Source organism: Procambarus clarkii, chromosome 45 (assembly GCF_040958095.1).
Source record: "Procambarus clarkii isolate CNS0578487 chromosome 45, FALCON_Pclarkii_2.0, whole genome shotgun sequence".
Classification (NCBI taxonomy): domain Eukaryota; kingdom Metazoa; phylum Arthropoda; class Malacostraca; order Decapoda; family Cambaridae; genus Procambarus; species Procambarus clarkii.
The window spans coordinates 9,663,460-9,735,548 of record NC_091194.1 but is presented as its reverse complement, the minus strand read 5'-3'; the positions used below and the strand labels follow the sequence as shown (position 1 = coordinate 9,735,548).

Sequence of the window (72,089 nt, the reverse complement as noted above, 5' to 3'; positions counted from 1 at the left end):
GTACTTTGGTTTGGAATGTATCAAATAAAGTTGTTTCATGTATTCAAATGTGTGAGAAAATCCACTGGGGCTGTGAGATGAAGCGAACCTGTAACACCAGTTGCATACTCTGCCACCACTGATGGTAAAAGTCTTACAACTGGATATCTTGTGTGACGGGTTATGGTATCACAGCTATACTGAATCAAGATGGTATGGCTCTCCCTCACATAAATGAAAGAAATGCTGCTATTGGCCTTGGAGTGTGTAAGTTGCAGGTGGAAACAAATGAAAATTATCAAATAAATAATTAAACAATTTACTGAAATAGTAATGAACAAAAATAACACATGACAATACTTGACTATCATGTAATGCAAAGGTGAACAAGTTAGTATGGCCTTAAATGCAAAAAATAAACTATAAGCAATGAATAAAAGTATGAAGATATACTGGTGTTCTGAAGACAGCTACCATACCACCATGGCATCAGTCACACGACATTGGCTGGAAGCGGACGACGGGTTAGAGACACGAAGGTGATCCTAGAGCACTAAGGGAGAGATTGCCTCTCCAGGGAGGCAGCGCTCTTTATATAGTCTGGCGGTGATGACTCATCCAGTGTCAACACGAGGTGGACATCTGGTCAACTAGCAAACTGCTCGTTGTGGCTGGCGGTGCCTTTGTGTTGAGCTGTACCACTGTCAGTTGAAGGCGGCTAACTGCTTGTTTGTGGGGACAAACTGCCAGTTAGCAGTGGCGCCCGGCTTGCCTCTGAGTCGTACCAGGCCGTGCCAGGCCCTGGGGGGTATGGAGAGGTGGCAGGACTGATGACTCTTCTGGGCTGGTGTAGATGTATACTTCCAGTGCAGAGGCATTGAAGGTGAAGGGAAAAGGCAGTTCCACTGCTATGCAGGGGATTCACGTGACACTTGTGAAGCCACAGAAAGTCTGGAGGCCCTACTGAAGCCAGTTCAAGTATTAAATAAAACCCCTGAAGTACGCCAGTGAAGGGTAAAGTGAAGGGTGAAGCAAGACCGTATGCCCCAACTTCAGGCACACACAGAAAATCACGTTTTGGTCCCGCCTCTCAACTGTGTATTTGAAGTTGGGGCGTATGGTGTTGAACTGCTTCAGCCTTCACCCGAGTGCTTGTAGGGCTTACGTAAGACGTTGACTCAAGGAGTGGCCTCAAAACTTGCTGTGATTTATGGGGAAATCCGGTTGTAAGACTTTTACAAAGTCAGTAATATACTGTGGTAGAGTATGCAGCTGCCAGTGCCTTGGGCAAGGGTTTACATCGCCTCACAGCTCCAGTGGATTTTCTGCTTGGTGTATATCAGGTTGTGATTTTGTGTGTGTACCGTATTGTTATGATCGCCGTCTGATAAGTCCTTTCTGGCCTCAAGAGTCATTGTTACCCACCTAGAAAGATTGCAGATGGCCAAAGCAGTTATTTAAGTTAAGAAGGGACAAGTCTTAAACAGAATTTTGCATAATATTTGACTGTAAAGGGGTAAATTGAGGTAGATTGAAAAACAAAATGGTGAACCGGGCAGGCGGTACTCACAATTAGGCGAGTACACTCGGGAACTTTTAAAGTGCAACCAAACATGCTTTAGGCTCTCACAACAAGAGGTGAGTGGTGGTGGCTCAGGTGCTCAGCCAATCAGAGCACCTAAGGAGGGAGGGCAGGAGTGAGAGGGGGGTGGTATGTGGAAGTTTGGTGACAGTTGTGTGTAGTTTGTTCATCTTCATTGTAAGTTTCATGGCTTGGTGTGCATTTCCCTAGTAAATTTAATTAGGGAAAAATTCAGGTGATTGATTTTTTAAATCAACTTTTTAAATGTTGAGTTGTTAAAGCCTCAAAGTGCATGGAGTTGGTTTGGGAGTATGGCATCCTCATGCTGTTGCGTGCTCACGTGAGGTAGCAAAGGTGATGTAAAGTTGTGGGGTGTACATGCTTGGGACGTCCTCTCTCAGGATGGCTGGTGTTAGACCTGTGTGTTTGTTGGTTGTTGAAAAGCCGTCATCCTTTGCTGTTGTGGTATTGATTTTACATTGTTCATCTTGTAATTAATACTGTAGTGCGATATCTAGGGCTACCATTTGTAGGTTGAAAATGTCTAATACAAGCAGTTGTCCAATGAGTTTTAATAGGAAATATCATCCACCAAGCACCATTGTACAATTATATTAATTGATAGTATATGGATTGTGCAGAACTGCTTAGAATGATCTTTAACACTTGGCTATATTGGTCATGTCAAATACCTGCACGGTGAATGCTCAAAGACCCTTTCTTTATTCAGTGTTGTCACATACCTCATGGGGGTATGGATAGGCAAACACTCATTCGGTTAAACTTGCCTTGTAGTACTTTCAGAGCTCAGTAATTTGGAATCTGGTTAGCACTTTCCAAATAAATTGACCTTTAAAGTGAATTCCTATTTAGGTTTAAAACATTATACCGAATGAGAAACTCGGATTATATAGCCGAACACCAGAAATGTTGTTATTCAATTTGGTTGCCTAAAGCACATTCAAGGACTACACATTACATGGCATTCCAGGATTCCTCTATACCTTGCCTTATGCTGTAAACATTGCCACAACCCTGTGTTTTATTGATTTAAATGGCCACAGGGAGGCATACAACACTGCAGATTATGATGTCATTATTTATCCACTGTGCTGACAAGTGGGCTGACTGATGTTCGTTGACACCTGTATCGTGCTTCAATTTAATCGCCAGGAGATCACCCTCTCACTAGACTCGTCTGTAGGAAGTACAGTATAGTATCTCAAATTACCTTGGATCATAAATAGCATAAGACTTGGGGGTAGGAGAGGGTTGCAGTGTTTGTCATGGCTCTCAGTTGTTCCTGGTATTAGGCAATTTAGTTCTGGAATCATTTTTGTTGGCCAATGTTAAACTTTTTCGAAAGTAGATGTTTTTCTGAAAGGGAAGGAGGGGGGGGGGGGAACGTCTATGCTTGGATACAGTTATCTAAGTGAATACTTAGGCAGAACGGCAGAACTTTATGCTATTCTCTATGCTCTTTGTCTCTTGCTTTCTCATTCCTCCTTTGTGGTTGTAGTTGATTCTCGTAGTGCCCTCATGGGTCTAGGGTCCTTTAATCCTGTCCATCCGGTGGTCATTGAGATTCAACATTGGCTGTTTCTTATTTCTAGTAAATTTAAATCAGTAGAGTTTTGCTGGGTTCCCAGCCATATTGGTGTTTCAATGAGCGTGCGGATGCTGCCGCTAAGGAAGCTATCCGTTCTTGTCCCATCTCCCGTAAAGGTATTCCTTATTCCGACTTTTATCCTGTTATTCATTCTTCCCCGTTGGCAGGGTTGTTGGTCTTCTTTGGTTGGTAACAAGCTGCGTACTCTCAAACTTAGTGTGTCCCCGTGGCCTTCCTCCTACCACCGTAACCGGCGGTGGGACACTGCTTTGGCACGGCTGTGGGCTGGTCATACCCGCTTAACCCACGGTCACTTAATGGAGCGCCGCCCTGCTCCTTATTGTCCGAATTGCGTTGTCCCTCTTACAGTTGTGCATATCCTTGTTGAATGTCCTGACTTCCAGGACGAGCGTGTGTCTTGCTTTCCGACCGTCCCTCGCAGTCACTTGTCCCTCGATAGAATTCTAGGTGAATCGGATAATTTTGATATCGTTCGCCTTATGCGTTTTTGTTCTCGTATTGGCATTCTTGGTGATATTTAGCGCCCTGATTATTTCACACTTTGATGGTGCTACATGGCCTTCCCGGTTTGGTGCCTTTTTTTGGTAATTACCTTACCTTCATTGTTGTTTCATTTTAATGTGGTAGTTGTGATATAGATTGTTCTGGCTCGCATGCAAGGTCTTGGATTTGTTTCTGTTTTATATTAAGAAATTGCCTGTCTTGTTACTATTTGTAGAGTTAGAGATCTGCATTAAGGCCTCAATATTATATTCTTTATTTTTTTTATAACATGTTATCAGCAATTTTTGTGGTTGGTAATATTTAGATTAATGTCAGTGATGTATATGACAAGGGTTAAGACCCCTTGTGGTATGACAGCATTTTTCCCAGTCATTTCTTTAACAAATGAAAGGGTCCTCATAACCATTCTTTTGTCCTTTCTACCATGTACCTGTTTGTTGCTTCTTGGTCTTTCATTTGGTACTTTGGCTATTAAAACAATGGCCTTTGGTAATGTTGCAATTACCATTTCTAAAAAAAATGAGCAGGTTCATTAGGCAGGGTTTGTTTTTAGCAAACAGTTTTACAAAAAAAAATTCTATTCCTTCAGGACCTTGCAGATGTTAGGTCAAACTAATTGACAGTAATCTGTTTTGCACTTTCAAACAATGATGGTTTTAATCTAGGTAAAATATTTCAGAATATCTGAAGAGTTTGGCAGACAAATCATTTAAGAGCTTTGATTAAATTTAAGTTACCAAAGACTTTAGAAAAGTGACACTGAAGCATCTATACAACATGGTTTTCACAATGTTTTGTAAATTTAACAATCTTTAGATAATTTAATCATAATTTGTACAAAGCTTAGGTGTTGCATAGCTTTAAATTTACTTTCAAATATGAAAACTAAAATATTGACTAAAATTTCTTCCACTTTAATATTTCAGACTAATTTGCAATATTTGTTAGTTTATGTAAATTGAATAGGTAGTCCACTTTTACATCTTTTCAATGCATTTTGCATGCACCTATGTAACAAGTTACAAATAGGTGTAAATTTTACCAAGTATTTATTTTCAAATTAAAAATATTTCAGATGTTTAAACATTGCATCAATAGTAGTAAACAATTTCCAGCATAATTTCAGGATAAGGTATATAAAGTAGTTTCATTAAAATTGTTTTATTTAATAAGTTTTACATATAGTATTTATAATACATCTAATATTTATTACTGTTTCAGGTTGAGACAGATGCTCCTAGATGAACAGAAGATCCAAAAGGCAAAGACAACTCCAGAGACAATCACCTGTAAAAGAAAAATAAACATTAAACAGGGACACTACTTTTATTATCACCAATGCCTAATAATAAGCCCAAAAAATCCTAACAGCCTATCTTTTAAGATAGGCTCAGCAAGGCCTATCCCTTACTTAAATTGTAGTGCGGAGCTTGTTCCCTGAATGGGTGCATTACATCCACCACTTTAGTGCCATCAACACATTGTACATATGCTTTACTGAAAGCACTGTACAATGCATGCCAGGCACTAAAGTTTTAGATGCATCCACCCATTCAGCAAACAAGCCCTGTGAGAATTAACAATGTAACCATTGTTAAGGGTCCCTAAACCTATGCAAATCTAGTCCATCTATTAGATGGGTAGTAGAGCAAAGCTCTGAAAAAGCCAAGCCAGGGAAATCTGCAGGACTGCCTGGTCCCCTTTTATGAAATGGGGTAGGATCAGTACAAACTGCATCATTCCCTGTGGGTTGTAACAGTAGGACATGGATACACACCTATAAATGGACTAGATAAGAGAATTAAGATTAGGTCATTGATATAGCTAAAACAAATTCACTCACCCACTTTTGTAGATTTCCTTTTGCAGAGTAAAGGAGCCTCACTCCAAGCCAGTCCATGCATCATAATCACTTTCACCTGAAAAATATTTCAAAAAATTAATTTCAGATTTAAAGCCAATCTTTCTTTACTTTTCAAATTAGCATTCAGTACTTTACAAATTCAGATGGAAAAAATTTCTTTAAGGAATTTACCTTTCCTACATATTCTAGTAGCAGTAGTAAAGATCTAATTTAGCAATAAATATATATGGCATCAATTTGCCAAGTTTCAGTAAATGTCATTATAACTATCCACAACTGCACTTCAATGGCAATTTACATTTATCTTTAGCCAATGCTATATTGTTTAAGTTATTACTATTTTTTTACTGGACTTTCCACATTCTGGAAAACTATAGAAATTTAAAACCAAGCTAAAGTAAACATTGAATATTTTTTTTACTCGAGGGAAAAATACCATCACTTAGAACAAAACTTTTCCTGCCATTAACTTTATTTGACTTGATTACCCTTAACAGTGTTATACATTTATAGATTAAGCTTATTTAACAAACATTTAATGTTAACTAAAGATTTATATTTCATTAAAATTTTATTAATAAAACACCCTCAACTATGCTGTTTAAGATCTAATGCCCCACATTACAATTTTCACAATTTCAACATACCATTCTATTCAATACATTCCTGAAAGGACTAAACTTGCAGATATGGTACCCACTAGCCTAAGCCTAGACTTCCATACCCTAATATTTAATAGGTTTTTAGCAATTAACTTCTACCCTCTAATTCCCTCAATAGAACTATAAGCCACACTCCCCCCCCCCCCTTCCTCCCAACTGTTCAGTGTCAAAAGGGGGGGGGGGGGGGTTGTCCATTTACTGTACCACTTACATTTTAGTGTGGGCTTCATCCACTATTCTGATGTTAGCTGGAACATTTGTGCCAGCTGCTGGTTTGAAAGAGGCATACCATGTGCCAATTCAGGAAGCTTTCCACGTTCCTCACTGCATGTCAGCTCAGGACCTCACTACCATGTTGAGAGGCAATTGAAGACTAACCAATCAACATCCCAGGCTGGAGAGCAGTGCCAGCTCTGGGAGAATTTACCACCTGCAAAAAATTTAATACTCTTAACAATCTACACCATCTATCTCATCTTTACCTAGCCCCCAAACCTTACATTTGTCAGCATTAAACTGCATCTGGTAGTTTTAACCATTTCAAAACTATATAGGGCATCGGTATTTTTTATTTGCCAATTCTGCAACTATTGCACTCTAAACCATAATCTTGCAAATAACAGAGGTCCAAAGAGAGCTTTTAGGCACTACTTACAACACTTCTCCAAACTTAACCCCATTTATACTAATTTCCTTTGGTATAGCCATGACCTAATCAACTTCAGTCAGCATTCCCAATGATCCGAGCCCCTATCAATTTTGCGCCACTATCAAAATCTGCTGAAGTCAAGGTACACAATATCACAAACCTTATCACTATTTCCTCAACTATGCAACCTAATCCATGAACATTTTTTTTTTTTGAGATATATACAAGAGTTGTTACATTCTTGTACAGCCACTAGTACGCGTAGCGTTTCGGGCAATTCCTTAATCCTATGGTCCCTGGAATACGATCCCCTGCCGCGAAGAATCGTTTTTTCATCCAAGTACACATTTTACTGTTGCGTTAAACAGAGGCTACAGTTAAGGAATTGCGCCCAGTAAATCCTCCCCGGCCAGGATACGAACCCATGACATAGCGCTCGCGGAACGCCAGGCGAGTGTCTTACCACTACACCACGGAGACTAATTTAGTAATAAAACTATGCGATTCATGTATCTAGTCATGTTTCTCAAAAAAGAGTAGAGAAATGGCACTTGCAATGTTAGATTCTAGTAACTTTCCTCACAATAGACCAAGCTAATTGGTCACTAACTTAAGCGTTAAAGTTAACTCAAACTTTTCCTTTAAAACTTGCTATATTAGGAACTTTCCACGACCGGCCTTTACCCGACATAATTAAATAGGGTAAAAACGGTATATTAAATGCAGTAAAACTACGGTAAATTCAATATGATAAACTTGCATTCTTTAAGCATGGGCTGCATAGTAAGTGAACTAAATTAAATGTTAAGCACCCTGGCAAACCACTTCGTTCTATTCAATTTCTGTATTTAATCACTTTGTCCGGCTAGAATTTTTAGATTAGATTAAAGGAACACCCTCCCTGGTAACGGCTGAACTAGTTAACAAAATACAAATATTTAGGTAAAATACTTTCATAAAACCCGTCTACTAACCCCCCACCAGTAGACTTTTTCAGCTAAAGGCATAATGTAATGTTCCACTTTAGTAAATAAAGACTTAAAAAAACACTACCCCATCTGTGTAGTTACCGGTTACCTGACATTCTACGCTTAAAATAACCCATCTATTCCATAATTGTTCGATATAACTTACCTCTCACCCGCTGGTCGAGTACACAGCAGTATATATCCTCCTCCATCACTCACTGCGTGGATACTATTTCACTCTGGCCGCAAATTGCCTCAAATCACCTACGTTGTCCATAAACATATATAGAAGAGCAACTGACCGTAACCCGTATAGCGATCAATACATAACGTGGGAACATTAGTAGTACTGCTGTCAAAACATAGATGGCGCCAGGACAAACGGTAATTCCTATGGACTCGCCTAGTTATGCGTAGGGAATTGAGCTTCAGCTGTTTGGTCCCGCCCCTCAGCTGTATTCACCTAGTTGTACTCACCTAATTTGTGCTTGCAGGGGTTGAGCTTTGGTTCTTTGGTCCCGACTCTCAACCGTCAATCAACAGGTGTACAGGTTCCTGAGCCGATTGGGCTCTATCACATCTACATTTGAAATTGTGTATGGAGTCAGCCTCCACCACATCACTGCTTAATACATTCCATTTGTTAACTACTCTGACACTGAAAAAATTTTTTCTAATATCTCTGTGGCTCATTTGGGTACTAAGTTCCCCTTGTTCGTGTTCCACCCGTGTTAAAGAGCTGTCTTTGTAACTATCAAAATGCATATATCTTTGCTTTCACTTCAGTTATATTTATGACAAGGGATTTAAAATTTGCCTATATTTCTGCTTCTCTGATGACATTAAAAACTTTCGTTTATTACAGTATCTACATAAAATTAACATTTATCTTCATTAGGTTGTAGTTCTCATCAATAGGGAGAGCGTCGGTAAAAAAAAATTGTTTAAATATAAATATCTTTCCTCTCTCAATAATATGCCCGAAACGCTATGCGTACTAGTGGCTTTAGGTATTGTATGTACTAGCTTGTTTATTCAGGTATTCAGGTAAGGTACATACATACATACAAGTGATGTTACATTAATGGATTGATATATAGATAGAGCTAGTACATACAATGCCTAAATCCACTATTACGCAATGCGTTTCGGGCAAGAAAAACATTAATATCTAGAACTTAATACTAATTGAGCATAAAGAATAAAAAGTATTGAGAACAAATACAAATAAAGATAAAAAAAAGGGGAACATGACTGAAAAAGCAGCACAAATACAATAGGTTGACAAACAGTGTTGATTGAACAAAAAAAATCTCTATCTATAAATCCAATATTATGTTTGTAAATCGACTATTTATGTACTTTCCTGAATAAAATGAACTTTACTTTACTAATATCTAATCTCTGTGACTAAAACGTAAGAACGACTTTATCTATGCCTTTTTGATAACATATACAATTATAAGCTTTATTAGTGAATCTCTATTAATTAAACAATATATCAGAGAGTGTGTAAGGTTCGGTGTTCCATGTGCGAAGAGACATGGGAGATTTTACATCAGTACAGTAAATGTTTTAAGTAGCGAACGCATACTAACGAATAACGATTAGTATAGACCAACACTATTGTTCTATGAAGTCGATTTAACTTCCAGACATGTATTTTTCAATAAGTCTTAAATATTTTCTGGCTAGTTATGTTAGATATTATTAGAAATACGTATTCTACTTGTTAATATAATTAACTAAATTTGCGATCATTTAAGGAGAGAAGCAGGCAAAACTTGCATATTATGTGAATAGATTCAATGAAGCAAAAGGCAACATGAAAAGCACTTGGAAAACTATCTCTAGTATCCTAGGAACTAAGCAACACTCACATAACCAAATAAAACTCTACAAGGATGGGGATATACCGTCAACTGATTTAGAAATGGCAAATGAATTTAATAGTTTCTTTTCATCGGTTGGTGCTAAGCTTGCCAGTAAAATCCCACAGACTCAGACACATATTAACACATATCTCTCAGGCAGCTATCCAAACTCTCTTCTCCTTTCACCAATCAGCCCGGCAGATGTTGTGTCCATCATACACTCTTTAAAAACCAATGCAGGGAACACCAGTGAAATTCCGTCCATTGTGTACAAGAGAGCCTCCCATGCCCTTGCCCCACCCATAGCACTACTGTTCAACAAATCTATAGTGTCACACCTTCTCTGATATCCTCAAAAAAGCAAGAGTAACGCCAGTCCATAAAGGAGGCAATCCGGCGGACATAAACAATTATAGACCAATATCAAATCTACCCATTCTATCAAAAATATTTGAAAAAATTATTTACAAACAGCTCTATTCCTACCTCGTAAAATTCGACATACTCAGCCCCTGCCAGTTTGGCTTCCGGTCCCAAAAGAGCACCAACGATGCAATCATTAGTCTCCTTGACGTTATCTACTCAGCCCTTGACAAAAATGAGTTCCCGATTGGACTCTTCATTGACCTAAGAAGAGCCTTTGATACTGTTAATCACAACTACCTTTTACTTAAACTCCAGCATTATGGAATCCGAGGCCTTGCCCTTTACTACATCCGATCCTATCTTAGTGACAGACACCAATATGTAACCATCAATGATACAACTTCTTCCACTCTACCAATTACCGTTGGAGTGCCACAGGGCAGCATCTTAGGACCTCTTCTATTTCTTATATATATAAACGATCTGCCTAATGTCTCTAATATTCTCAAACCTATATTGTTTGCTGACGATACTACCCTTATCTATTCAAACCTCAACCCACATACACTAAATAATGTTGTGAATAATGAATTAAAAAAGTCCACTTATGGATGTCAACGAACAAACTAACATTAAACATCGAAAAGACTTACTACATCTTATTTGGAAGCAAATCATCAAATGCAATTCAGCTACAGATAGACAACATTAACATCAGTAATAAAAATGATGGCAAGTTTCTTGGCCTATTCCTAGACAAGAGACTCAACTTCAGCACCCACATTCAACACATAACTAAGAAAGTCTCTAAGACAGTTGGTATACTCTCCAAAATCAGATATTATGTTCCTAACTCTGCTCTCCTCTCACTATATTATGCACTAATCTACCCCTATCTTAATTATGGTATCTGTGCATGGGGGTCTACCACTGCAAACCACCTTAAGCCCATCATCACACAGCAAAAATCTGCTATCAGAATAATAACTAACTCTGCTTTCAGACAACACTCAGCTCCCTTGTTTAAATCCCTAAACTTGCTAAATATTAACTCCCTCCACACATTCTCTTGTGTCAACTACATTTATAAAACCCTGTTCTTAAATGCAAACCATGCTCTGAAACTCTCCCTGGACAGATGAAATAGGATCCATTATCACCATACCAGAAATAAATATCTCTTTGATATCCCCAGGGTCAAACTTAATCTGTGTAAACACTCTATGCAAATTAAGGGACCTAGTCTATGGAACTCACTCCCTAGTGAATTGAAAAACTGTAAAACTTTTGCCTTATTTAAAAGCAAAGCCAAAAAGTACCTAACTTCATCTTCTTAGTTTCCTACACTGAGCTTTAAAGTTGCTCTGTACCTAGTGTTACCCAATCTCCAAATTTTTATGTAATATCAAACAACCTTATCATTGTGTTCATTGCTGTCTTCTTTTATGTGCTAGCCATATGCTGTATTGTGACTACCAATTTTTGTCAACTACCATTCAAGCTGTCATTGCAATCAATCTTATATTGTTTCTGCTGTATTGTGCCTACCAATTTTTGTCAACTACCATTCAAGCTGTCATTGTAATCAATCTTAGCTACCTATGTGCTTTAATATACTGTATCTACAATTTTCTCTCATCTTCTTTTTTTCATTTCATGTAACTGTTATCATTTTTTTGTCTATAAATTTTGCAAGTATTTACCTCCTTAAAATTTTCTTAGATTAAGGACCTGCCCGAAACGCTGCGCGTGCTAGTGGCTTTACAAGACTGTAATTACCATATTTGTATCCTCACATTCCTTATGTACATTCTTGTATATGCATAAATAAATAAATAAATAAAGTGCGACGACTGGATCACTGTGTACAGAAGGTTGATATGCCAACAAACACTTTCCAGACAACAATTGCAGACTCCGTGGTGTAGTGGTAAGACACTCGCCTGGCGTTCCGCGAGCGCTATGTCATGGGTTCGTATCCTGGCCGGGGAGGATTTACTGGGCTCAATTCCTTAACTGTAGCCTCTGTTTAACGCAACAGTAAAATGTGTACTTGGATGAAAAAACGATTCTTCGCGGCAGGGGATCGTATTCCAGGGACCATAGGATTAAGGACTTGCCCGAAACGCTACGCGTACTAGTGGCTGTACAAGAATGTAACAACTCTTGTATATATCTCAAAAAAAAATATATATATATATATATCTTGGATAAGTCGCTCCACAACATTGACACCTGGACCGTTGACTTCCTATGAGGCCACATATTTACTTATTTCATAATGGAAGTATATTATTTTATAGTAAATATATGTTTTCTCGTGTTCTGCATTAAGCACCAACATTATAGTGAATAAATATACCATATTTCTTCATTATTTAAGTAATGCTAGGAGGCTTTGAGTAGCTTTGGATCATTAGGTGAACAGAATCTCCAATAGATGGGGCGAGAGTCGCGCTATCTCTCGCCCGAGCGAGAGTCGAAACTTGTTTTAGAATTGATATATCTTTGTCCTCCAACAAGATATATTTCCTTTGGTGCACTCACAATAACGAGCATATCTCTGTCTTTCTGAAGGCATATAATATTTTAGGCTTTATAAGAGTATCTTTGTTAATTACACACTATATTGGCAAGTGCGTAGGCTTCTGCATTCCATGACCGACAAGCTACTGAATGCCACTATAAAAACGTATGTATCTTCACTTGAGCTTTATATATGTCTATGTTAAAGTATTTAAAATGAAGCTTATATTTCTATCTTTCTTGAGACATATAAAACATATGTGTTTATTAACGAATTTACGTGAAATAAGCATTGTTCTGAGAGAGAGTTGCTCTGTCGATCAGTCTGTGCGGGGTCGGAGCTCGGCGATTATTAAAACACATGTATCTTCATTAGAACTTTATATATATCTATGGTAAAGTATTTAAAATGAAGCTTATATTTCTATCTTTCTCAACACATATAAAAACATTTGCGTTTATTAACGAATTTACGTGAAATAAGCATTGTTCTGAGAGTTACTCCGTTGCTCGATCTGTGCGGGATCGGAGCTCGCCGATTAGAAAAATACACGTATCTTCGCTTTAAATACAAATATGCCCATGGTAAGGCATTTAAAATGAAGATTATGTTTCTATCTTTCTTGAGACGTATAAAAATCTTACATTTATTAACGATTCTGCGTGAAATAAGCATTGTTCTGAGATGAATATTGCGGATTTCCGGCTCTACGACCGATGAAAAATGCAACTTATATACAACTACAAATATCTTTAGTTTTACTTTAAATTTTGTCCTGAAAGAGTTTTCATATATAGATCTAGTTTCTGCCGTTCTTCTGACATAAAAAGACCTTTGGTTTAATAAGTTATTAAGATGTTTTCAACAATATTACTAGGGCGTTCACCGATTCTAACATGGGCGACCCTTTTGGAAACGCAACACATGGGTTGACCTGATTGATATATGGGTCAGATTCCATTAAGGTTCGGAACATATATATGGGGTACACTACTGCAAACAGGATTGATATGGCGTCCCCCAAACAAGTCACGCGATGTTTACCATCCAAAATAATGGGTATTGGGTCCACTTCCACCTGTTGGATTGGTATGGGGTTCCACTACTGCCCACTGGATGAACATGGAATCCACTACTGCCAAGAGGATGAATATATGCTTCACTACCACTTGGGCCCAAGGATGGATATGGGGTCCAGTACTGCCTACACGACAAGTATGGAGTCCACTACCGCCCGCAGGATAGGTATGGGGTCCACTACCATCCACAGGATAGGGTAAGAGAATCCTATCCATTCCCCATTCCCATTCCTATCCACAACCACTGTTGGATAGGAATGGGGCCTGCAATAACCGCCCATAGGATGGGTATGGGGTCCACTGCTGCACAGATGTAGACGGTAGTGGACCCCATAACGTCCTACGGGTGGTAGTGGCCCCCCTACACATTGACTAGTTGTGGACCCTATATCCATCTTAAGGATACACTGGCAGTATTGAAGGCAACCTGGTTGATACCTGGTTGATGGGGTTCTGTGAGTTGTTCTACTCCCCAAGCCCGGCCCGGGGCCAGACTTGACTTGTGAGGGTTTGGTCCACCAGACTGTTGCTTGTAGCGGCCTGCAGGCCCACATACCCACCACAGCCCGGCACTTCTTGAAGGAAACAATCTAGTTTCCTCTTGAAGATGTCCACGGTTGTTCCTTTTTTTTTTTTTTTTTTTAAGATATATACAAGAGTTGTTACATTCTTGTACAGCCACTAGTACGCGTAGCGTTTCGGGCAAGTCCTTAATCCTATGGTCCCTGGAATACGATCCCCTGCCGCGAAGAATCGTTTTTTCATCCAAGTACACATTTTACTGTTGCGTTAAACAGAGGCTACAGTTAAGGAATTGCGCCCAGTAAATCCTCCCGGCCAGGATACGAACCCATGACATAGCGCTCGCGGAACGCCAGGCGAGTGTCTTACCACTACACCACGGAGACTACAGATATTCCTGTAATATTTCTGATGCTCGCTGGTAGGACGTTGAACAACCGTGGACCTCTGATGTTCATAGTGTTCTCTGATTGTGCCCATGGCACCTCTGTTCTTCACTGGTCCTATTCTGCATTTTCTTCCATGTCCCTCCAGTATTTTCCATGTGTATATTATTTGGTATCTCTCTCGTCTCCTTTCTAGTGAGTACATTTGGAGAGCTTTGAGACAATCCCAATAATTTAGGTGCTTTATCTCGTCTATGCTTGCTGTATATGTTCTCTGTATTCCCTCAATTTCAGCAATCTCTCCTGCTCTGAAGGGGGAGGTTAGTACTGAGCAGTACTCCAGACGGGACAACACAAGTGATTTGAAGAGTCCAACCATTGTGATGGGATCTCTGGACTTGAAGGTTCTTGTAATCCATCCTATCATTTTTCTGGCTGAACAAGGCAGCAATGTTCAGTGTACAGGTTCCAAAGTAGGAAGACTGGAGAGGCAAGATCGGCGAGAGGCATCAACGTCAGAGGCTGGTGTTACGTGACAGACTTGACGTGGTGAGAGGCAATGTCATGTTATGTTATCCCGTCGTTGTAATTGTTCTATAGAACCCCAAGACGGTCTTCGCTACCTTCCTTACTGTCTTGTGGTCGCTTGAGGTAGCGGTTACGATAAGACATTCATAAGCTTAGAGCTTCATGTTTACTTTGAGATTTATAAGGCTCGTCTTGAGACTCATACTCCGGGGGCTTGAGGAGTACCTTGGGGAGAGACAGGAAGAGCGAGGAAGGTGACAAGAATCTTGTTTTGAAGACGAGAGGATCGTCGAGTACCGATCTGGCGACAGGAAGCGATCTTCGAGGATGCCATTGTGCAGAATAATATTCTGAACAATGTCATCCTGGATGTTAATAGTTATTATAAGGCATAAATGTTCATTTCAATAAGTTAAAATCGCTTTAATTTGTCATTAACGAGCAATATCTTAAGTCACTTGAAAGCAAATATTTATCCAGTGTTGTGTCAGGAACCTTGGGTTGTTTGGTTAGTCTGTTATTGCATGTATTGTAGTTGTCGAGCGGCCATTAACAGCGCTTGACTGATGGACGATTCTTAACTTCGCTGCCAATTCTATTGCAAATGTTGCTCTGTTGTACCTGTTCTGTTGCAACATTTACAATAGAATGTTGTATTTGGTTTGTGAATTATATTTTGAAATTAACAACTTCAAACATTCAAGCTGGGGATCATTATTGGTTCATTAGTGACACGTTCGTGTTTGGGGAAGTGAAGGGGTGCTTGTTGGCCATTGATAATTGACACTTCAAGAAGACTTGAAGACTTCTACCTTTGGCCTGGTAATATTTCTTGTACTTGCTAGGATACTGAACTCATTAAAATCAATTTGTAACTTATTTTACATAATCCCACTTGCCTTTAATCAAAGCAAATGGAAAAAGGGGTGTGGGGGGAAGGCCTTCAACAAGCCGCAGACTTCCTGTCCTCGTCAAGGCCAATAGTGTTAGTGGTCTCCTGTAAATCAGGTAAACACGTTTTAATTCCTATTGTCTGGGACATGAAGCCTGTATTTAGGCTGATCAGAGTCTTCCTAGAGCAAACTGCTGACCTTCCCTAGGATGCAATACAACAATTGTCTAACTCTTGGGGGGGTACCTATTTACTGCTAGGTGAACAAGAGGCATCAGGTGTATTTTAATTATATTAAAACAGCATATATACAGTACTGTATTTGGTTAAAATATATATTTTAGAATATAAACTATTTTTGGACTATTGTCTTAAAATCTAATTTATGCAACAAGTGAATATTCATACATGTTTTCTCACATGCAAAATGCTTACCTTCCTTGACAAAGGTAATCAATGGATAAGTACACTTCCCTAAGGCCTACCTTTTTGTTCAGTTTTCAATCTATGTAACAGGCAAGTCACAGCTGCTATTTCATATGCTCTTTTTAATATAGCACAAATTTTACAGCATGCAGTTTTCTTGACAGCATTTAAAAAAAAATACCTGCAGACTTCAGGTTATTGCTTTGCCACATTAGCTTCCTATATACAGTCTGCCCATTCTCTCAATTTGCCACTCCATGAAAAATGCATTTGTTCTGACTAACTACAATAATACTAATCCAAGTACCCCACATAGGTCATAAACATGAAACAGCAGACCTACGAAAGCAGTAAATGTCAAGACACGAGTTCAAAATCCAGTTGGAAAAAAAATTATCAGGAAAAATTGACAAACCACTGGCTTCCTGTCCCATCAAGGCCACTAGATAGATGGCAGCTATCAGACAAGTAACTTATTGAATCCGATGAATAGAACTTCAATTTTACTGGGGCTTTAATTTTGACTAATGCAGAACAGTACAACACATTTTTAATGGATTGGTATACTGGTATTTTGTTAAACTGACACTTTCTTGGCAAGAGAATGGACTGCTGTATAGTTCTAACTTGAAGAAATGAATGTATCTCTAGAGTGCTATATACAGTATTACTTTAAAGTAGATACTGTACTATAATTTCTATTAAAGTAACAGGAAAACACATACTCATATGTTCCATAAAAATAGTCCTACAAGCACCATACAAAAATAATTTTAGTGTTATATTACCCAATAAACTTTATATAATTTATAATAAAAAAAAAACATCCAGACAAAAACCCTCTAATTCGAGAACTCATTACTCTAAGTATATACAGGCAGTCTCTACCTGTAAAGTGTTTCTTAGGGTGAACATGTACACATCTACAGCCCACATAGAGAGACCTGACAACTCTTATTTTATAACAAAGATCATGTTGCACGCTTTGACTCCAAAGAAAAAATAAAGTACCAGTATTAATTATTTCTGACTTTTTTTTTTTATATTGCACTTAATTTATCTCCCCAGGTAAAACCAGGAAAAATGGCATTGATGTAACATTGAATCATCTTTTAATAATGCTGATACAATGTTGAAAATTATTGGAGTATATTTTGCCTGCTGGGTTTGTCTTATTTTGACAACTGAGCAGTTTCCCCAAACTATGTCTTCTATCAAATTACAAAACCAGTGAATTACACTAGTGTAGTACAAAAACTGATGATTAATAGTAATGAATGAACTAGTCATCCAGTTTAACAATCTACTAGTAAAGCAGTCCATTCACATAGAGACCTTGGCTGTTCTGCATTCCTTTGAACCTTAAAGAGCCTTCACCCCTGCAACGTCTCATTCGCAAAAGAACCTGCAAAATAGAGTATTGTATTAAATAAAAGGTATTGTACGATTACAAAAATACCTTGTTTGTACAATACATTCGGACGATTCATTGACCGGATACACAGTGGGTAAATTAATTGTTTATTATATAAGCCCAAAGTTGTATAGCATTTTGGCCATCTATGGCACGAGTGTGTCTGTACTTAATAGATAAAGTTGCCTAACCAAATAAACTTTATTATTATATAATTTTAATTGTTTAAGTTTTCTATTATAATACACCAGCCCATCCTCCTGTTTTGGTAGTACTTATGGTAACGATGAGGATCATAGCATATACTGTATACCGATGTAAAATAAAATTAGAAACTAGGAATCGGCACTATTAAGTCGGATAAACCAGACAACTATTTTCTACTTATGTTGCAAAGACAAACTAACCTAACCTTCCTAGGCCTAATACATGATATCCGAGGCCTAAAGTAGTACTTGTTGTACATATGTGCGCGCTATACTAGGCCTAGGAATATTTAAGTTTTTTTAGCTTTTATTTTTTACAATAAAATGACTAGTACAAAGTTCTACTATCAGCTTAGAACGGCAATCTTTGTACCACGGTGCACATAGTTACAAAAACTTCAATCTATACAGGAGAATGGGTTGAACACACATTAGTGTGTTTTTGAGTCAAGACTAACTTTAAAACCCAACTTAACCTAAATAAACTCTCAATACCTGTACTTCCTAAGTGAAACTAGAAAGCATAAATTCATATTGTTAACATTATAAAGGTAAACTAATTTTGAAAGAAACATTAAAAATATGACATGCCTTTGTAAGTGGACGAGCAGTACGAGTCCCTAGTACTGGTAACGATTATTAAACATTCTTCATACATAAAAATTCATTTAATTTGAACAATGTTTTACCGTTATTAGAAACATTGCAAGACACACCACACAGGAACAAATTTTGCTTGTGGCAATTGCAAACCTACTGTGCCAAGGCTGGATACAGATGCCGATACTCAAAGTAGAAGTTCAAACTAGATCTGTCAAAAATCCGTCGAAGATCATTCGGATGATGACTGATCTTTTCAACGATGTAGTTGATAACTGATACTGGATGCCTCATCTTTACTACAGAGCTCAGAACTGTGTCACCCTGTTTAATGAAAAGATGTGAACGTGTAAATAAAGTACACACCACAAAACCCAATTCATTACTGATATTTTAAATAATTTAGTTATAAATTATCCTATAATAAGTGCTAAATTATTAATATGTAAATTATGTCCTCACAATAATTATATTTCACAAATAACATCTATACTATAAGAATGTCTGACAGTCTGATCAAAGCTAGAGGCCATATATATATATATGCATTGGGCTAGCCTCACCTAAATTTTCAAAGGGAATGGTCAGAGTTACATGATAAAAATAATCTGGTCAGGGTCAGCAGATTTCAAGAGGGAACAGCATGGCAGGGCCACACTCAGGCCCTGATGATGATTTCTGGCACTGCTCACCAGCTAAATAGCTAAATATTTTCAAAGTACACAGTTGAAAACTATTTTTTTCTTATTGTAATATGCACTATTACCTGGAGCATCCTTTGAAAGGGTTTCAGTTCTTCTACTCCCCCAAGAACTCCCATTTAACATTTATTTGTTGCTTACACCGGTTATTAACTTGTGAAGACTTGTGGATGTTAACATCCACATCTCTCCCTGGTCCCGTCTTGTAATTCAGGGTGGTGGTGGCACATTTGGGTAATCATACATGACCGTAGCAGCTAATATTTCTCACTCTCTCTTCCCCCCCCCCTCTCTCTCTCTCCCCCCTCCCTCCCTCCAGTTGTCTATGCAGAGCTCAGATCTTGAGTGATAAAGTGGATTATGTTATACATATGAAACACCAGTGATATTATACTTCCAAGTATTACAATGATGGTATAGCAGAAAATGTTTGTTACAAGAGTGGCAGCGGTTGTCACTACTCTTTTGTTACAGATAGGTGGATAGGTAGGTAGATGAAGAGGTGGATAAAGCAAGATGTATAGAGAGGATGATGGATAGATGGATGCACAGATGGATGAACAGTTTCATATATGAATATATATATATATAAAGGTGGATGGATAGAAAACGAGATGAACGAATGGTGGGTAGATGAAAAGGAAGATTGATAGATGGATAGAAAAATAAGACATGGATAAATTGAAGGATGGAGACAGACAGACCCAGGTATCCCCCCTAGCATCCCCCCTATAATTCTAACTTAATTTCACCTAATGTTTAACAAACGCCAATGAATCAAACACTATTAACAAATCACATATTACCTCATTATTCTTCATGCTGAGTGGAGAATAGAATTTAACCGGTGCAGTATTGCCACAGTTGTTGCATCTTCCAGTCTTGTTGACGACCATGTCGCAGCACACGTTAATGCCTTCCACTCTGTCTACTATTGCTACGAGGCTCTCTGCATAGCCATCGTCGTTAACATTACGACAAGCCAGAATCATTATTGGCCTGCAATTGCACAAAAATTGTTATATGTTGAAAATTTAATTTTATTTTTTCCAAATATAAATTTATATGACTAAGACGTGGATCACCCAACACCATGCTAAAGTGGCAAATACATATACTGTACTAGACTTCAGCCACGTTATTGTGACTCATCGCCTGCATATACTGTACTATATATATATATACCTAAATACACACACACAATCACTAAGACCTATGACCCAACCAGGATTCAAACCTGCATAGCCACGGCTCACCCACCCATCCATGTACATGATACTGAAACCACTTCATGTGCATCATGTGCCAGGTCGGCTCTCATGGTGCCGAAATTGCACCACGAGTCACCGGGGGATTGTTAGTCATGGAGCTCATTACTGAAAAATCCTTACAGGCAATTGCTGGTGAAGTGGTTTCAGTACTGTATATGCCAAAGGGGGTAAGCCCAGAATATGCAGGTTCGAATCCTGATCGAGCCATAGACTTCTTGGCGATTTATGGCTTAGGGACCATTCAAGCTCTCATTCATATATACTGTGTGTGTGTGTTTGAAAATAAATAAATAAATAAATAAATATAATATAAAATAAAAAATAAAATAAAATTATATATATATATATATATAAATAATATAATATATAATAACTGAAAACTCACACCCCAGAAGTGACTCGAATCCATACTGCCAGGAGCACTCTGCAACTGGTGTACAGGACCCCTTAACCACTCGACCATCACGACCGGACAAAAGATGATGGTAGCCGAGGCTAATGCCCCATCATCCTGCCGGCACTCTGATGGTAATCTTGGGCATGGTATTTTATCAAATCACCTCATTGTTTGGGGCACACGTGAAGAACACAAATGCAAACAAGCCTGAATGGTCCCCAGGTATATATGCAACTGAAAACTCACACCCCAGAAGTGACTCGAACCCATACTGCCAGGAACACACTGCAACTGGTGTACAGGACCCCCTTAACACCTCGACCATCACGACCAGACAAAAGATGATGGTAGCAGAGGTTAATTCCCCATCTTCCCGCCGGCACTCTGATGGTAATCTTGGGCATGGGCATCAGAGTGCCGGCGGGATGATGGGGAATTAACCTCGGCTACCATCATCTTTTGTCCAGTCGTGATGGTCGAGTGGTTAAGGGATCCTGTACACCAGTTGCAGAGTGCTCCTGGCAGTATGGGTTCGAGTCACTTCTGGGGTATGAGTTTTCAGTTGCATATATGCCTGGGAACCATTCAGGCTTGTTCATGCATTATATATAAATATATATACATATACATATATACATACATACACATACATACATACACATACATACATACACATATACATATATACACACACACACAATATGTAATAAAATGGCCTAAACTAAAAAGGAATTAATTCACAAGTAATACGCAAAACATTTCTAATCACCCTGTAACTAGCAAACAGAACTTAATTGCCAAGCTTACGTGTCACCATCAGCATCCTTTGCAATGAGCTCTTCATTAGTCCTCCTTGCCAGTATTCTGAAACAAAAATATGCCAAATTATGTATGAAGAATGTTATTCATCCTCTTCCACCATACTGCCTTCAGAAACTCCTTCTAAACCTTCCTTGGATATTTCTGCCACATCCTTTCCTTGGGTATTTCAGCTGAATCCTATCTCTAAATCTGAACTTCTGAACCACTTTCAAGAAAATTGTGTTTACTGTAGATCAAAACTGAGCAAATCTAGTTAAAGATGTTTGAGCCACCATCAAAATGTTGGCACCATGATGAATATCGGTGCTGAATGCACAAAATACTAAAATACAATGGATGTTGTGTGCATCACTTAGTTCATCAGATTCAGCAATAATGGTTCTGGCCAGTAACTGGATAGGTGACTGCAGACAGCCTGGCCCATACCTATGGTGAACTTGACAAACCTACTAGACTTCCAGTCCATGACAATAGTATAATAGCGCAAAATGGTGGAATAAAATAAAACTAAAATGCTGTGAGATTATTTTTCTTATCTCTATCTTTAACACCCATGTATGGGATTGCTTCTAGGATGTGTGAATGTAGTCCTAACCCCCTCACATTCAGTAGCCATCACCTATTACATAACTTCGGTATGAAGAATACACTTTGCTAGTAAATGACCCCTGTGTTGTGTACAGCCAAATGCTCAAGTTAGTGGTAACACTGATACATCAGTGTGGATATGATGGAACATAAATATATAGCCATACACTTGTCACCTCTTTCCCCCATATGCTAGAAGTCATTATGAATAGTCCTACACACTTGTTCTTACTAGATCACAGTAGAAGCTCAGGAATGCTAGTGAATAGTGAGTACAGTACTGAATACTGTAACTGGATAATATTAACAGACTGCTTGGCTCTATGTAATATTATGCTAATTAAAAGTTCAGTAATCTACATGTAGAAAAGTACTGTGCTACAGATTGACCAAACGAGTTTGTGAAACTTTTTACGGGGCATCCAGACCTATTGTGAAGGCATGTACAGTCATGTGCTTCCTGGTGTGAGTGCTCTGTCTGTCCTCAAGCATTTTCACAGGCTTTCCTTCCAAAATATTATTTGTATACTGAAACTATATTATTTGTATAGATAAGAAAAAAATCACAAACTTTCAACGAATGAGTATTTACATAATCCTGTATCAATGATTAATGCAGTAGCTTAAGAGCTGATGAAACGTTGGTGATGAAAAGTTATCTTGTATCCAGTTTCCAATTCCCCATACCCCAGCTTCATAACTTTGCATTTGCTAGAGTTGAACTCTAAGTGGCCATTTAAGGGACCACATTTTCATTTCATATTTTTGTCCAGGTCCTTTAGTAGTTTCAGTCATTTTCTATTGTATTTATCCTCATCATGTTAATGGTGAGAGGAAGGACTATCTCCTCTGGTAGGTCATTCATATTGATCATGAAAATTATTAGCCCCAAAACTGACCCTTGTGGAAAGCCACTGGCAACATCCCACCACCTTTCTCCTCTCACTGTCTCCAATGGTAAACCATCCGTATTACTCTTGCCTGTTTCTCCATTTTGTGCACTAGTCTCTTGTGTGGTACCGAACTAAATGCTTTCTGACAGCCTTAAAATATACAATGCACCTACTTTATCTTCTTATCTCAATCACCTATTCATAGAACATAACATCAGCATGGTTTTAGAGATGGCAAATCCTATCTCACAAATTTGATAAGAGTTCCACTAGCCTTTCTTATCGTTTCCATCACCTTACACGAAATGCAAGTAAGGGACACAGGTCTGTAGTTTAATGACGTGTTTTTTTTTTTATACTGGCACTATATTAGCTGTCTGCCAACTCTGGCAGTTCTCCTGTTTCCAGTGACTTGCTATACATCATAGTAAGCAGCCAGCATAAGGCTTTTGCTGCTCTAAGTAATTATCAAAAGAAGGCACCAAGCCAGGGAGGCTGCTCTTAGTATTCATGGTGACCTCTGGTCCCACAGCCTTAGTTGGGTCTAGCTCCATCAGGTACTTTTTTTTAATTCCTCTAGTTATCTCAAAAGTCCACTGGTGTTGCTTGCTTTGGCTCAATTCCCCTTGGCTCAGGAACTTCTTGTTCTATTATTGTGAGGACCTCCTGTTGAACTCTTCACACACTATCATCATTATCATCCAAAATGAATAACAAATGATTGAACTAGCTCCCAAGGTGATGGGTATAACACTGGAAATTGCATAATAATTCATAGAAAATTAAAGATAGGATGCTGCATAAGCTCCGATCCAGTTACTACAAGTAGGGTAATATATTCTCATTCTCTATCATTGTTCTCTATCATGCACACATGCATGCACACAATACCTACTGAGGTAATAATTTAGACAAAAGCATGAGGTAATGCATCAACATGTAGCCATACCTGCGAGCTTCTAATTGACGTCTCGGGTTTTGAGTCATCTTCCACTTTGTATCTGGTGTTTGTTCCACTACACCTTGCTCATGCTAAGAAAAAATAAATACTAAGAAAAGTAAAATAAAAGTAAAGAGAAAAATAAATGCTAAGTAAAAGAAGCTATAAGAGGGCATACATCAAATAACTAATAATTGCAGTACTAACTCTGGAGAATGACCCTTAACCATCTCTCTAGAATTGTTTAAGTGAAGTCATTTAGAAATATCGACTACAAATCCAAAGAAATGGAAATCTTGCAAAGGTTTGTGTTAAAAGATGCTCTACTGTACTGGTCAACTACAATATGTGTGTAATCACAGTAATATATATTATATATATATATAATATATATATAATATGAATACAATGAATTATTATTAAAATGATAAGAGACAAGTGTTATCAGTCCTAAGCTGGAAAAGGATCAAAATCCTGTATACTCTGGTTAATGCTGCAATATCACTGACAAATTAATAGAGATGATCAAACACAGTCAGTGAATTCAGTCTACCATATCAGCAAACATGCACTGAAAAGTTTCCAAAGGTAATAACACGTAGTTGAAATATTATATTTCCTTCACCCAATTCTCAAACACAGGTTAGACGGTGGTGTTGCTTGCTTTGGCTCTTGTGCTTAATTTAATAATAATAAAAAAGGCCATGTCTGAGGTCTACCATGCTCTTGCAAAAGGTCAACTACACTGGGGATGTTGCCAACACATCTAGAGATGAATCCTACTATGAATATTTGTTTTCTGAGGCCGTCTTAAAGTAGTTAAATTTTGTATCAATCAATTTTTTCCTTCCAAAATTGATTTTATATCTCCTTGTGTACTGTATACAGTACTATATTTCCCTTTTATAACTACTGAACTGTAGCTGTAAAGGAAAAAAATTCAGCATACAGTATTACTATCCTACTCTATAAAATGTGGCCTTATGAAATCTCCACGAAGTCAAATTTGGCCTTATGACAAAAGGTTTCCCACCCCAGGAAAAGGACACATGGCCCATATGTTTAATCGTTTAAAAGCATTTAGTTATTTTTTCTTTTAGACAAGAAGAATTCTTGTCTACTTGTACTACTTGTGTGCCACAAGCTACACTTTGATGCTGAAAGGGAAAAGCTCATCTAATTTATGTTCCTGTCCTTAACATATTAACCCTTAAAAGAACAGTTATTGAACAAATACAAAAGTTATGAAAAAGAAAAACAAATACAAATATCCAAGTCTCTTTCTGGCTTTGTAGACCACAGAAGGAAGCTGTGAGAGAGGAGTCATTGGGTAGGTCAAGCCCAGGTACGTACACGGGTGTTGCAGAGACATGGCCCGAGGGTGAGGACACGTCTTCAAGTTGAATGATTTTATGTTTGTTCCATCACTTTAGTTTGCACATTGTGTTGAATGACAATTTATGTACACAACTGCCAAAAACAGTGAGTAATGTATGCCTACAATATAATATGAACACCAAGAGTACATGTGAATCTGTTATTGGCACAGTTCAAATGAAGGATCTTGCAATCCACTCCTTTACTGTTATTCTGTTTGGTAATGTCACCCCAGAAACAGATTCAAACAGTGTAAGCAACAGCAAATACAGATTTGATAATTGCACGACACTAGTGTATGATAACCACATTGCTAAAAAAAAAAAAATTGGTCGTACATCTTTGTTAACTACATCACATTCAGTATTATAGCCATTTTTACATCACTTATATAAAAATTGAGAATAACTAAAATCAGCAAATTATTATAACCGCATTGGCCCAAGAATCGAACATATGGTAAATCAACCTTTAAGGGCTAAGTAACCTTTCTAAAATGTACGAGCCCTGCAATCAACAAGCCAATGCTTAACACGCTTCATAAAAAAAAAACATTTAGAAAGTCTAAACATCCACATAAAGCTAAAAAGTGCATAATTTATAAGCCAAATTTGTTGGTGAAAACTAAATCAGAACTACAAGAGTACATTCCAAGTACTACCAGACAGATTCTGGAGAATGCACATACAATACCAAAATACATCCTTTGCTCAGTTAATCTCACACCTACATGCATGCACACACCAAAACACATGCAAAAACATTACACAAATCTAAACTTAACTGTACCTGTTGGGACTAGAGACTTTGCAATACTGTACTGTACAGTACAATGCTTTTGGCAATAAATCAGTAATGCATCTGTGGTCACACACACACACACACATTAGTGGACGACCCCATCTTGTCTTGTGTAATTTTGATTTTGCTGCAGATAAAACTCAGCTAGTATATAGAAGTGATATGGGACATAAAATATTGTCAGTTTCAGCCATTCCAAAACATTGACCGCCTCGAATCCGGTCGTCGGCCAGCAACTTATGCTACTGTTTCTTAGTTTCACCAGCCTATTATATCCACTATCTTTATAATATAATTAAATGTTGCAATATTCATCTACATTATAATAAGTTTCATGTCACCAGGTGTTGGAGTCACCACTCAAAAGTCTTTGGAACTACAAGCTAATGATGTTGGCACTGAATACTGATGAATATTAAAACACCTTGAAATGAGTACGACAAATGGTAAGTGGGACTCACATAAGGGGACACATTGCAGCAGTCAACTGTAGGTTGCAGCGGTAAGCAAGAGTCAAGCACAGGTTGTGAAGGCTCCTCATTGTAACTCCACTCATTGGTAGCAGCTGTCCTCATCTCCTGTAAGAATACATTAACAACATGTAAACAAAATGGAAGTTATGATTAGTAAGAATTTAAAACCAAAAGATCAATGCATAAATGTTCTTAATAAGGCAAATAGGACACTGATTTATTTATCGAAGTGTTAGTAATAAGACACCTGGTGGTGTTGTTCAGCTATAGCTTGCTCTGGTTGGGCCCTATTTGGATTGTGCAGTTCAGTTTTGGTCACCTTACTATAGAGTGGATGTGGGTTCACTGGAGCGCGTCCAGCGTGGGATGACGAAGTTAGTCCCCCAAATTGGATTGTGTTAAATGTATACAATCATTTTGCATTTTCTAAGTTATTTGTTGAGTTATAATTACAAATCAGGTGTCAAAATGTTCGTAAGTGAATTCTCTAGAGCGATGTTTAACTAGGGGCTTTTCAAGAGATAAATAGGCTAATTCTAATCATATATGAATGCATATTTTGAGTCATTAGTGTTTAATTTTTCTTGTTTAACCAGATCAGGAGCAAACAGAAATCATCATCTTTCAGTTGACATTGAAGCCCATGTGGTTATCTAAAATATAACTGGAATTATTTAAAGTGTACAATGGTGAATTATATTAAGCAGGTATATCACCTCTTATTCTTTGTCTTCAAATTCAGAAGCCCAACCACTTAGACTGGACGGTAGAGTGACGGTCTCACTTCATGCAGGTCGACATTCAATTCCCGACCATCAAAGTGGTTGAGCACCATTCCTTTCCCCCGTCCCATCCCAAATCCTTATCCTGATCCCTTCCTAGTGCTAGATAGTCATAATGGCTTGGCATTTCCCCCCAGTCATTCCTTCTCTTCAAATTCAGAACAGAAAATTAACATTGTACATTACAGAAAACTAAGCAAGACTAATACTGGATTTTACATGACAATTGTTCATTTTGTCATACCTGTGTAAGGTCAGTTGCAGGTGTTCCAATTTCATCTGTTAACTTCATGATAATCATCTCTATTGCACTTGGAGGAGCACTGGAAATTTCATTGTTATTAACCACTTGATGAACTACCTGAAAGTAATAGTAATTAAACATAAGTTATAATTAAACATAAGGAACTTAGTGTGTGAATTTCAATGCTATAGTAAAAGTACCTGTGGGCATTCCCAGCACAATTTTCCTTTTTACATCTTGGCAGACAGTAAACATTAGCTGTGTGTTATTGGGTACAGTACCAATGAAGTAGTTTTATCACAACATACAGCAACAAATTTAAGTACCTATGACATTGAAGGATAACTTTACTATCAACAGTACCTGTACTACCAACTAAAATTTTGTAAATTTCACAAATGGTGACCTTTTTCTTTATAGAAATACTATACTCCAATATATAAGGAAATGCCTGAATGTGAAGTGATGGTCAAAGTGAAATGCACTGAAAATATTAAGGAAACTAGTTGCATCCATAGTTTAAAGAACAAATATTATGAAGGAAATAGCTAAGGTATGAAGCCCTAAAGAGTTACAGATCTCATATGGTGTGGTGCATAGCACTGGTAAGTGCTATGGACCACTCTTATTATAGAATAGGAAATATTTCTAAGTCTACTGTAAACAATGGAGAAAGCTTGTGGTGGGACCAGCCACATGGTGAAAGCTGCATGCTTTACACGATTTTCAATGTTAATAATATATTACCGTACAGGACGTATGTGCAAATTTTAAATAGTTCCAGGCTATGAGTGCCAAGCCTCTTGAACTTCTCTTACTAATGTGTGTATCATTAGGCTGAGAATAGTAGCTGCAAGATCCATATTACCCAATCCTGCCTATTGTTACCTCCTAAACCAAACTACAATCTATATTCAACTCGGTGGATATAACCACCACTTCATTTAGAATAATTAGAGTCTACCCAAGATTTTATGGCCACGTTGAACAACTGGATGCATGAAACACTTAAAATGCACGCTTACCTCTAGAACTTGGTCAAGGTTGTGCTGGTCAACAGAAGGAAACTGATCTAAATCTTGCTCAGGTGATGGAGGACTGCTCTGTAAGCCTTGATATTGATAGTTCTCATTTTCATCCTGTAAGGAACCATGAGTTAACAAGATTTATATTATGCTCCATAGAACATAAAATAAAATGTGGGATTGTCTTCATACCTCTCAATATATATTTGACAAAGTATAATCATTTTGACCTATTGCTTGAAATACATCCTCAGTATGTGAAAGTAGGAAATCCACATTAGGTAAATATATATACAATATATAACAGATTTATGGGCTCAGAAAAAAGTGCCTCTGATATTGTATGAGTATTTTCTTTAGTCACTCCCATGCAATTTTTTTTATTGGTATATAATAATTTATTTGTTAAAGATCCAAGAGAGAAAAAAAAGACAGTCATACCGGAGAAGAAATTGGAGGACTTTCAGGAATTATGTAAGGACTTCCATTTTCAGAGTATCCATAATAACATCCATCCACTCCGCTCACAGGAGGAAGCTGGAATTTTTATAAACACAATACAATAATTAGTATATAGCTAAAGTTAAAAGAAAAGGATACAGTAGTGAAAATGATAAGAGTATAGATTAACCCTTAAACTGCGCATGGCGTATATATACCCCATGAGTAACATGTCCCAACGTGCGCATGGCGTATATATACGCCATAGAGTGCCAGGCAGGATTCAAATGGCCCGCGGCTACACAGGGTTCACATTAGCTTCCTTAGGGCTCTTGTAAACAGACGCCATTTTAAAAAAAAATCGTGGGCAATATTCTCAGGTGTGAGAGCCACAGTACTGTTGGAGCAACCAAGACTGTCGCACGCAGCATGAGCGAACAGCATTGCTGCTCAGCTTGTGACCACAGCATTGCCGAAAAATGTCAAAAATATATAACTATGACAATATTATAGATGACCCCTGACTGATATAAATGACCAGGATTGTGATAATAGCAGGATTGTTGTAATAATTAGCGCTGTGGGAGGAGTGATGCTGAGGGATGGAGGGAGATTGCATCGTTTACTGACTGTGTGGCCACCTGTTATTGTCTGCATTCAACATACCAGCTCAGTGGTTCTCTATGGTGAACACAAATGTAGATATTTATATATAATGTGTTTATTAGTGTAATAACAGCAAAAGGATTATGTTGGGAGGAGCCATTTGGGTGACAGAGGTGATGTCGTCTGCATGATTTGTATGGCTGTGTAGAGGGTGGCCACTATGCTCTTTGGGCACTCTACAAGCTTAGGTGTACAGTTACGGTGCATACAACATGTAGATACTTATATATGTGTATATAGTGTAATTACACTACAAACAGTATTGTTGGGGGAGAAAGTTTAATGCGTGTGACCTTGAATGAGTGAGGGAGCCACCAGCTGGCTGTGTGTAGCGATGTCTCTAGTGCCTGAACTATATCAGCTTAGTTGTACAGTTGTGGTAACAAAACATGTAGATACTTATATATAACGTCTGTATATTGTGAATAAAATATAAAACAGGATGGTGGGAAGAGAAAGTGGGCGAGTAAGGCGTTGTTGAGGGAGTAGCAACGAGTGGCTGGCTGGTGTGTGGCGGTCACTCCTCATTGCTTTTCGACTCTTAATACCAACTTAGTGGTTTGTTATGGTGAACAAAACATGCAGATACTTATAAATAACCTGTGTATAGAGTGTAATAACAGCAAAACTATTTGTTTATTGTTTTATGAACATAATTGAATCACTAATATGCACACCATACTTTTGAGTATAGTGATTATTCACCCCTTTTATTATATAAATATATCACAATACACACTATTGAATAATATTACTGCAAAAAAACTAAGAAAAAATCAATCAGAGACATTGACATAATTAAATGATAATATCTTCGTGGCAACTCCCACCTGTCAGCTCGGGTGACACTGACTGGCTCTGACGACCGCTCTGTCAACACCCACTTTTTGCCAGACTTCCTCGGTCTATTGCGCCCAAAATATGTCACCTACGATTTTTTTTTTCCCGTGCTCAGGGAACACAAATTAACATTTTTAGAAGACGAAATAATTTTTTAGAATTTTGTTTTTTCTTGCGCATAAGGGTGTAAATCTCCTCAGGACCCCTTAGCAGCTTAAGGGTTAAGACAAATATAATGGGGCTTAAAATGGATAGTAGTATATAATTGCAAGCACTGAATTAATTCCCTCAATATCCTGATCAGAGTAAACAATGTGGCAATCGTGGGTTCTAATATATGTTCAAAACACAAACGTGATAAAAAGAAAAAACTTGCCGAATAATTCATGCCACCCATTCCTTCACTGTGGACAGGTGACATATCTGGGTAGTAAGGAGGCTGCCCATGCTGAAGAGTCGGCAACTGGAATGACAAAAAGTAAAACTTTAACATTCTTCGCTCAAAGTTAATCAAGAAAGGTATTCTCTATGCAAAGAAAAAAATTATGGAAAATCAACTACTAGTAGGGAGGTTTTGATTGTAATCAGTCAAGGAGAGAATCTTCAGATGAGTAAATTCCAGCATACAAATAGCATAATCACACATAAAGGGAGCTATAATGAGTAGAATGCATACTGAATTTACATTCATGTAATAAGCACAGGGTGATGAAAAAAAGTGACAAACCCTACCATGTTATACATGCTGGGGTCTGTTGCTCCTCTGTGCACAGGTGACATATCTGGGTAACCTGGAGATTGCCCGTACTGTGGAGACAGTTGTCCATTATGTGGAGGGAGTCCATATTGTGGAGATTGCTCGTATTGTGTAATCAGCTGTCGGGAGTGTAAAAACCAGCGTTGAATGTAATGAAATGTCATTTTCTGGGCGAGTCCCGGAGGCTCCCTGGAGCTTACTGATTGATATGCGATATATTAGTCTGGGGCATCAGCCAATTGGAGTTCAGCCTACCAGGGACCAAGAGCTAGAACCTGGCCCCTTCAGCGAGGCAAATGGAGCAATGGCCTATGGAAACCCTCATATACTTGGGGGCATTCCATGTCTGCCATCAACAGAGATTAGCACCCAGAAAGGTAGGTTCAGTATAACAAAACAAAGCCCACATGGTAAGAAATTGCAGTCAAAGACCGAACAGAGGCACAACTCCCCCACCCTAAAACAAGCAAACATCACACCTCGCTGCAGCAGCACTTTTCTGTGCAGCCTCCCCTTCCCAGGAGGTGGAAGCCCCGGACCCCCTGCACTGACAACTACACACCTCCACTTCAGAGGCTGAGCACCAATCAATGTGAAAAAAAAGCCGACCGGAGGAAGGGGGGTGCCAGGGAGCCTCCGAGGCTCACCCAGAAAATGGCGTGTCATTACATTCAACGCTGGTTTTCTGTGGGGAGCCACTTCAGCTCCCTAGAGCTACCTAACCAAAGACAAGTAAAAGAGGGACTTAGAAGGCGGCCACCACTCACTCACCAACTCTAAGTCGAGACAACTGGATGCAACCTGCGACCCAAAGCCACACACACACACGAACGATCGGGACCAGGAACATTGACCAGGTAACGGGCGGCCAGGACCCTGTTCAATCTCCAAAACCCCCATGCTCAAATGTCAGCCAAAGACATGTTGCCAAACAGGGTAGCCAAAGCAGCAAACTTTCTAACGCCATGGGCACAAGGATAGACCATAGGCTGGCTAGACTTGATAACCATGCGGATGACCTGGGTGACCCGAGCCCTGGAACAGGGAACGAGGGAAACTGGATCAACCCAAACCACGTTCCCAGCCACAGAAGCCAACGCACGCAGATAATGGAGAAGAGCCGCAACCAGACAACGCATGATGCACCCTTGGCACGACCAACCATGCATATATGACCAAGGGCCCCTCCAGAAAGATGCTGTCTCGTTCTTTGCCAGAAAAGAAGGAGACAGCTGCAACCGAACAAACCGACCACCAGGATCGAAAGAGTAGAAACCCCTGCACTGGAGGAGAGTAAAGCTCCCCCACCAAAGTATCCATAGTTTCCAAAAGATTCTATGGAAGAGAACTTTAAAACCTAAGGGCAGTACTTACAGGGCATTTAAGGAAGAGAGCCCTAATTGCATGCAGCCCCAGTACTCTTAGTTTCTCCTGGTCACCACACCACACACTGCAAAATACACCACTAAAGTACACAACTGCTAAGTATCCGAGGCCAGAGCTGACGATCGCTCCAGAATCGCATCAGCCACGAACTGGAGGTGTGGAGTAGCCGACGCAAAGGGTCCGGGGCTCATCCCTTTCTCCTCCCCGGGGAGGGCTGCATGGACAAGTGGTGATGTGGCAAGGTGGGACATTTACTTGTTTTAGGTTGGGGTTGTTCTGCTTCTCTGTTCAGTCTTTGGTTGCAATTTCTTACCATGTGGGGGTTTGTTTTGTTATCCCTACCTTCCTGGGTGCTAACACCAGTCAATGGCAGACATGGAATGCCCCTAAGTACAAGGGGGTTTCCATACACCATTGCTCCCTTTGCCTCTCTGAAGGGGCCCAGGTTCTGGCTCGTGGTCCCCGGTAGGCTGAACTCCAATTGCCTGATGCCCCCAGATTAATATATCGCATATCAGCCAGTAAGCTCCAGGGAGTCGAAGAGACTCTCCACAGAAATAGTTGTATAATTAAGTAGCAGCAAAAGTAAATAATAATTTTATTAGAGAATAAGAGAACAATAAATAAGATAATACTGCCAGTAAGTGCATGTTGATCAAAGGCAATCAAGGGAGGTATTCCTGGTCCCTTTGGCAGACAGACTAGTTTGCTCAACGCAAACTCCACACATTGTACATGCAAGCATACATCCATCAGAATATGGATAAACTGAGGAGAAAATTAAGAGGGGAGGTGGGGGTGAATGGAGTGGGCATATATGTATGGTTGGTGGGGTGGATGGAGGCAGATAGAGTGGGCACATATGGTTGGTGGGGTGGTCAGATGATGGGTATTGTCTCGTTATTTCACCCACTCCTAGTCCCCCCCCCCCCCCAATTTCATTAGGAATGAAAAACTGGATATATATTGACTAGCAAATTGAGATTTGGAGAAAAACATATAGGCCAAGGCTGTAAAATAAGCTCCAAGATGGAGATCTCTTAGCCTGCTAAAACGAGTTATAAAAGTTCAAAAGTCTATAGTCTTTATGATTTTTTAAATACACATAACTCACCCCATTGGAAGCCGGTGCAACTACATCATTATGCGAGTAATTGTACATGTGGCCAGGAGCGGTATCATAAACACCATAGTTATACAGAGCATCATCTTGCTGCACCCTCAGGTATGGTGTAGTGTCGTCTGACTGAGAGAACACAAAGGTAACAAAAAATGATCTACTGAACCGTATTCAAAAATTATTTTGTATCTGAGAACACATTATAACTCCAAGGCAATACAGTTTTGAAAACATTAATACAAATATAATAGTATTCATAAAATGGGATTTTATGACAGACATATTAACACAAGTCTACAACTGTTACCATTAAATATACACCTCTATAGTTTTAGAGTCTAAGTACTGGTATAGTGAAAAAAAATAAAAAATTATAATTCTCAAATGTAGGCTCAGGTTTTAAATTTCATTACAAAGTACTGTATTTTTTTTTACAATACAGTACAATGTAATTTTATGTTCCTTCATAAAGAGTTTATCTTACAAGCAATTAACTTTTCACTAATAATATCATCACTAATATAAGCTTTCTTAAAATTTTGTCTAAATGGTTCATCAGTTTTATTTCAACTTATAATATTTTAAATTATTATGCTAACCAAGAAAACATTAATTACAAACGCAATCTTACGGAATTCTCAAATGCCAGATTACTTACTGGTCCCCAACCTCGGCGCAGAAGTTTGGAAGTCTTCTTGGCTCCCGACGAAGCTCCTTCATCCTCGTCGGTGGGGTTTTCATCGTCCGAATGATCCTCCTCTTGCTCTTCTTTTTTTACCTCTTCCTCATCATCTTGCTCTTCCTTTTCCACCTCTTCCTCATCTTTTACTACTTCCTTTTTCACCTCTTTCTCGTCCTTTTGCTCTTCCTTAGTAACCTTTTTGTCCTTCTCCATTTCTTTTTTAATCTCATCCTCCTGCACTTCTTCTTTAACCTCTTCTTTAACCTCTTCTTTAACCTCTTCTTCATCCTCTTGCACTTCCACTTTAACTTCATCTTTCTCTTCATTTAATTTATCATTGACATCCTTCTCTCTGCCAGTCTCACCTTCCTCATCTGTCTGTAAAACATCAAATCACAAATACAGTATAATTAGATTCCAAGTTACAAAAATGAACTGAAAAAACTGTAAGCTAAATGCTATTCAACTTATGTCTAAGATTGAAAGTTTGATTTACCTGTGTAAAACTGTACACCTGTTCAGTCCATCCACAATTGTAATGATCTGTACTTGCCACGACTATTAAAGTTTCGGATTAGGTAAACAAGAATGCAGATACGTACTGTATTACACATGCTTTGATCCATATATTAAGCAGAATTCATTGTACCCGTCATGACTATTAATGTTTTCCCCCACTTTGTCACTTTCTATAATTACAACAACACAATTTATTTGAATCTCGTGCTACATATTAACTATCTCTCCAGCACTAACAGCAACACAAAACATTCTTAGTCCTTGGATTATTATTCATGCCTGGCCTTAGCACAATAATTCATTCATGACCCCTGCAACATTAATTATTCTTGATCACTGCAAAAGATCCCTCTGATCTTATTTACTACACCAAATCTTGGGAATATTTTAATATTCTAAACAAGCAAAATATTATTCAACTAAACTTTCCTACATGTCATAAACAAACCTTGTAAATAATATAAATTATGATTTTATCTTGAGAATTGTGTGGATATCATGCTAACCTAATGAGTTTACTACTGCTCAATCAATTCCCGATAATTTTTTTTTTTATACTTTCCACCGTCAACTTTAGCTGGTAATGGGATGAACCGAGAGTAGACATTAGGCAACAAGCAAACATAGCAAGAGTTTGTACTATTTGTGGGAAAAACCTGCCGGGATTGATATAAGAGGAGACTACCAGGGACTTGTACTGAACTAAATTAAAAAATTACTGTCTGCAAATTAATTCAATTAAAATCTCTAGCTAGGGTTGTAAATCCTAGATCCTCTTTTCCTAATGACAGATTGTGGGCTGTAAGGGACAGGTGGGGTGAATGACTTAGTTGATAGAAGTTCCAATCCACCTGTAGACAGGGATCTCACATCAGCTTGTATTTTATACAAGGATAAGATTTGATAAATTCAGTTATCTGACTGAACACTGGCTCTGTTTAAATCAGAGATTTAAACATACATAGTCTAACCTAGTACCATAACTTAACAGCCAATATGTACTTATACTATAAACAACAAATTAAATTGTAAAAGTATAATAAATGACCTTAAATGTAGTCTAAATACTGTCAAGTACTAGAAATTATATTCAATTAAATGAACTTATATGATAACTTAAAAATTAACTAAGCAAACAATTGATAACTTAATTTATATATTCAAATATATATGCAGACATATTCAATTTATACAGTTAGCTTGACTGAATCTCTTCCAAGACTGTGGACACTTGTGAGGTTTTTACTTATTGAGGCTGAATTCTTTTCTGACAGAATGGACACTCATGAGGTTCAGTGCTTGGATAAGATTCACAGCTACACTACAATTTTAATAAACTTACTGATATGTGAGGCTTAGCCTCGCTTTTTAACCAACAGACAGATTTATAGGATATTAAAGTTACACAAGCATACAATTGGCCAATCATACACCAAATAACCCTCAATATACTTCTCTGCCAGTCGGGGTGCCTGTCTGACAAGTTTGCCAGACTGATTAACTCTCTCTTGTTGAGTTTAGGCACGATATTTTGCTACAGCGTTGCTGTATGATGATCGGGTAGCGTTGCTACGTGATTATCCTGCAGTTGCAGAAGAATGATTCGAGATAAAAGTTTATGAATGAAGGTGGAGGAAACCGTGTCACTGATCTCCACTATACACTCTATTTTATGTAATGTTCCAGGATTTTCCTTGTAGATATTGTCCAGGTACTCCCCCAGTTCTAGAGAGTATTCACTGGCGATAAAAAATATTAGATAAGGAGTCCTTGAGCTGGTAATGTTCGCTAAGGATCAGTCACTTGTTCACTCAATTGTAAACAAACGCGGAGTGCCGCGAGGCATCGTCGTGGGCGCTTCTCGCCCCCCGAGAGCCTTCCCCCTCTCCCTTGAGAGGTAGCTTGCAATGAATATTGATTGATTATTTTTACAGTCTAGACTTATGATTAAGATAAGATGTGATTATAATATAATTAGATATAAGATTTAAAGATTATAAGTAGTATTTGAAAGTACCACTGATTATTATTAAGGATTCGATTTTTAATCCTACCGGATGTTGAATCAATGTTCCAATAGTTTTTTAATTAAGAAGTCCTTCTAGAAGCTTCTGGATCCTTGAGAAATCATGTACAAAGTCACGTAGGCATCAAAAGGGCCCCTGTTGCGTACGTGTTCATGGTGCCATTGTCATCCAGGATCAAGCTATAATGAATCTTTAATAATTCAAATATGATTTTGATACAATTTAGATACGATTTTGATATGATTTTGATATGATATAGAAATTATACATTTCTTAGATGATTATTAGATATGGTGGGTAAAAATTTCCCACATCTTCCAGAGGGAGAGAACTGGCACAGAGTCCAATACTTAGGACAATAGTAACCATATGTATTTATTTACTCTCCATTGGATTGATAATACAAGTGCAAATTTTGCTTGCACTTTTGTGCTGCTGTCCGTTGTGGACGATTGTGTCTGTTAGGAGTCTGTGGGTCTTGTGGAGTTAGAGTGTCTTGAGGTCTCTCAGGATCTAACTGCAGCTGGCTCACTGATTCCATGTGGATGAGTTTGTCCAATGTCTTCAGGGAAGTTGTTCCTTTAGACAGGATTTTGACTATTCTCAAAATCCCCTGACTATCTGGATGGACTGAGACAACTTTACCTAATGGCCAGTCAGCCCTAGGGCCATCACTGTCTACCAAGACAATATCGCCAGGTTGGAGATTAGCTATATTATGTGGGACATTGGCCCCATAGTGATGTTCTCGTAGAGATGTAAGATATTCTTTTGTCCAAACATCATTCCATTTTTGGATTATGCTGGACAGATGCTTATACCCCTGAACCAACTCGCTCTGTCCCACATATGAGGGATCTCTGATCTCATCATCCACTAGAGATGGTACTGGAGTCAGAAGTCTTCCATACATTAGGTGGGCAGGACTTAACGGCTCATGTTGAGTAGGATCCTCAGACAAGTAAGTCAACGGCCGGTTATTCACCCTCGATTCTATTTCCGTGATTACTGTCTGGAGTTCTTGAAGATTGATTTTCTGACGGTGTAGAGATTTTCTCAAGGATCTTTTTACAGTTCCTATTAACCGTTCATAAAATCCTCCGTGCCATGGGGCTCTCGGAGGGATAAATTTCCATCTGCAATGACGCTGTTCCAGTGTGGAAGTAACTGCAGGATGGGAACAGATTTCCCGTAGACATGCTTCTCCAGCTACCAAGTTTGCTCCGTTATCTGAAATCATCAGCTTAGGGCATGATCGGCGTGCTGCGAATCTGCGGAAAGCTTGAATAAATGATTGAGCAGTCATATCGGGTGTTACCTCTAGATGTACTGCCCTGGTGGTAGCACAGGTGAACAGACAGATGTATGCCTTGATAGGTTGCTTATCTGCAGTCCCTGTTAGATATATTGCTCCTGTATAATCTACTCCTGTCGTTTCGAAAGGTTGTAGATGGACCACTCGTTCCTTTGGTAGGGGTGGTGGCCCTGGATAAGAGCAAGTTCTTGCATCGTACCTTCGGCATATCATGCAATTCTTCAAGATTGATTTGACTGACTGTCTTCCCTGAGGAATCCAGTACTGCTGTCTGATTTGTGTGAGTGTGTCTAACACTCCTCCATGTTTGATGATTTGTTGATGTGTATGCAACACAATCAACCTTGTGATCCAATGATTTTTTGGTAAAAGCCATGGATGCACGGTATCTAGATTGATATCTGCGTGTTTAAGTCTCCCTCCACAACGCAGAATGTTGTGATTTTCTTGGTCTATCCACAGACCGAGATTGTGTTTTAACTTATGCGGAAGATTTTCATAGTTATTCCCATAAGTTTCTCTCTGGGCTTGTCTTACCCAATAGATAAGTGCATCAGGAAAAGTGTATTTTATACCTTTTTTCCTGAGATAATGAAACACGTTCTGTGTTACATTGATTAATTTGATGAGCGAGGAGTAACGAGTACAATCCAAGACTGATATTTGAGCTTGCTGCCTGGTGGTAGTTATGGTTTGTGTCGTAATGACGTGTGGCTTTTGTTCAGGCCAACTACCATTCACTAACCATCGAGGCCCATGAAACCAAATATCTGCCTTTGCAAACTGTTTAAATGTCATACCTCTTGATAAGAGATCAGCTGGATTATCCTTTATTGGTACATGCAACAATTGAAAGCCTGCGGAAATTTCTTTAATTTCCGAGACGCGATTTTTTACATATGGAGTTGGACAGTTGTCGTTTCGTACCCATTGTAGGACAGCTTCATTGTCAGACCATATAATGACATCTTTGATGTTCATGGTAGACAAGACTTGTTTGATATGCACTGCTAAGTGTGTGCCAGTTAGCAGTGCTGTTAGTTCCATCTGAGGCAAAGTCCTCTTTTTTAATGGAGCGACTCTGGCCTTAGAGGTGATAAGATATGATTGATTAGAAGTCACTAAGTAAGCACAAGCTCCAAAAGCTTTGGCTGACGAGTCTGCTAATACATGTAGTGATACTTCTTCATTTTCCTCGACTATGTGTCTTGGAAAGATTATCTTTTCAACTAAAGTTTGTTCTTGAGCTACTTCCATCCAAGCTTTTTGTAACTGGATTGGTAGTGGATCATCCCAACCAACCTTAGCTTTCCATGCTTCTTGCACTAATAAACGCCACTTGATAGTCAAAGGATTTAGTAGACCAAGTGGGTCGAATACTTTGCTAACTTGTGAAAGCAAATCCCTTTTTGTAGTGATGTTGTAATTTACTGGCACAGATTTGATCGATATTGTGTCCGAGATTAAATCCCAATCCATACCTAACACCTTTTGTGATTCTGGTACGTGATATTCAGGGTAATCTCTTGCTATTTGATTATTCAATGTTGCATTATTAGAGGCCCAAGATTGTAGTGGCATGTTGGCACCTTGTAGCTCCTTGTTGGCCTCTTGATATAATTGTAACAGTTCAGTAGTACTGTTAACTGTCCCTTGAAAATTATCTACATATAGATTTTGACTGATTTCAGTCTTACAGGGACTTGATGATTTCTTCAGATGAGTATCTAGAGTTGCTTGCAATAGAAATGGACTGCTTGTCGCGCCGAAAAGAACTGAAGAGAATCTGAAAGTCACTACAGGACTATTGACATCTTCTGGGTTCTCTACCCATAGAAACTTAGTGAAGTCTCTATCTTCTTCCTGTAAGCCAACTCTTAGAAAGGCCTTACTTATATCTGCTGAATACGCATATTTGTTAAGTCTAAACTTCAACAGTATGTCATACAATTTCTGAGTTAGACTTGGACCTGTTTGCAAACAATCATTTAGACTGGTTCCTTGGGGTCCAGATTTAGAGCTACAATTAAAAACTATCCGTAAAGGAGTTGTTTTTGATTCTCTCATTACAGCCATGTGTGGTAAAAAATGGCCTATTTGCTTATTGTCATGTTTCACGACTTCGATGAATTTATTCTTTAATTGTTGAGCAATAATCTCATGATAGAGTTTTAAATGCTCAGGCCTTTTTCTTAGCTTTGCTAGTTGCGATTTAAATTGACTATAAGCCATGTGATAATTGGTAGGTAAGGTTTTATGATTGATTTTCCATGGTAGCCTTACCCAGTACTGTCCATCATAGTACTGTACAGTTTCTAAGTATTGATTATATGCACAGACATCATCAGGACTTAGTTGTTCAGGAATTATTCCTATGGCATCAAGTTCCCACAATAGAGGTACAGATTCTAATCCATCATCAATCATGTGGGGGATTTTAAGTGGTGACTGTTCTTTGCCTAGTCATGCCACTATTACAGTTTCTGTATGATGTGATTTTTCAGGAGTTGAAGGTTCAAGATCTAGTATAGGTCCTGTCATCAATATGCCTCCTGCTGATTTGAGTATATTCATACCCATAGATTCTTCTGATCCCAGAATGAATCGATGATAGTAGTCAGCTCCAATCAGGATTCCGATATCCCCTATGTAGTCAGAATCGAGTAGAGGATCTGCTAATTGGATTCCTTTTTCTTTTAGGAATTTAATAGTTGCTGTCAGACCAGTCACTTCCATTTCAGTAGGAATTTTATCAACTACTATGGCTTCTACTGTCCTTTGGGATGTACCTAGACAGACATTGAGTTTTACTACTGGAAAGGTTCTACGACCAGAATGAGTAAAAAACCCTGATATGGATGTAGATACTTGCTTTGAAGATTTAAGTTGTAAATCTTCTGCCATCTTTTTACTGATAAAGGTTTTCTGTGACCCTTGATCAAAAAAGCCTCTAGTTGGAATACAAATTCCTTGATTGCATAGTTCTAGCTGTGCAGTAGGCAATATGGCTGCTGTAACAATTTCTGTATCCAAGTCGTTGACATTGCTCATTACTGTACAGAATTGTACGGCTGTTGTGGTATTATCATCTTTGGGCTTTGCCTGAGATGCAGGTTGATTATTGGAAGTCTGTGATCTGGATTGAGTGTTAATATCACTACAGAGTGCTGTGTGATGTACACTTTTATGACAATATTGGCAGTTCTGCAATTGAGTGATACACTCACTTGTATCGTGCTTCCGTAGACAACGGATGCACCTGTTCAGAGATTTCAGTCGATCGATTCGACTGGCACGGCCTACATAAACTGTGCATTGATAAATGGTATGTGCTTCTTGACAGAATAAACATTTTGGGGCACTTGTAGCTCCTTTTGTCTTATCTGTCTTAGGAGCTTGGTTTCCTACAGTTCTGTTAACTGTGGGGGATATAGCATAAGAGCCAACATTATTCTGTTTCCACTTTGCAGAAGAGTTTTGTTGCCTTGATTTTTGACTGCCATTCTGGACATTTTTGCTTTTGTCCGTGGATTCACCTTTGGGGATTTTTTCTTGAGATCTAAGTTTTCCTCGGCTTCGTAATCTTTGTACGTAAGCTCGAAGTCCATCAATGATTTGGCTTTGTGATAAGATGTTGGTGTTATAATGAGTGCATAGGCTGTCTATGACCTCATTTGGAAGTTTCCTTTGAATGATTAACTTTATAAGCCACTCTGCATCACCTACAGGTACTTTTGTACTGAGGGCTTTGATGATTGATTCTATAGACAATCGAAATGATTGTAGTGACTCATAACTTTTATTTGGAGAGGGTAAATCCAATAATTTGTACGAGAGACGTGCAATTGCAGTCTCCTTATCACTGTAGTTATCTTGTAACAACTGTAAGGCATGGTCGTAATCATCATCCGTTAATGACAAATTAGCAATGACCTGCCTTGCCTCTCCCCGTAACTGGCCTTGCAAATATTGAAACTTTGTCGCCTTTTTGAGAGAGGGCTTGGAGTTTATTATAGAATCAAAGTGTCTCCAGAAGGTATCCCAATCGTCTTCATCCTTGCCCTCAAAATATGGTAATTGTACCTTTGGGAGCTCTGCGGCTATATGTGTTATAGTTGCATTGCTCTGTTGAGTGGATGAGCTCACATTGGATTGGGTTCCTGCTTGAGATATTTGTTTGATTAAAGGATCAAGTTGATCTTGGATTTTATCTTCATACATTGTCATTTCAACGACAATTTCCTGAAGTTCCTTTCGGGTTAAATCTGCATTAGCCATTTCTGTTAGATAAATCTCTGCATGGCGTTTGATTTGTTCATACTTATCCACAGCTGCTTTTACTCTGGTATTCAGAATTATTAAATCAGGAGATGGTTGTCTAGCCAACTTTTGACATTTGTCAATCAGTTGAGTTAGGTGATTTTGCAGACCATTAAGTGTCCTCCTATTTCCTGTTTCAGCTGCTGGTGGAATACTGTTAGTCATTTTGACCTTTTCCGAGTTTCAGAGATTCCGAGATTTTTCTCTTTTTTCTGATAAATATGTATGATGTTAATGTATTTTGATAAATGAGCTTTCCTGTCTACTTAGGTAATGATTCCAAAGATCGTCCTTCATTTCCTCCCTGGAATCTGGTTGTAGCAGGTGTTCAATTATCAAAAGTACTGTAATAATTTGATTTGTGACCCGAATGCACGAATGCACCAAGTTGGTAAATCCTGTAATAATTTTTTAAAAATAGTAAATGGCACTATTTTTGCAAAGTTATTACAAAATCTGTTACCATAATAATTGATTGATAAAATACAGTAGAATGCCTACTGGTTTTACCTGGAATAGGGTTTGATACAGTTGATTATAGTTAGATTGTAATGATATGCTCTTACAGTGATGATAACACTTTTTTAAAGAATATTATGTAATGAGCTGCTCTGAAAATCAGTAGATTAGAGATAATGCTAGATAATACACTTAAATATATATGTAATGTTACCACAATGAGGTAGATAATTGGTAATTTATGATTAAGATGCAGTTGTGTCTTTGACACTGATATACATAAGTACTGTTGTTTCTTAACACAAAACAATATCAGTATGTTATGAATACTTACTAGATAATGGATATGGTGGCTTAAGCCACTGCAAACTATTTGTTTACTTAGATATATAGCTATGATAAATATTGGCTGATAGCTAGGCTAGGCTAGAATATGTAAGAATTATTCCAATGCAAAATCAAGAAGTTTCTTATCTATTTGGCACTGAAATATTCGGTAAACAAATGATCATAAATATCTAGGTACAAAGGACCATTATTATCCGGTTCGAAGGACCATTAATGTGGGAAAAACCTGCCGGGATTGATATAAGAGGAGACTACCAGGGACTTGTACTGAACTAAATTAAAAAATTACTGTCTGCAAATTAATTCAATTAAAATCTCTAGCTAGGGTTGTAAATCCTAGATCCTCTTTTCCTAATGACAGATTGTGGGCTGTAAGGGACAGGTGGGGTGAATGACTTAGTTGATAGAAGTTCCAATCCACCTGTAGACAGGGATCTCACATCAGCTTGTATTTTATACAAGGATAAGATTTGATAAATTCAGTTATCTGACTGAACACTGGCTCTGTTTAAATCAGAGATTTAAACATACATAGTCTAACCTAGTACCATAACTTAACAGCCAATATGTACTTATACTATAAACAACAAATTAAATTGTAAAAGTATAATAAATGACCTTAAATGTAGTCTAAATACTGTCAAGTACTAGAAATTATATTCAATTAAATGAACTTATATGATAACTTAAAAATTAACTAAGCAAACAATTGATAACTTAATTTATATATTCAAATATATATGCAGACATATTCAATTTATACAGTTAGCTTGACTGAATCTCTTCCAAGACTGTGGACACTTGTGAGGTTTTTACTTATTGAGGCTGAATTCTTTTCTGACAGAATGGACACTCATGAGGTTCAGTGCTTGGATAAGATTCACAGCTACACTACAATTTTAATAAACTTACTGATATGTGAGGCTTAGCCTCGCTTTTTAACCAACAGACAGATTTATAGGATATTAAAGTTACACAAGCATACAATTGGCCAATCATACACCAAATAACCCTCAATATACTTCTCTGCCAGTCGGGGTGCCTGTCTGACAAGTTTGCCAGACTGATTAACTCTCTCTTGTTGAGTTTAGGCACGATATTTTGCTACAGCGTTGCTGTATGATGATCGGGTAGCGTTGCTACGTGATTATCCTGCAGTTGCAGAAGAATGATTCGAGATAAAAGTTTATGAATGAAGGTGGAGGAAACCGTGTCACTGATCTCCACTATACACTCTATTTTATGTAATGTTCCAGGATTTTCCTTGTAGATATTGTCCAGGTACTCCCCCAGTTCTAGAGAGTATTCACTGGCGATAAAAAATATTAGATAAGGAGTCCTTGAGCTGGTAATGTTCGCTAAGGATCAGTCACTTGTTCACTCAATTGTAAACAAACGCGGAGTGCCGCGAGGCATCGTCGTGGGCGCTTCTCGCCCCCCGAGAGCCTTCCCCCTCTCCCTTGAGAGGTAGCTTGCAATGAATATTGATTGATTATTTTTACAGTCTAGACTTATGATTAAGATAAGATGTGATTATAATATAATTAGATATAAGATTTAAAGATTATAAGTAGTATTTGAAAGTACCACTGATTATTATTAAGGATTCGATTTTTAATCCTACCGGATGTTGAATCAATGTTCCAATAGTTTTTTAATTAAGAAGTCCTTCTAGAAGCTTCTGGATCCTTGAGAAATCATGTACAAAGTCACGTAGGCATCAAAAGGGCCCCTGTTGCGTACGTGTTCATGGTGCCATTGTCATCCAGGATCAAGCTATAATGAATCTTTAATAATTCAAATATGATTTTGATACAATTTAGATACGATTTTGATATGATTTTGATATGATATAGAAATTATACATTTCTTAGATGATTATTAGATATGGTGGGTAAAAATTTCCCACACTATTTATAATTCTCATACAAGATGAACCGAGAGTAGACATTAGGCAACAAGCAAACATAGCAAGAGTTTGTACTATTTATAATTCTCATACAAGACATTATAATGCCAGGGCAGTCTCATAGCTCACATATCTGGTCCCGGTAGTACAATCTGGTTCGTTCTCAATGCACAATCGAGAACTCCAAGTTTGAATCTCGGGTGGGACAAAAATGGTTGGGCACATTTCCTTTCACTTAATGGACCTGTTCACCTAGCAGTAAGTAGGTACTCTGGAGTTAGTCAGCGTGTTGTGGGGTTGCATCCTGGGCAGGGCAAGTAATTCAACTCTAAGTGGGGGGGGGAGACCTTGATATAAGCCTAACATGTACAAATACACTCCAGTTTCCTGTCCCCTGACAATGTATTATTATTAATTACTGTACAGTATATATAAAGACAGCCGTGTGATGTAATTAAATTTATTGAGCAGGAACTCATTATATATTTCATTCAATTTCAAAGCAAGCAAACTAGTGTACTAAATCAAATACATTGTACCCTAACCTATTAAGCTAGCTTAAACAATCACATCTATAACAACTGTATTATTAATTTGTGATACAGTACTGTACATTGTATATCTACACCCCTCAAGAATGTTATTTACTTTTACCATTACTACAGTGGAATCTAACCCAACACACTTTGCTTTAAACAGTTGATCAAGAATGAGTACATAACAGTATTTACCTAACAAGATACGAATATTCTTACACACTACACAAATTAGCATGCAGAGCTTCATGAGGGCTAACATACAGGTTACTCCAACCACACTCCACATACATATGTGCTACTCATGTTCATCAACACTCATTTTTTACATTTGAATTGATCAAAATACAAATCCCTTAAAATACCTGCAGCTTCTAGGTGTAAATAATGTATAGTGAAATTACGGAGCAGAGACTACAGAGTATGGCAACTGGCCAAAAAATTGGTACTGGATGAGCACCTCGCATGCACAAGTCTTAATGCACAAATAGTGTAAATGAATCCATAATTCATACCACATACAAAGGCAAGGATACAATATGAAAATATTTGCATATATGAATGCTAAATAATTTGTATGGTGATTAGTGTTGCCATATGCTAAAAGCACACTCTTTCACAACTGACAGTAGTACTACCACCACGCCAAGTGATTTTCAAACCAGTATCATTACTAATAAGTACATGTTAACCTATAAAGCACAGTACTGTAGTACTGTATTAAATGGTAAAAATTTATAGAATATAGTCACAATGAGATCTTGGAAAAAGTAAGTTTAGCCTGAAATTTTATCTCTGAAATGCTATTTTGCTACACAAGATTTTAGCGAGGGTCAAGTGTACATACTAATAACAGCAACTAATTTCATTCAAGCATACAGGAGCACAAATTTCCCCCATAATCTATCAAAAGAGCAACAGTGTATTTATTACTGTTCAACAAACCAACCTTCTTAACTGCATCTCTGGACACAGCACAGGTGATGTTTCCTTTCACATAAAAGTTCATAAACTTTTCTGTAAATACTTTGCTCTCCTCTTGATTTATATTGTCTGAACAGCCAGCCTCTTCCTTAACATTACATTCATCCTTTCCTTTGTCTCCTTCCTTATTAAGAATCTTTACATTTTTCTCATGCAGATAAGCTTTGCTGTCATTATAATCTTGCCTATCATACAGAGAATTTTTGATATCCTTGTCACCTTGCTTTTTCATTCAGGAGGAAGAAAAACAACAAAATTAGCGTAGATAAAAAGCTTTTTATGCAAATCATTCTAATGCCCCTTTATGCAATGTCCCCACTTTAATAGGGACATGGAAAAGTACCAGCCAGATCTGTTTCAATTAATTTACTTTTGTAGAGGGGGATGTTTTAATTTGCTACCAATTTGCCATTACTGGGGAAAGGGAGACGGTAAAATTCTAAATCTACATTAAAAATACCTCTAACCCACCTTCCGTTAGCACCTTTACAGCTGATAAATGGAACTCTTTCACCACTGTAGCCAGAGCTAGGTAAACTGTAGGCTAGGAACACTGACATCACTCTGAACTCCAGATCTTCATGAAAGTAGTGCATGCACCAAGTCCTACAAACCGACTGTCAAGACTGGCTCAAGCAAGGCTGCATCCCAAACTTGACCAATAGGGCACACCATGAAAGCAACACTGCATCCAACAGTACAAATGCCAATGGCAGCAGCGATTCCAAATTCCAAGTTATGATAAAATGCAGTAAGGCAACCCACAAAACTATAAGCAGATTTACATTCAATCCCTAATAGTCACCATAGCTAACCAATCAGAAGAGCAAACCTCGATAAAAGCAAATCCAAGGAAATTGGTCCCACTGACAGCAGAGCCTAAAGGAAATTTCTAGCACAAGACTTATACTCAACATGCCCTAACATGTCCCAATCAATTACAGAAGAACGTGAGGTAAGGTAATTATCAGGATAACACAACACGTGACGTGTTTCAAGCGAAGGTTAGACTAGGAAGTAAAGTTATGATCCCCAGGTGTGTGTTTACAGCAAGTGTGGTGAAACCTCATGGTAGATATGGAGAGTGACCAGGCACCTAACATGTAACGGAGCAATACTTACCACTATTTGAAATCAAGATAATATATTGAGTACAGAAGAATGAAACTTCTGGAGGTTATTCCAAGAAGAATGAATTCTCAAGTGTCTCCCTTCCCCTGGGGATAGAGTGAAGGGTCCCTACTGAATTAGGGATGTGAAGGTCAGATTGATGTGACTGATACTTTATCAGGTCTAAATGAGATACTGCCTAAGGAATCAATTGAGTTGGTTAAACAAAGTTAGTTTATGAATTAGTATACAGTATGTGTAGGGTTAACTTTTCCTAATTAAATGGTACCTATTTATATTGAATGGCATGAACTGAAGAGCGTCATTTGTAATAAACTAAAAAATGGGAATACTGTACACATTTCAAATAGAAGCAACGAAACTATAATTTCCCTACTGTATACCTTTTATATTCTACGGCAGTTAAAACACAAATAGGTTCTAGGCATATAAGCTGAAATCTGAATATAATGTACTCCTGCACATATATTTTGGTTTAAAATTTTTGTTTATGGCAAACATTCTTCCCAACAATACAGCACTGAAGTTTTGAAGACTTAACATTAAACATTTAAACTTTGATTTTTATTACATTTCAACAAGATTATAGAATACCTACTGTATTTAGAATCATATCTTGATTAATTATAATATCTAACAAATATATTATTAAGGGCTCATGATTTCTAAGCACCTAGTTAATCTCTTGCTTTTCTTATTTAATATTCAAGAATATATATTCTACTGAACAATTTTATCAACCTGAATACTTTGAAATACATTACAGTGCACGTGCCCAATCCAGACCTTCATATAACGGATCCCTCTAAACAACAAACAAGACTTCCCTCAAAAATCAAAGTAATATTGTTGCACTATACAAGTTAAAGAGAGCTTCATGACTATGAATAATAAACCCAGTTATAAGAAAAATGTGATCATGGTTGGGGTGGCCGACAGAAGGGCCACCCCAACCATGGGCCGACATTACTTTTCTGAGAAAAGAGTGAAGATCAATATGGGTGTAAATTAAATGAATATCAGTGGTAGAAAGAGAATTGACATGTTGAAATCTTCTAATCATACTGATTTAGGTGATGCTGTTTACCAATGATTTCTGTAGCACTTTTAACCTAGGGGTTGCCTGTTGGTGGTACAGTAGACAGTTGCAGTTTATAGGCAAGAAAGAATGACAATCATGAGCATTAAGGATTTTAAGGTCAGTTCAAGATACAGTAACTGCGAAGTATAAAAGGCACGACAAATGTAATTGCATTTTACTGCCTGTATTATCAGAGCATCTGTGCTATAAAACTAAATGAACAAATTTCTTTGTATTATTCTCATGCATTATTATTAATTATAGGCACACGATCATTATTTTATATATTATTCGCACACTTAAATATGCATAAACATATATTGTATCTCTTGCTTTAAGAAAAAGTCAGAAAATACTGTGATAAATAGCCAAGCCCAAAAAAATTAAATTTTTGGAAATTCGAATCAGATTTGGAACAATATGATCTGGATTTTGGAGATACCACTGTATATGCCTTATTTAATTTCCAGCAATATGCCTTCCTCTTCTGTCTGTTGTGACAGCTAAAGTTATCCATGGCTTTCCTGCTTATCTTATTTCTATTTACAATACTATATACAAAAATGCCAAGACTTGTCAACCTTAAAGATTACTAAATACATACAGATATTGTGTCTGGGGTTCTCTTTATGAAAGCAGCAATGCATGTAAAACTTCTTTTGAAATGCTAGTTGCCAGATTCTCTGAACAGGCTAGAACTGTAAAATTATTACTAGAATATGAAAAGAATCACTATACAGTACTGTATAGCATAAATGAATGTAATATTTACTTTTATAAATTTGTGACTGGGAAGTGGCCATAACTGTTAAGAGTATTGTTACCTGTACATTGTATATTTATGGCTGTGAAGCAGCAAGAGCACTGTTTGAAATGTATACCTTTTTATTACAGAGCCTACAGCATAATTAGTTCAATATCTGGTTATTCTTATGTGCCACGGTGTTACTAGAAGTAAATTCTTCTCTATACAGTATAGCTTATAGTGTTTTATAGCATGGTTATATACAGTTAGCATGTTAAATAAATAGATCCCTATAGCCAAGAGCAAAGCTGTCTATGCAATCACTCACTCAACCAGTTGTTGGTAAACTGCAGCCTTAAACAGCTAACAGTAAGCAGCACATAATCCACACACCATTAGCAAAATTTAACATTCCTCCATGCTCTGCCCCACACACACACACACACCCCTCCATGTACTGCTACATACACATGTGGCGCCATGCCTGGAGTATACCTGCAGCGGGTTTCGAGAGTTGTTCTACTCCCCAAACACGGACTGGGGCCAAGCTTGACTTGTAATAACTTGTCCAACTGGCTGTTACCTGGAGTGGCCCACATCTCAACTCTCAAAAATGTACTCTCTAGAAAGGAGATGAGAGGGGTATCAAATAAAAAAAATTCATAGAAAATACTAGAGAGCCAGGGCCCAAATCTTGCCTCCACACTGCCACAGTACAGCCTAAACATATCTCCACAATGCCATATTAATATGGCATTGTCAATATGGCATTGTCATATATCAATATGACTTGTCTTCTCTGAATCCTCAAAGCTCAGGGGAACCTCTCCATTACTCACCCCCAATACAGTACTTGAGTATCCATACCTGGTGTTCTGAAGATGTGTCATCACTATCTTGGTCATGAAGGGCCACCCGTGCCAAGTGCCGCTCCACCTCACGCAGACCCAGGTTCTCTGGGTACTGGAGCGAGAGTCGGTCCATGGAAGAGACGAGGGTTAACTCCTCCACCGTGTCATTTGACCCCAAGGTCTCGTCTTCCTTTTCCAATTTCATCTCGTCTGAAGAGGAAGCAATAAATCGGCTCAAAACAATTGTGACTTTACTCGATATTAATGCCATGGTGAAATACATAACGACACTTGCATCAAATACCTTTAGCAAGATTATTCAGTACTGTACTGTATATACCTTACATCAGTTTATAGAAACTTATAATTAACCCTCCCAAAGTTATTTCCCATTTTGTAAACTCACAAAGTAAGAAAATCCTAACATTCAAGTGGCTGGAAGTTATAGGAAATACAACATGAAAGTAATGCATTACATATTTCAAATTTGATATTCACTTTTATTTCCTGCCGAGTGATGTGCACATTACCATGTTTAGCTTCTAATTTGTATAGTGTTATTATTATTACAGTACATACAAAGGCTTCTTGTTCCTGACAACAGGAGCCATTAAATTAGCGAAATGAAGTCACAATGCTTATCAGCAAATAAAGAGCATTTTTCCTGTGTTGTGAATATAATCAGATGGAAATAGCATGTAACTAGCTCTTTTACATAGGTTAGACAACACTGGGCTCCAGCTCCTGGGCCCATTATATGACTAACCTTCCTGCCATCTCCCATAGGATGGTTATATATAGTTAATAATAAACTGACATTAATTCATTATGCCCAGCATATCCTTCTTGGTGATGGTAATGGACCCCATACCCATCCTGAGGGCAGTAGACAGCCCCATAACCTTCCTGCGAGTGGTAATGGACCCATACATATCGTGTGAGGAGGTAGTAGACCCCATAACCTTCCTGATGGCAGTAGTGGACCCCATACCCACCCTTGGGGTTAGTAGTGAAAGGTTACAACTGTACGTAATGGGGGCTCAGGAACTGACCCCAAAATTCATTTAGCTAAGCAGGTCAGTCTTAATAACCTCGATACCGTAAGACCAACACCTTTGTTGAGTCTGGCTGGGTAAACCCAACACTGACCAGCACACACACACACAACCTATAAGTAAACCCAGCCCCCCCCACCCCACCCACGAGTACCCATTAAATACCCAATAACAAACATTTAACACTGGGCGCGAGAGGGTCCCTGCAGCCATTATAAAGATTATCCCCGGTATCAAGGCCGACCAACACGATAAAACATTTTTGCTACCGAAAACAAAACACACAAAAAACTTCCGTTTATGCCTATATGACGCCACTGTAGGCGAATACAGCCTCTTCCCGGCCTTGCTAGTTGACAGCCAGCCGCGCCCCCCAGGGAGTTTACCTGAGAGGAGTGGTAAGAGAACAAGAGAGGTGTTGCACGGGAGAGGAGCACGAGCGGCACACACTCACACTCCACAGGCGTCAGGCCAAGACTGGTTGGTCTCTAGGCTCTTAATCTCCGCCGCACAGTGCTGCCAACCTCACCGCCGCTCTCACATCTATATGTATCCCTCATGTATTTATTATAATAATAATAATTATAATAATATTAATTTACAAGAAGGTACAATGGCTTGGTGAGATTACATAAGATTGGGATTTTTACATGCTTGCTAAGCCACCAACACACCTATAACGTTTGTATTTCAGGCAGCATTTTACGTATGTGTACTCACCTAGTGCACCTAGTTGTGCTTGCGGGGGTTGAGCTTTGGCTCTTTGGTCCCGCCTCTCAACTGTCAGTCAACAACTGGTATACAGATTCCTGAGCCTACTGGACTCTATCATATCAAAGTTTGAAACTATGTATGGAGTCAGCCTCCACATCACTCACACACACACATACACAAAATAGTAACAGGAATTGATAAAATCGATAGGGAAGATTTCTTGAGACCTGGAACTTCAAGAACAAGAGGTCATAGATTTAAACTAGCTAAACAATAGCTAAACACAGATGCCGAAGAAATATAAGAAAATTCACTTTCGCAAACAGAGTGGTAGACGGTTGGAACAAGTTAGGTGAGAAGGTGGTGGAGGCCAAGACCGTGAATAGTTTCAAAGCGTTATATGATAAAGAGTGCTGGGAAGACGGGACACCACGAGCGTAGCTCTCATCCTGTAACCACACTTAGGTAATTACATATATATATATATATATATATATATATATATATATATATATATATATATATATATATATATATATATATATATATAGTAGATATGCCAGTAGATATACACGCACACACACACATAACCTCTCCTGGATTCGAACCTGGGCAGCCAGAGAACGAGAACCATGCCCCCCTGACTGCGTGGTTATAGAGCTGTTATAGGGGTATAGTTCTCTGGCTGCCCAGATTCAAATCCTGGACGGGTCATAGAGTTTACAGGCGTACACAGAGGCATGAGGACCTCTGTCTCAATGTAAACTCACACACACACACACACATTTAGCAACTGCAATCTTTGCAATTGTTGATCTCAGTTTATTCCACAAATTGTGCAGGTCTGTAAACTTCAATGTAAAACTTTCACAATTGACAAAAACCATATATAATAATAATAATAATAAATATATAATAGGCTGCATGAAAACACGTCTATATATAATCCTTCACTGTTACTCAGCACCACAGGGAAAACTTCGCTAAAACTACAACTTTTTATTCCCCGAGAACATGCGTGGCTGCATTACTTGGGTTGGTTCCTCGGGCTGGGTGTTAAATATTAAATAAGCATTATGACGTCATAAGGCTCTTGCCTGTACCGGCTTGAGCCTTATGACGTCATAATGCTTTTGCTTGTGCTGGCATGAGCCCTATGACGTCACAGTGACGTCATGCCCGCCTCGTACCGTACCACATATAAAGCTCAACGCTTTATCTCATATTTCCGTTGTTGTTTGGTTAGGTTGGTTTAAGGTAGAATAGGTCAGGTTTGGATAGGATGGAATAGGTTAGGATAGGATGGAATAGGTTAGGATAGGATGGAATAGGTGAGGATAGGATGGAATAGGTGAGGATAGATAGTATAGGTTAGGATAGATAGTATAGGTTAGGATAGGTTAGATTAGGTTCGGTTAGGATAGGTTAGGTTTAGATAGGTTGGGTTAGGTTAGGTTTGTTTACAGAGCAGCAGTGACGTCCAGGGGGGCTATATTTTCCCACTTAGACCCTGTATGCTCCCTTGGGCCGGAAGCCAAGCGTCGTCATCTAAACGTCCCCAAGCATTCTGTTTCTCAGTACCGTACGTTGTTAGTTATACATGAATAATGACAACTATATCGTACGTGCCGCCCTGCAGGGCTGCGTCTCTCCTCCTTCCTACTACTCTAAATGTCCTATAGGGGTTGGGCTTCAGCTCATGTTCTCGCCTCTTAACCTTCTGTCGATTGGGGAGTTTTGGGGGTTCTAGGTTCTGTTAGAAGCTGTGTGTGTAGCTTTTTTCTTACTATAATTCCTGTTGTCTTGACTGTAAACTTGCTGTAGGTGTAGTACATGTGTGATTGTAAACTTGCTGTAGGTATAGTACATGTGTGATTGTAAACTTGATGTAGGTGTAGTACATGTGTGATTGTAAACTTGCTGTAGGTATAGTACGTGTGATTGTAAACTTGATTTAGGTATAGTACATGTGTGATTGTAAACTTGTCACCGCTGCCCACTGGATGAATAACACATTAGTACACGATAGGTAAATCTAAAATATATCAAAACTGGTTCATCAACAGTGTAAACTGTTACAGAGTTTACACTGTACAGAGCCATGCAGACGGCCAGCCTTCACCAGGACACCGGTAGATGGAGCCAACACGCCTCTATAGAAGCTATATGGAGAGCCATACAATGCTATACCTTCTTGATTTTTTACTATTGAAACTGATCATTTGTTTCTAAGATCCTCATGCCAACTATTAATGGCTAATTATTATTATTTTTATTATTGTTATTATTATTATTATTATTACGTGTGTTAACTATTCGTGTTTGTTGCAAACTAAAAGCCTAAACTGCATCTTTTTTGTCTGTTTTTTGCAAACTAAAAGCCTAAACTGCATCTTTTTTTTCTGTCTTTTTGTCTTTTTCTGTTTTTTTCTCTAAATGTTTTTTTGCATTTATTTCTATCTTTTCTGTGTCGTAAATCTGATTTTGTGTTAAATGTTCTTTTGTTATAAATCTACCAATTGTATTCTTAACTTTAACTCCTGGCACAAAAAGATTTCTTTATGTAAAACTACATCGCACTGTTTTATGTAATTTAATGTAATTTGATGACGGGAAACTATTTGTGGGAAAGTAATAGGAAAATAAGGCAATTATGAAGGGAAAGTTCTAAGACAGTGTGAATATACGCAGCACTTGGAACGGATATGACAAGGAGCTGGGATATGAGGACAAGGAGCTGGGATATGAGGACAAGGAGCTGGGATATGAGGACAAGGAGCTGGGATATGAGGACAAGGAGCTGGGATATGAGGACAAGGAGCTGGGATATGAGGACAAGGAGCTGGGATATGAGGACAAGGAGCTGGGATATGAGGACAAGGAGCTGGGATATGAGGACAAGGAAGTGAGACATAAGTACAAGGAGCTGGGATATGAGGTCACGATCTCCTCTCAACATTAAGGCCAATTAGGCTCCTTATAGAGACCGTTTATAATGAAGTAATTACTATACAACACATGTTCTGAATACGCTAACTTCGCCACATCCCGCACAAAGGAGAGAGAGAGAGAGAGAGAGAGAGAGAGAGAGAGAGAGAGAGAGAGAGAGAGAGAGAGAGAGAGAGAGAGAGAGAGAGAGAGAGAGAGAGAGAGAGAGAGAGCATGTAATAAGACACACAGGAAAGGAACGATGACACATTAATTACCAATATAACTAGTGCATGGAAACCGGTTGAGTGTGGCCGGGCGGATGTGAAGGGCCTGACCCAACCCCAGTCAACCTAACCTATCCTATCTAACCTATAATAATAAAAATAATAATAATAATAATAATGTCGAAGTGGAGACACGAGAAAACAGCAGGCATTAGCAGGTCAGTTTTTTTTTGCAGCAGTACAAAGATGATCATTAACCGTAGACGAGATTAAATAAATGATATGCAATTTTTAATTACATTTCGACACGACAGTTTTAAGTAGCTACAAATTTAGTAATTAATGCATACAATGAGAGCAAAACACAGGCTGCCACGTGGGAGGAGGAGAGTGGAGTACAGACGATTACTAATGAGTTAATGAGGTAGTTCTTATCATTAGTCTGGTTGAGAGACGTATAGTCTTTAATCTTATTAGGAGGGTTATATTCCACAGTTTAAAAACCCCCCTTTGATTTGTGGAGCATTTTTACTTTGGTACAGTCGCAGTGTTGGAATATCACAAAGATATTTGTTTCTCGTGTCATGCCCATGGCTTCTGTTACTACCTTGTAGGGAGAGACAAGGGAGTGATTGGGGGTGCTTGAGGTCCCAATCATCTCGCCCTGTGACTCTTGCTTGGTGGCTTCACACACACCTCACACTTGACACCAAAACAAAGTGCAAATCATTTGATTACAAATGTCAAAATAAATAAAAAAATTCTTGCACTGTATCTATGTCTCTCTTCTAACAGGTTAAAGAACAATACATGGTGAACGTACATAAGGTCCGCAGACTAAAATTATACATCCACCCTTCCATTATTTGTAATACAGTATCAACACTAATATTAATTTTAAGTATTAACAAAAAAGACTTACCACCAATGAGGATAATCCTATATTGCATTCACGGAAGTTGCAGTGCAAGAAATTTGTTGCTAAGTGTCACTATAAATTGCACTTGCTAATAAATTGCAAATATAGCTATGTACCAACTGTACGATAAGGTCTGATTCAGAGGTTTTGTGCTCGCTGCAATCCTTTTTGCGCTACCGCTCACAGGACGAGTGCGGAGTACACGATGAACCTACCCGCTCTGGAGTCGACAAGAAAGAGGACCGAGAGACCCCCCCACCTGACCGAGGGACCGACAGGGCCGACAGACCGACAGGGCCGAGGGACCGACAGGACTGAGGGACCGACATGTAACCCCTAAAACACCAAACATCCGACAAGATATTATTTTCCCCCAACATTTTCCTGTACGCGATCTCCGCCACGTGAGTAAACATATATCTCTCCTCTCTCTCTCTCTCTCTCTCTCTCTCTCTCTCTCTCTCTCTCTCTCTCTCTCTCTCTCTCTCTCTCTCTCTCCCTCCCCAGCGCTCTCTCTCTCTCTCCCCCTGGTGGAGGCTACAGGTGTGGGTCTGGGAACTACGACATAGCCTCATCACAAACGTCTCTGGAAGTCAGATTCTGATATATTACGAGTCTCAGTATGCTGTAAATTAGGTAATTAACTCACAGGTCGTGTTATAGGACCTATAACGACTTCCGGTCATCTCAATGCCGCCAGGATTCACCTTTCTATTCTTAAAATATACTTTATATAACCCTGAGAGAAAGATAATTCAAACTTTCACCTCTATATATACAATTGGTAAGTATATCTTGGGATATACTGCCGTTAAGAAGTATATTTACGTGAAGGGGGTATCATTCTCGTATTGGGGGGGGGGGGACGGGGGACAGGGAGCCTGTATACCTTGACTTATCGACGTCTCTCTTTGGTTAACAACTGATGAATTTCAGCAAGATGGAACCCCCCAACAGCTACCTATTTTACGGCTAGGTAAACAGTTGCATCAGGTGAAAGGAAACGAGCCCAACTAGTTTCGGTCCCGCGCGGAGATTGAACCACGGTCCCCCTCAGTTGTGGCTCAGGGACGCAGCCCACACTGCTACAGAAAACGGGTAAAATAACGGATAGCATTGCCCTTAAATTAATTCTAGTGGAAGCACCAACGCTTGAGGTGGACGGTAGAGCGACGGTCTCGCTTCTTGCAGGTCCGCGTTCAATCCCCAATGGCGTTACCCCTCACCCTCAGGTGGGAGTCACCATGGTGGTGACGGTGGGAGTCACCATGGTGGGAGTCACCATGGTGGTGACGGTGGGAGTCACCATGGTGGTGATGGTGGGAGTCACCATGGTGGTGATGGTGGGAGTCACCATGGTGGTGATGGTGGGAGTCCCATGGTGGGAGTCCCATGGTGGTGCTGCAGCATCCTGTTGATAGCGTTGTGGTCAAGGTTCTTCCCTGTGACCGGAAGTCCCGTCCTTCCACTCAGCTGGTACACTACACCCATGTTGTTCACCACCCATGTTGTTCACCACCCGTGTTGTTCACCACCCATGTTGTTCACCACCCATGTTGTTCACCACCCATGTTGTTCACCACCCGTGTTGTTCACCACCCATGTTGTTCACCACCCATGTTGTTCACCACCCGTGTTGTTCACCACCCATGTTGTTCACCACCCATGTTGTTCACCACCCGTGTTGTTCACCACCCGTGTTGTTCACCACCCGTGTTGTTCACCACCCATGTTGTTCACCACCCATGTTGTTCACCACCCATGTTGTTCACCACCCGTGTTGTTCACCACCCATGTTGTTCACCACCCATGTTGTTCACCACCCATGTTGTTCACCACCCATGTTGTTCACCACCCATGTTGTTCACCACCCATGTTGTTCACCACCCGTGTTGTTCACCACCCGTGTTGTTCACCACCCGTGTTGTTCACCACCCATGTTGTTCACCACCCATGTTGTTCACCACCCGTGTTGTTCACCACCCATGTTGTTCACCACCCATGTTGTTCACCACCCATGTTGTTCACCACCCATGTTGTTCACCACCCGTGTTGTTCACCACCCGTGTTGTTCACCACCCATGTTGTTCACCACCCATGTTGTTCACCACCCATGTTGTTCACCACCCATGTTGTTCACCACCCATGTTGTTCACCACCTGTGTTGTTCACCACCCATGTTGTTCACCACCCATGTTGTTCACCACCCATGTTGTTCACCATACACCACCCTACACCTCATCATAAGCATGTATGGCGTCTTCAGCCAATGGTGAAATTACATAAGGTTGGTATTTGTACATTCTTGCCACTACTTTATATATATATATATATATATATATATATATATATATATATATATATATATATATATATATATATATATAAATAATCAAATTTACATTACGTTAAGATGCAAAATAAAATATGGTGCGGGAATACTGTGAGCCAGACTGAATAACTCCTGTTACCATACCAAGATATGTCAACAGGTCTACTCAGTAGAGCACTCAGGAGTAATCTGAATTATAGTGGGCTAGGTTAGACCTATATACATACGACGACGGCCGTGTAGATGGCGCTGGTGACTTCGGTAACTATGAACCGGCTCACTTTTAACTGCTTGTTTGAGATGGCGTGAGCTCCCAGCGACCCAGGTGCGAGGTGGGGTGACGGGGCAGTGGTGTATGAGGGAGACTGGAGGTACTGTCTAGACGTCTGGGAGTAGTTGTGGTCGTTGTTGTTGTTCTTGTGGCTGCAGTACTTGAATATATAGACGTGATATGGGTAGAATAGGTGATGACTGGAGCAGGCCGAATCTCTTCCTAGAGATTTTACCGTGACAATATGTACATTTATGTATGAGTATGTGTATATGTATATATAACATTAATAGTTGTGTAACTAGCGTCAAAAGATTGTTAATTGCTTAGCTAAACGAACTAGAGGGTTCAGTTCCTGAACCGATTATGTGCCTCTGTAACCCTTTACACCACCGCCCACGGGAATGGGTATGGGGTGCATAATAAAGAAAGACATTGAATTGTCCACTAACAGGCGTAGCGCCTCGGGGTTAACTTTTTGGGAGGAGAGAAGGGAGCCTGAGTGTAATACCCACTCACACCTCAATGTATACATGGGGAACCTCCACCCGCGCCTGCATGTATGAACGCACGCATGCACACACACACACACACACACACACACACACACACACACACACACACACACACACACACACACACACACACACACACACACACACACATATACATACATACATTTGCTCAATATCATAAAGTGCCCTTTTTTTGCACCCCCCCCCCTCCCCTTCTCATGTACTTTTATTTTTTATTTTTATTTATTTATTTATATATACAAAAGTTCTTACATTCTTGTACATGACTCAAGAATCTTCTCACGACTCACTCTTCAGTGCCCAATGCCTTCTACCCCTCCAAGAACAAGTTCCCTTTCTACTTCCACCGGCCCTCCCCCTCCTCTACCCGACCCCCCACAACCTGCCCCCTTCTTCACCACAAATCTACCCCCGTTTCCTCCCCTTCCCCTTTACTATGCACCTTACTTTCACTCCCCACATCCAGACATCTTTCCCAATACCCTCACTGTTGTTCCTCTTTCCTTTACCTTCCTCTTCCCTTTACCTTCCTCTGTTTCCTATTCCCCAAGCAGCCTAAAGCTATCCCGCCTCTGAACCACCGGAGCGCAGCCACCACTATCCCATGATAAGCAAACAGAAAATACAGAACAAAGTTCTAACAGGAGTCTCCAGAGGCAGGATTTTTAGAATTATATATCCATGGAATGGCCCACCCGGCGATGCAGTAAGTGCCAGGACTTCGGTGTAAAATCTGGTTGGAAAATTCCTTAGGGATTTTTGGAGGCGGGGGAACTTTGACAAGCCGCCAGCTTCCTGTCCACGTCGAGGAAACTAGAGATAGTGTCCTTCAGATAAAATAATATAATATAAGTGGAAGAAACCAGTGCATTTTCCTCGATCATAGCTGGTTAGTCTTAATTTAATAAACAGTTTATGAGATTCGAAACGGCTTGTGAGACTCTTCTCAAGCAAAAGTTATTATCGTTATGAAGAACCTCGTAACACTTCTGAGCTCATAAATTGTTTAATAAATCCAAGCTAAATCGCCATAATTGAGGAAAGATATACAGGTTTCATATGTTAGCACCTAAATGCACAAATGCAGAGGGAAGATCCAACAAGAAGAGTGAACTGAAAGATTTAAGGAAACAGACCGTGATATAATAACAATAGTGGGGGGAAACAATTTCAGAAAAAAATCACAGATGCAGTGTTCCCTGTGGATTATCAGATCACAACGGAAGAAAATATAGAACAGAGGGGGAATTGCCTTTTTAATCATAAGAGAAAGGAACGCTGGGGAAATTAGTGCTGTAGTTATGAATGGATTCATAGAGTTCATTATATAGTAACAGCAGAAGGCAAGAGGACAAGTGATGGTGGTTATCAACAGTCTACCCCCACCAGCGGAACAACAAACAGGAAGGTCTTGTCAGCACTCGCTTAAAACATATTCTATAAAAAAACAGAAACAGCTCAAACAAAGTTCCTAATCATAGAAGACTCTAACCACGGAAAGACAGACTGAGAATCAAGACAACCCCCCCTCACCCCCACCAAGTTACTGAATCAAGCGAAGTAAAGCTGGAGGAAACCTGAGACATAGATCTCCAAACACCGGAGGTGAAAGAAGCTACATGACCGAGGCGAGAGGGTCTACCTGCTGGACCAGACAGAGTGGTCCATCAGCAAGAATGCAGCTGACACTGAGAGCATAACAAGTGAGGCTCCGCCAGCAGGCAGTAACCGCTATGTTCTGCTCTTTGTCTATACAGCACAGATCAAACTCACGAAGGAACAAATAAATGATGAAAGGAGACTCGTATAGAGAAAAGGTGATAATATAAAAATTAATAATTTCCTATTGAAAGTACAATAGGAGGTAACAGTACAGTATGAGAAGGATCTAAGATAGAAAGAGGATCTCAGAGTACAATAAAAGGAGGGTCTAAGATAACAATATGATAAGGATCTAATAGTACAATAGAATGATGAACTAAGAGTACGATAGAAGTAGGATCTAAGTGCAATAAGAAGATACTCTAAGAGACAACATGAGGAGGATCTAATCGTACAATAAGACAAGGATCTAAGAGTATAATAGACGGAGGATCTATTTCAACCGTCTACAATAGATGGCCGAAATAATAGTCAATGGGAAACAAAATTTCCTGTTCCTCACGCTACAAACACATACAGTAAAGTATTTGGGTGAACACACACACACACACACACACACACACACACACACACACACACACACACACACACACACACACACACACACACACACACACACACACACACACACACACACACACACACACACACACACACACACACACACACACACACACACACACCAAAGCATCAACATGACAGCAGGTAGGAGGCACCATGTACACAGCTTCTCATCCTATACATACAGCTTCCTAAATAACCCGCAATTAAAATTTTCTCTGTCAATACAATTTGATGTCAACAGTGTCGACAATTATCCCCAGGATGTATATATATATGGGGTGACACCCACACTGTCTGTCAGTTACTCCTTCAGGACGCTAGCGGTGCTGATCTCACTCACTAGGAAAATACTGGGACAGGAAACTCGCTATAGCCTAACACGAGCGCCTCAGCACTCCTATACAAACGGAGATTTGGACCGGTAAGCCAAAATATATCATGTTTCAACTACTGTACTTTCTTGAGTATTGCAACCCCATATATGTGTGTGTACTCACTTATTTGTACTCGCCGATTTGTGCTTGCGGGGGTTGAACTTTGGCTCTTTGGTCCCGCCTCTCAACTGTCAATCAACTGGTGTATAGATTCCTGAGCCTACTGGGCTCTATCATATCTACATTTAAAACTGTGTATGGAGTCAGCCTCCACCACATCACTGCCTAATGCATTCCATCCGTTAACTACTCTGACACTGAAAAAGTTCCTTTTAACGTCCCTGTGGCTCATGTGGGTACTCAGTTTCTACCTGTGTCCCTTTGTTCGCGTACCACCAGTGTTGAATAGTTTATCCTTGTCTCCCCTTACTCTTCTGTCTTCCAGTATCGTAAGGTGCATTTCCCGCAGTCTTTCCTCGAAACTCATGCCTCTTAGTTCTGGGACTAGTCTAGTGGCATACCTTTGGACTTTTTTCAGCTTCGTCTTGTGCTTGACAAGGTGCGGGCTCCATGCTGGGGCCGCATACTCCAGGATTGGTCTTAGACCACGAAGGAATATCTTGAGTTATCTTGAGATGATTTTGGGGCTTTAGAGTCCCCGCGGCCCGGTCCTCGACCAGGCCTCCACCCCCAGGAAGCAGCCCGTGACAGCTGACTAACACCCAGGTACCTATTTTACTGCTAGGTAACAGGGGCATAGGGTGAAAGAAACTGCCCATTGTTTCTCGCCGGCGCGCTCCCCGGTCGGAAGAGGAAGTATTAAGACACGAATTTTCCTTAAGTACTTAAGGAAAATTCGTGTCTTAATCCTTCCTTCCTTCCTTCCTTCCTTTTAATATATATATATTAACTTGCCTAAACACGCAAGTGAAGTTTTACAACTTTAGAAGACTTTCCCATCAGGAGACTCGAACCCTAGCCAGCACAGAAACCTCACAGCAACTGGCATAACAGGTACGCCTTTAACCCACTGCACCAAACTCAGACCCTTAAAAGAGATGGTAATTTCGGGGTATTTAATCCCCCATAAAGATCACCACCTCCCAAGGGCAACTCCCCACCCCCCAAAGTGGAACTACTGATCTTCGAGAAATAATGAGGCTATTGACAAAAGTAATAGCTAAGAAACTCTTATAATATTCACTTTCCATAAAAACTGCTTTCGACAACTGTCAATGCCTTTTCCATAATCTACAACAGTTTGTACACTTCCGACAGAAACGTCAAAATTTAGGCGTCTTAGCGTAATTTATTCGTCCAAGGGATATACATCAAAAGGTACAGCCCAATTTTATGTGTATATACAGTGACAGTTTGCTTTGGACTATGTTCAGGACTAATGCTTACTAATGGGCCAGAGGACTAATATAAATATGCTTATTGGTTGGTCATAAGATTTTCTGGTAGGCTAACTAACCCACTATAGAATGATGGACCTTAATAACCTTCCAGAGGTTGAAATTGAAATACGTTTACTGAGGTATAAACACACAAAGGGATGAATGAGGTAGCTATTCTCACCGCCGTTCATTACAACGTGTTCATATATACACACACATCACAACCCATCAACATATTACCCAACATTCAGGTTGATAAACATACATTTCTTCCTGTACACCTTCACTATGACACCAGACGTACACACACTTCCTGTACACCTTCACTATGACACCAGACATACACACACTTCCTGTACACCTTCACTACGACACCAGACATACACACACTTCCTGTACACCTTCACTACGACACCAGACGTACACACTCTTCCTGCTCTATAACACCAGACGTACACACACTTCCTGTACACCTTCACTACGACACCAGACGTACACACACTTCCTGTACACCTTCACTACGACACCAGACGTACATACTCTTCCTGCTCTATAACACCAGACGTACACACACATACTATAATGACTAAGTACATACACAAAATCAGCAATAAATAGGCTACAAATAACCCTTGAGACAAATTAACAAAAGGTTACAATGTTGGTACAAAGCTGGTATGTCTCCAGAATATCATCAGTCTCTCCGTTGGGACACATCCCAGGCTCTTTGTTCAGGAACAGTTCTCATCTCAGTACTTCTATGTACATCAATCAGCGGGCAATGAAGAACATAATGGGCGAGGATGTGGGACCTTAACATACCACATAGTTCACACTTTTCACATCTTTTAGTCAACATCTTTTACGCCTTGAACTATTTCCTCCAAACCAGCCAGAATGGCCTGCAGTTCAGCTTGTGTGGATGAAATATAATTGCAAAGGCGAGGTTCAATTTTCCTGTCCACCGTTCCATTCTCAGTGTATTCCCTAAGGAAGACACCTCACCCTGCCCTGTCATCTTCCACTACCGACCCGTCTCGATATACGTGCAAACTACTGTTTCTTGGTAAGACAGAGATCATGCTCCCATACATACACCTTAGTTATTTCATATTGAGGCTTTTTCATTTTGAAAGGGTTGAGGGGTCCAATTTCTACTTCTACCTTCTGTACCTTCCAGGGTCCAGAGGTTGATAGGCTTTAATAACCTTCCAGAGGTTGATAGACCTTAACACCAAATTATTTATGCGACTCATTTTATACCCATTACCGCACAAAATCACTACATATGAAGTCAAGAGGGCGAGAGCCATAAGCCGCGTGTTACCAAAAGACCCTAATTGACACAATTATTATTTTATTACTCGACAGAAAGGCGGAAGATGGCCACCAGGAGACCTAATCTGATGTTTGTGGTGGTGGTGATGGTGGTGGTGCTTGAGGCTACTACCACAGCGTCTCCGGCAGCAGACACGCTTATGGCGGTGCAGGAGACTGGCCACAACAACCACCAAGAACGTGATGGCAAATGTGAGTTTTGGGGTGTTGCAGATCCTTCGACAATGTGCCAAATTAGTCTGAATTGCTATACGCCCCGCTCCCCCACCAGCCTTAGGCTAGTAGCAGCCTAACTTTTAAGAAAGCTTAATTGTTGATTTTGTAATGAGTTTAGAATTTTGCAGTAATTTTTTTGTTTTTTGTTTTAGTACAATTGTAGAAATTTCCAAGTTTACAGGCCCGAAAATTGCGCGTTTTTTGTTTTTATTTCAGTTTTAAGCTTGCAGTTCTTACCGTTCGTAACGGTGCGAGTGCGGCCGAGTGAGTGTACCCTCAACTCCACCAATGAGACTGGGACCTGTACCTCAACCAACCAGTGTACCGCTCAAGGTGGAAAGGCCGAAGGACCCTGTGGCAACGGTTATGGTGTCTGTTGCTCATGTGTGTAACCCTTCCCCACTGTTTGTTGTGTGTGTGTGTGTGTGTGTGTGTGTGTGTGTGTGTGTGTGTGTGTGTGTGTGTGTACTCACCTATATGTACTCACCTATATGTGCTTGCAGGATCGAGCATTGACTCTTGGATCCCGCCTTTCTAGCTATCGGTTGTTTACAGCAATGACTCCTGTCCCATTTCCCTATCATACCTAGTTTTAAAAGTATGAATAGTATTTGCTTCCACAACCTGTTCCCCAAGTGCATTCCATTTTTCTACTACTCTCACGCTAAAAGAAAACTTCCTAACATCTCTGTGACTCATCTGAGTTTCCAGTTTCCACCCATGTCCCCTCGTTCTGTTATTATTACGTGTGAACATTTGATCTATTTCCACTTTGTCAATTCCCCTGAGTATTTTATATGTCCCTATCATATCTCCTCTCTCCCTTCTTTTCTCTAGTGTCGTAAGGTTCAGTTCCTTCAGCCGCTCTTCATATCCCATCCCTCGTAGCTCTGGGACAAGCCTCGTCGCAAACCTCTGAACCTTCTCCAGTTTCTTTATGTGTTTCTTCAGGTGGGGGCTCCATGATGGCGCGGCATACTCTAAGACGGGTCTCACGTAGGCAGTGTAAAGCGCCCTAAAAGCTTCCTCATTTAGGTTTCTGAATGAAGTTCTAATTTTCGCCAGTGTAGAGTACGCTGCTGTCGTTATCCTATTTATATGTGCCTCAGGAGTTAGATTGGGTGTCACATCCACTCCCAGGTCTCTTTCTCGAATCGTTACAGGTAGGCTGTTCCCCTTCATTGTGTACTGTCCCTTTGGTCTCCTGTCACCTGATCCCATTTCCATAACTTTACATTTACTGGTGTTAAACTCCAGTAGCCATTTCTCTGACCATCTCTGCAGCCTGTGTAAGTCCTCTTGGAGGATCCTACAATCCTCGTCTGTCACAACTCTTCTCATTAATTTTGCGTCATCTGCAAACATTGACATGTATGATTCCACTCCTGTAAACATATCATTTACGTAAATTAGAAAGAGGATTGGTCCCAGCACCGATCCTTGAGGTACTCCACTTGTTACTGTTCGCCAGTCCGACTTTTCGCCCCTTACCATTACCCTCTGGCTCCTTCCTGTTAGGTAGTTCTTCACCCATACTAGGGCCTTTCCACTTACTCCTGCCTGCCTCTCAAGTTTGTATAGCAGTCTCATGTGCGGTACCGTATCAAAGGCCTTTTGGCAGTCAAGAAATATGCAGTCTGCCCAGCCTTCTCTGTCCTGCCTTATCCTTGTTACTTTATCATAGAATTCTAAAAGGTTTGTTAGGCATGATTTCCCTGTCCAGAACCCATGTTGGTGCTTGTTTACAAACCCAATGCTCTCCAGGTGCTCAACAAGTCTTAGCCTAATTATTCTTTCAAGTATTTTGCAGGGGACGCTTGTCAGTGATACGGGTCTGTAGTTAAGTGCCTCCTCCCTATCCCCCTTTTTGAAAATCGGTACGACATTTGCCTCCTTCCAGCAACTGGGCAATTCTCCCGACATAAGTGACTCATTGAAGATCATTGCCAGAGGCACGCTGAGAGCCTGCGCTGCCTCTTTAAGTATCCACGGTGATACTTTGTCTGGTCCAACAGCTTTATTTGCATCCAGTGTTGTCAACTGTTTCATTACATCCTCTGCTGTCACCTCTATATCTGATAGTCTTTCATCTTGGGTAATCTCTTCTAACAATGGGAGCTGCTCAGGCTCGGTAGTGAACACTCCATGGAATTTTGCATTCAGTACCTCGCAGATTTCCTTGTCGCTTTCTGTATATGCCCCTTCTGTTTTCCTCAGTCTTGTCACTTGGTCATTTACCGACATCTTCCTTCTTATATGGCTATGTAGTAATTTTGGTTGCTTTTTCGCTTTGACTGCAATATCGTTCTCATAATTTCTTTCCGACACTCGTCTTATGTTAATGTAATCATTCCTAGCTCTGTTACATCTAATCCTGTTGTCCTCTGTCCTTTGTCTTCTGTACTTCCTCCACTCCCTCCTGCTTCTCACCTTTGCTTCCTGACACTGTCTATTAAACCATGGGTTATTATATTCCCTCCTGCTTTTTTTCTTTATTGTTGGAATAAATCTATCTTCAGCCTCCTTGCATTTCAATATGACTTGGGTCATCATACCTTGCACTGTTTTTCCTCTAAGTTCTTCCTCCCACTGCACTTCTCCCAGGTAGTCCCTTATCCCTCTGTAGTCCCCTTTTCTGTAATCAAGTCTCCTTTCCCGGACCTCTTGTCCTTTGGTCACAATTTTAAGCTCCATCATGTAGTCAAAGGCTAGGACACAATGGTCACTAGCTCCTAGTGGTATTTCATGTTCCAACTGCTCGATGTGTGTGTGTGTGTGTGTGTGTGTGTGTGTGTGTGTACTCCCCTGAGGAATCTGTTGGCTGTGAGTACAGACAACATTTGTTGATGTTTGTTGTGGCTGTGAGCAGCACCCCCCCCCCCCCCCCGAGGGGTCTGTTGCGTCTGTGAGTAACCCCATGTTTTGTTGTGTCTGTGAGATCCTCTTAAGGGGTCTGTTGTGTCTGTGAGTGCCTCTTAAGGCGTCTGTTGTGTCTGTGAGTGCCACTCAACCGTGTCTGTTATGGCAGCATTGCTCAGCTGTCAGAGAAAAATATTTATCTAACAAGAACGGTCACTGTTGATGCCAGTGTTGCCAACCGAACGACAGCAGTTTCTCGTGTGTGTGTGTGTGTGTGTGTGTGTGTGTGTGTGTGTGTGTGTGTGTGTGTGTGTGTGTGTGTGTGTGTGTGTGTGTGTGTGTGTGCACGTTGAACTTAATAGCCCAAGTTGTCTAACAAGCCGAATATTCGAGAAATACGATATTACATACAGTATTTCATTTTTTTCTTGTGGAATGATAAAGTAGGTGTTGCCCATTACATTTTTTTATGTTTTTTTAATTTTAGTTCAAATTAACATATAAACGATCAAACCTAACCTAACCTAAGTCAGTAATTCATGCTCTTAATATAATAAAATAATATTAATTGGAACAAAACAATTTGGAAAATAATAACCCCGTACAGCAACTCTGACCCTGCATGCTTGACCAAAAAGTGCGGTTCTGGCTATTTGGTATAATATATATATAAACCTTTGGGTTAATTTAACATATTGGCTTAAGTCGACAGCAAAAGTCAAACCGGAGGGGACGGAGCTCTGTGGCTTTTGCCCTCTCATCATCTAGCCCTCATTACAGATTACACCAAGTGTGGTCAAACAGTGAGTCGGAACTCCACCTTCCTGGTCAACGACAACTACCCCAGCGCCACCAGTGCCATTGACAACTGCCAGTATACCATCGAGAAGGTGAGTATACTATCCTATGCTGTATGCTGCTTTTTGGTTATACATATGCTGTCCTGTTACTCATTCACTCACTCACTCACTCAGATGAACGCCAACGTGTGCCAGCTGCGTCTGGACCTGGTCACGCTACAGCTCCTGGGCCCCAACAACATGAGCCAGTGCGACCAAGACACCTTCACCGTGGTGGGGTCGGGTGGAGCCAACCCCAGCGTCATCTGTGGCGTCAACGACGGTCAACACAGTAAGGCCTTCTCTATGGCGTGTTGTGGGGGGTTGTGGGGAGGGTTGTGGTAGGTGTAGTAGAGTTGTGGTAGGCATACTGGGCATGCGATATCAACAGCTCTGTTAGATGGTTCGCGCATATACAGGATGGGTTCAAGTAGACTATTGTGGTATTCGATCACTAACTTGTCAGCACTATGTCCTTCCCTCACTTCCTCCTCCCTGCTCTTCCAATCATGTTTAGCGTCTATATCCTGCTATTACTTTACATTTGCTGGGATTGACTTCTAGTAGCCATTTATCTGCTTGCTCCTGTAGTGTGAGATCAGTAGAATAACTGATCAGTAGATCAATAGAATGTGTGTGTGTGAAGTTAAGACATCTAGTTTAAGATAGCTATGTAATATCTGCAAGGATTTATTAACATCACTTTATAACGACATATATTTTGATTACTTTAATACGTACGCAATTTCACAATAATTACTTCACAAGGATTATTAAGGATAGCAGTTAGGGAAAAATCAAATATTGCAGTTAGTTGACAAGCCTAACTACATTAAAAAAAATCCCAGCTTTCCAGCTCAATTGCAAGGTCAGCGTTAACTCCTTGCCCTCATATCCCAGCTCCTTAATCCTCATATCCCAGCTCCTTAATCCTCATATCCCAGCTCCTTGTCCTCATACCCAGCTCCTTGTCCTCATATTCCAACTCCTTGTCCTCATATCCCTTCCAAGTGCTATAAAGTCATACTGGCTTAACGTTTTCTTCCGTAAGCTTGGTGGTGACGGCGCTGCTTCCTTAACCCATTAATTAACATTTATGCCATTACCAATATCAGAACTGTAAAGCTTTATTTACCAAGCTGAAGGTGGTCACAACACAAGACGCTCGCCTACCCCCCCAAAAACTACACACAAGACGTTTGACGAGGTTTGTTCTTTTGTGTACAGTGTACTTGGACCTGGCGAGCGGGACGGGGTACGCCAGGATCAACATCGCCACCACCACCGCGGGATTCAATCGCTCATGGAAAATCAAAGTCACGCAGATTCCCTGCGCCTCCACCAGCAGAGGTAGGTCGCTTCTGGGGAGAGGGATTGTGTCACTCACAGTCTCGTGAAGTGTTCAGTTAAGGGGGCGTCCTCAGCTCTGAGGCCTCTTCAGTATTTTCGTTAGGCGTCCAGCCGTTGTTTTTTTTTGCTGGAAGCCTAGCCTGTAAGTGTGAATCTTCTCTTGCATAACCCCTTAGCCCAGTTACCACTCATTTGTTTTGTCTGTCGTACTCTCCTAATTGTTTTTATCTGTGTTGACTCTTACCCGACCTCCGGCTCCTGGGACCCAAATCCTCTACCATTAATAAGGGTTTGTTGCATGTCTTGCATTGATTGGGGGTTAAGTTCTAGCAACCACTTTTTAAACTATTCCTGTAGATGTCCATATTCTCTTGCATCTTTTTTATGTGTATGCATACCCACCTAGATGTAATTGCACGGTCGAGCGCTAGCTCTTAAGCCCTACCATTGGAACTATTAGTCGTTTATTGGAATAACTGTCTTCAATCTTTATCTAAACATATTTACTTTAAATTTGCTTATTATTATTATTATTAATATTATTATTATTATTATTATTATTATGTGTATTGTTGTGTGTTTATCTTCACCCAGCTTCACCTACGAGAAAATGAGGTGTTTTGTATGCTGTGATCATATCAACCTACCTTAACTAAAACAACAAAACATAATTCCGACTCTGCTCTCCCCAACAGTGCCACCCAACTGTCTCCAGTACTACACCGACTACTCTGGCACCATCAATTCCTTTAATTACCAGGTGAGTCCTCATCCCCAGAGAGAGAGAGAGAGAGAGAGAGAGAGAGAGAGAGAGAGAGAGAGAGAGAGAGAGAGAGAGAGAGAGAGAGAGAGAGAGAGAGAGAGAGAGAGAGAGAGCTGGGTTAGTCTTCCTTGGCTGTTGGAAAAACTAGAATCCTTCTCTGATTATAACATATATTTAATAGTTTGCCTTAAAACTGGGAACTGTGACAAAATACTTGCTCTTGAGTGTCCAACTGACCCTGACAATCTAGAACCCATTTCCTCTTCAGACCTGAGAATGTTTTTATCATACTAATGTGATAGAGTTGTGGTGTGACAAATTATCCACCTAGCTACCTTTCGACCTCACTTAATATTTGCCTAATGTACCAGTCTGCTACTCCCAGTTCTTTTCAGCCATTCTTCATCCATCTCTCCCACATGTCAACTGTGAGACTTCCCCACCTGTGTGACCTCTCCACCTGTGTGACCTCCCCACCTTTCACCTGACTCACTTGTCTCACCAACAGACAGCTGGGACGGGGAAGAAGCTGGCCAATCAGCTGTACACGGCGTGCATCAAGACCAAGGAAGGCTTCTGCGGCATCAGATACACAGGCCAACAACTTCACCATGTCACCACCAGGTAGGTGTTTCTGGTGGGCGACGGGTGAG

General features: G+C 39.6%; 4 protein-coding genes and 1 long non-coding RNA gene across 9 annotated transcripts in view; 2 read left to right on the top strand and 3 right to left on the bottom strand.

The window, feature by feature from the left end:
• LOC138350464 (uncharacterized) overlaps positions 1-5,506 on the top strand; it is a 61,169-nt gene extending 55,663 nt beyond the window's left edge. For 3 of the 4 annotated variants that reach the window (XR_011222113.1, XR_011222115.1, XR_011222114.1), the window contains one exon: positions 4,917-5,013. Coding sequence is in view for 1 of the 4 variants with exons in the window: in XM_069301383.1 (XP_069157484.1) it covers positions 4,917-5,136 (220 nt within the window). In the remaining 3 variants the exon portion in view is untranslated. Of the gene's footprint in view, positions 1-4,916 lie in introns of all 4 variants that reach the window. The other variant, XM_069301383.1, reaches the window with a different exon arrangement.
• LOC138350465 (uncharacterized) lies at positions 4,905-10,619 on the bottom strand. Its single transcript, XR_011222116.1, has 4 exons — positions 8,005-10,619; positions 6,433-6,651; positions 5,539-5,614; positions 4,905-4,982 (listed from the first exon to the last, which is right to left on the bottom strand). It is a non-coding gene; the product is annotated as an uncharacterized lncRNA (long non-coding RNA).
• Positions 10,620-16,291: 5,672 nt separating this feature from the next.
• Positions 16,292-52,683, bottom strand: LOC123770034 (uncharacterized). Of its 2 annotated transcripts, XM_045761620.2 has the most exons (16): positions 52,531-52,683; positions 51,106-51,299; positions 47,247-47,504; positions 34,841-35,242; positions 34,177-34,308; positions 31,652-31,795; positions 31,296-31,382; positions 29,414-29,509; positions 28,973-29,086; positions 27,948-28,064; positions 26,910-27,026; positions 24,280-24,362; positions 21,835-21,891; positions 20,166-20,358; positions 18,816-18,982; positions 16,292-17,843 (listed from the first exon to the last, which is right to left on the bottom strand). In XM_045761620.2, the coding sequence occupies exons 2-16, from the start codon at positions 51,292-51,294 to the stop codon at positions 17,828-17,830; spliced, it is 2,172 nt and encodes a 723-aa protein (XP_045617576.2). In that variant the 5' UTR covers positions 51,295-51,299; positions 52,531-52,683; the 3' UTR covers positions 16,292-17,827. The 2 variants fall into 2 exon arrangements, with proteins under 2 accessions (XP_045617576.2, XP_045617577.2); XM_045761621.2 differs by lacking the exon at positions 47,247-47,504.
• Positions 35,249-38,912, bottom strand: LOC138350463 (uncharacterized). The gene is made up of 2 exons (XM_069301382.1): positions 36,726-38,912; positions 35,249-36,234 (listed from the first exon to the last, which is right to left on the bottom strand). The coding sequence occupies exon 1, from the start codon at positions 38,714-38,716 to the stop codon at positions 37,790-37,792; it is 927 nt and encodes a 308-aa protein (XP_069157483.1). The 5' UTR covers positions 38,717-38,912; the 3' UTR covers positions 35,249-36,234; positions 36,726-37,789.
• Positions 52,684-62,554: 9,871 nt separating the features above from the next.
• LOC123770217 (uncharacterized) overlaps positions 62,555-72,089 on the top strand; it is a 12,079-nt gene continuing 2,544 nt past the window's right edge. The window contains exons 1-8 of the mRNA XM_069301051.1: positions 62,555-62,718; positions 65,443-65,601; positions 65,842-66,009; positions 69,265-69,374; positions 69,459-69,615; positions 70,551-70,673; positions 71,369-71,433; positions 71,945-72,060. Of these exons, the coding sequence (XP_069157152.1) occupies positions 65,454-65,601; positions 65,842-66,009; positions 69,265-69,374; positions 69,459-69,615; positions 70,551-70,673; positions 71,369-71,433; positions 71,945-72,060 (887 nt within the window). The 5' untranslated portion in view covers positions 62,555-62,718; positions 65,443-65,453. The remainder of the gene's footprint in view (positions 62,719-65,442; positions 65,602-65,841; positions 66,010-69,264; positions 69,375-69,458; positions 69,616-70,550; positions 70,674-71,368; positions 71,434-71,944; positions 72,061-72,089) is intronic.

Coding starts and splice junctions, on each gene's coding strand:
- LOC138350463 (XM_069301382.1), bottom strand. CDS start 38,716: ATGACTGCTCAATCATTTATTCAAGCTTTCCGCAGATTCGCAGCACGC.
- LOC123770034 (XM_045761620.2), bottom strand. CDS start 51,294: ATGAAATTGGAAAAGGAAGACGAGACCTTGGGGTCAAATGACACGGTG. Junction 28,065..28,972: donor ACCTTGACCAAGTTCTAGAG/GTAAGCGTGCAT, acceptor TATTACTTTCAG/GTAGTTCATCAAGTGGTTAA. Junction 18,983..20,165: donor TCAGCATGAAGAATAATGAG/GTAATATGTGAT, acceptor TTCATTAAACAG/GGTGACACAGTTCTGAGCTC.